The sequence below is a fragment of the Nannobrachium achirus genome (genome assembly GCF_963921795.1).
Source record: "Nannobrachium achirus genome assembly, chromosome: 24".
In the NCBI taxonomy this organism is placed as follows: Eukaryota; Metazoa; Chordata; class Actinopteri; order Myctophiformes; family Myctophidae; genus Nannobrachium; species Nannobrachium achirus.
In genome coordinates, this window is record NC_137831.1 from 16,986,681 (window position 1) to 17,058,769 (window position 72,089).

The 72,089-nt window shown below is 43.2% G+C and overlaps 2 protein-coding genes across 2 annotated transcripts; one reads left to right on the forward strand and one right to left on the reverse strand.

Annotated features, from left to right (window-relative positions):
* Nucleotides 1–13,905: 13,905 nt before the first annotated feature.
* fam171b (family with sequence similarity 171 member B) lies at nucleotides 13,906–38,727 on the forward strand (the record flags this gene model as incomplete). Its single annotated transcript, XM_080720370.1, has 10 exons — nucleotides 13,906–14,161; nucleotides 18,655–18,891; nucleotides 28,969–29,061; nucleotides 31,700–31,861; nucleotides 32,813–32,983; nucleotides 33,904–34,020; nucleotides 34,731–34,857; nucleotides 35,122–35,296; nucleotides 36,830–37,054; nucleotides 37,645–38,727. 10 exons carry the CDS (start codon nucleotides 13,906–13,908, stop codon nucleotides 38,725–38,727), a joined length of 2,646 nt encoding a protein of 881 aa, XP_080576496.1.
* Nucleotides 38,728–45,954: 7,227 nt separating this feature from the next.
* zswim2 (zinc finger, SWIM-type containing 2) lies at nucleotides 45,955–57,829 on the reverse strand (the record flags this gene model as incomplete). Its single annotated transcript, XM_080720371.1, has 9 exons — nucleotides 45,955–46,326; nucleotides 46,705–46,814; nucleotides 47,660–47,759; nucleotides 48,243–48,327; nucleotides 48,790–49,062; nucleotides 49,921–50,170; nucleotides 51,275–51,315; nucleotides 56,954–57,030; nucleotides 57,680–57,829. The coding sequence occupies 9 exons, from the start codon at nucleotides 57,827–57,829 to the stop codon at nucleotides 45,955–45,957; spliced, it is 1,458 nt and encodes a 485-aa protein (XP_080576497.1).
* Nucleotides 57,830–72,089: the final 14,260 nt, after the last annotated feature.

The following is a 72,089-nucleotide window of genomic DNA, read 5'->3' on the forward strand; positions in this document are numbered from 1 at the left end:
ACCGTCTGTAAATTGCCAAATATTTGTCTAAGAGGGAATTGTTAAGAATCCTAATTATTGAGTGGGTCCGCTTGCTTGCTGGCGTAGCGTCTCTTTGAAGGCTGCCTGCGTTAATAGTGTCATGCAGAATGTGCTCGAGAAACGGGACGGTGCCACGCCAGTGTCACTCCTAATAGTGACGATTGTAAATGATGACGGTTTGCCACTCTCCTCAAAATGTTTCCATTTCCCCCCCTAGACCAGTGGTTCCCAAACGTTTTAGCTCAAGACCCTTTTTATTTTTATTTATTTATGAAATGACTTAGAAGATTCATTGCATTTTTCTTTTCGTTCATGAATATCTTGGGAATGTTTTTTTCTTTTTTTTTATAATAAAAATTTAAAACAAAATGTAGGAAACCAAAAATAAGGTAACCATTAAAATGTGTTCGCGACCCACAAATGGGGTCCAGTGTTTGGGAACCACTGCCCTAGACTGTTGAATTACCTGCTGTCGAGTTCAGCGTTTGCAGTCAGTGAAAGCGGTACATGGGCTGGCATAATTTATTCATCTAGTTAAGAAATCTTAAACGAAGTGATTGAGAGACACGTGGTTGAGCCGAGGAAACTCCGGTGGGTGGTGATACTACAGCCATAGAGGCTGGAGGAGGTGCTCAACTTCAAAGGAAGACTGAGAGAGGCGCAAACGATGAGAAAACCTGGCAAAAACCGGGAATAAAACGCGTCTCCAGAAAGCTGTACTGTATAGTTAGTATAGTAGATGCTGCGTGAAGCTGCAACTTGAATACAGTCTAAAATGATCACCTGGTTATCAATGAATGAGCTGTTTGTATTCACCTTTGAAAATAACCAGTGTGTCTGAACAAAAGCTTTTTTTCTTATTGTTCGAGACAACAATTTCCTTTCACAATTTTTTTAATCCTACAGTATACTGTACAGATGAGAAGTTTATTGGCAAAGGCCGCGGTTGTTCTGTAAAGTATTGCTAGCCTACATTGCATGCTTGGATCTAAATTATTACAGCAAATGCGTGCTGTACAAAAACTCATTTACCTTTCCCATGTTTTTTTTTAGTATTTTTTTTAACCAAGCTCAGACTGTAAATGCAACAAATGTCTGTAAATTTCCAAATATTTGTCTTGTTGTTTATTGATGTGACAATAATAAATCTTCTCAGATGAATGGACGGATGCTGAGAGAGAACTCAAACAGCTGTCTCAAACATCTGTGTGTCTAGATGAATAAATGCTCCATTTTCCCTGCACAGAGAAAGCATTTTTTTAGCTTTGCATTCTTCCGCTTCTCTATAGTTAAAATTCTGTTTTGTTTTTTAACTTAATGTATGTTTTGTAATAATCAAAATCTACAAAGTAGTAACTAAAGTTTTCAAATTATTGTAGTGGAGTAAAAGTATAATATTTGCCTTTGAGAGTAAAACTATATTATACCGTACTTTTACTCCACTACAATAATTTGAAAACTTTAGTGGTATTTTCTTACTTCGCTGGAGTATTTCCAAATTTCGGTCTGTTATGTTGCTGAACATGAGAAACCAAATACATCTAGATAGATAGATAGATAGATAGATAGATAATGTAATTGAATTTCATTGAATTTAGAAGGATAGGGTACACTTGGCAATTAAAAAATAGTTGTCCTATCCAAAAATGATAGATAGATGGTGAATTTCATTGAATGTAGATGGATAGGGCACAATTAGCAATTAAACAATACCAATTAATGCAGGTTAGAGTTGTCCTATCCAAAAATACATATTTTTGAAATATATTTGAATTCTCCGTCAAAAAATACATACAATAGACATCCAATTTGTTTTGCGGCTGCGTCCATGGTCCGCGTCCGGCCGTTTGCGTCCGTGGACGCGGCCCTGCGTCTCGCGCCGCTTTTTCCGCGGGACGTGTCCATGGACGCGGCCAAGGACGCGGCCATGGGCGCGGACATCAAGTGCCGGTTCCAGAAAACACTTATGTCAGACATGAGCTCCGCATACGGAGATTCCGAACCTTTTGCGCCGGATCTGGAAAACTGCTTATCGAGGGTCGAGGTCGGGCACTGCACTCCCTGCTTCCGGCGAGGAACGCGCGTGCCGAAGTCTGTGTAATGCAAACCCCATTATACCTGTTGTCATAGGACCCGTTTTGACCATCTGTTTGCCTGTGTCTATTTATGCCCATATATGGAGATATTCTGTATCTGTCTGTCTGCGTCAATTTTATGCCCATATATGGAGATCTCTGCAGACACAGTGCCGGAAGAGCCTGATGTCAGACATCAGCTCCGCATACAGAGAATCCGAACCTTTCGCACCGGTTACGGAAAATCGCCTATCAGGTCGGGTCAAGGCCGGGCACTGCACTACCTGCTGCAACAGGGAACGCGCATGCGGTAACGCGCATGCGGGAACGCGCGTGCCGATTTTGAAGCCGGTGGGACGAACAGTTCTCGAGATATGCGGATTACATACATACACACTCACAGAGATTGTTTGATGTCAGAATGCCCATATATGGAGATATCTGTCTATCTGCATCCATTTTATGCCCATATATGGAGATTTCTGTATCTGTCTGTCTGTGTCCCTTTTATGCCCGTATATGGAAACCTTTGTGATTCTGGGTCAATTTTATGCCCATATATGGAGATATCTGTCTATCTGCGTCCATTTAAGCCCATATATGGAGATTTCTGTATCTGTCTGTCTGTGTCCCTTTTATGCCCGTATATGGAGATCGTTGTGATTCTGCATCCATTTTATGCTCATATATGGAGATATTTGTCTATCTGCGTCCATTTTATGGCCATTTATTGAGATCTCTGTATCTGTCTGTCTGTGTCCCTTTTATGCCCGTATATGGAGCTCTTTGTGATTATGCGTCCATTTTATGCCCATATATGGAGATCTCTATGCCCATTTATGGAGATATCTGTCTATCTGATTACATACACACACACACGCACACACACGCACTCAGAGACTTCTCACATTTATTGTAAGATGATTCAAAATAGTGAAAACAGCCCATCTACAAGCACACAACACCTCACATCGCAAGGCGTTGTGTTGTGTGCTTGTAGATCTGCTGTTTTCACTACCTGTTAAGAGTTAGCCTTCAGCGCTCTACACGTTTACCAAAAATACTCGAAGTGAAAAATACAGATGGAGGAAAATTACAAAGAAGACACAGGGAGGCTGGAACACAGCTCACACAGAACTGGCCGGCTTTATTTTGACACACAATTTATACCTTCCGGTTAACAAGTATTTCCGGCCAACTTCAGAATAAGGGTTCTCATTTCCAGCTAACTTCAGAGTAAGGGTTTTGTACACCCGAGTCCATAATATACAAAAATACAATTGGGGTCATATCTCAACACCCCCACTTGACTCCACATTGGATTCATTTATTTTTTTCTCCTTTTTTTCCTTTTCTTTAAAATCACAATAAATATACAATTCAAATGTAGGTGTAAACATAGCATCATTTAGACATACATCACGTTTTCATTTTAGCTGCAATAATAAAAAATACACAATTTCTTTCAATAATCAAATCACTTCAAATCAAACAACCCCTTTTTCTTCTTTTCTTTTTCTTTTGTTTAACTGGGTTTTGCATAGACAGATTTTCAAAGTTTCTATCCCCCACTGCTTTCTTGCTCTCTTGTAGCCTGTAACAGTAGTCAACGCTCATCTGAACCTGGTCTTCATCAACAGAATAGTCATTTGAATAGGCTAGTTTCATCCTCACACCAGGTGAACGTTTAGCGTGGGGTTTAGCCTCATCTGACTGTCCTGACCTTCTCTGAGGTGTAACTATTACAGCCTCGGGAACTTGTCCCTGTGGTAGGAATGAATGCTTTCGCATAGACCTAGTCTGCCTCGGTACCTAAAAACTGGCAACTGGCCTGTCTGTCTGTGTCTGTTGCTCCACACACTTAACCTTGGGCTTCTGCCCCTGTCTGTAGTCAACGTAACACACATTACACTGATCAACATCAATAGTGTTCACTGTGTTCAAATAATATAATCGGTTATACATATGGATGTTGAACTTTGTACCATCTCTACATTTTAGAACACTTTTACCTTTCGTGAAAACAACAGTAGCACCTCTGGTAGTTGCGGTTTGCACGGAAAACATGTCCTGTGGATATGTAGGGATGTACAATGCTTGTCTCAAAGTGGCTGTGTGGCATTGCCCTCTGCTGTCGATCAGAGTCAACTGTGCGTCTCCCCTGCGTTCTGCCACGCCACTGCATCTCGTACCGTCAGCCAACTCCATGCTGTGAGTCCTTGGTTGGAAACAATTGTCGAACCTTGTGAATTTCTTGATGTCTGTGATGATGTGGGACGACGCTCCCGTGTCCACCATCAGACCGATCCTCTTGACACGCTGTCCTCTTTGACTCTCGACACCACCGTCAGTCACTCGGAGTGAGTACTCACGACCGCTGCCGCCGTTGCTCCCGCTGCCGCCGCCGCAGGGGCCGCCGCCGCTGCTGCCGCTGTATCCCTCCGAGACTCTCTGGACGTAGTCTCGCTGGTGCTGCCCACGACAGGCTTTTGCTCCTCGCCGGTCACCGGTAGTCGCCCACGTCACAGTTGGCCGCATCCGTGTCCCCATGACGTTGTCGCCTGCTGCTGCTGCCCTATGCATCTTCTCGGTGGCCTCATAACTTCTGAGCTTCGTTTTGAACTCGGAGAAAGGTACTGGTACTTCACTTTGTGATATATTATATTGCAAATGGTTTGAATTCATCCGGAAGCCCCTTCAAAACCATTGCCACCAATAGGCCATCACTCAGTGTCTCACCAGCATTTCTCAAGGCAGTTATGTACGTTTCTGCGCGGATCACATAGTCAGTTATACTTTCACTGCAGATCTTTAGTAGTGAAGTCAACTCAGCGTACAGACTAATGATCTGCGGCTTACCTCTGCCTGCATAATAGTCTCTGAGGATTCTAAGTGGCTTGCGTCCATTGTCAGCCGCCTCTCGCATAACCAGCGACAGGCTTTTGTCGTCCAAAAATTGGATCATCTCGGCGTATGCTAAGGCATTTTTCTCCTCGTCTCTTCCTTCCTCTTCACCCGCCTCGGGTTCGGTTAGGATGGTGTTCTTCAATCCCTGAAGTAACAAATGGCCTAAAAACTTCGTCTCCCAAAGTTCATACTTCTCCTCATCTCCGTCAAAAACAAGCCGGGTCCAACGGCTACTCGAAGGAGCCCACATGGCCATGCTGTTAGCCTAGCACGGCTACAAACTTTTCACCTCGAAAATAAAGTTGGTACTACCTGGGCCCATAACCTGTTAAGAGTTAGCCTTCAGCGCTCTACACGTTTACCAAAAATACTCTAAGTGAAAAATACAGATGGAGGAAAATTACAAAGAAGACACAGGGAGGCATCAGCTTCATGCTGGAACACAGCTCACACAGAACTGTCCGGCTTTATTTTGACACACAATTTATACCTTCCGGTTAACAAGTATTTCCGGCCAACTTCAGAATAAGGGTTCTCATTTCCAGCCAACTTCAGAGTAAGGGTTTTGTACACCGGAGTCCATAATATACAAAAATACAATTGGGGTCATATCTCAACACTACCTTTGTGCAACGGCCTTGTATGATGAAGCAGGGCTTTACTTTGCGGGGAAAAAAATAAATAATTCAAAACAAATTTGAAACTTAGATACAAGGTTTCTGTCCCGCAGTGACATTACTTACGTGTGTGTGTGTGTGTGTGTGTGTGTGTGTGTGTGTGTGTGTGTGTGTGTGTGTGTGTGTGTGTGTGTTGTGTGTGTGTGTGTGTGTGTGTGTGTGTGTGTGTGTGTGTGTGTGTGTGTGTGTGTGTGTGTGTGTGTGTGTGTGTGTGTGTGTGACTTTCACACACTACATTTTCATTTTACAGCTTTAATTACAATTTAGTTTGTAGATTCTGATTAGTACTATTTGGTACTTTTACTTTGGTACTAATGGCCTAAGTAGCTAAAATTTTAAACAGTACCCTTTTTTGTTTGCTATTTGTACATTGAAATTGTATAAATCTATGTTTTCTATGTCCCCAACCCATGGCGCTCAGTGCACACACGCACACAGTTTGTGTTAGTGACATCACATTGACAGTTTGTGTTAGTGACATCACATTGACAGTTTGTGTTAGTGACATCACATTGACAGTTTGTGTTAGTGACATCACATTGACAATTTGTGTTAGTGACATCACTGTGACATCACATTGAAAAGCGGCTGGTATAAAGCCCACTTGATAAGTTACAAGTTACATTTCAAACAAAGTTCATACACAAAACTGGGTTTTCAAGCCTGTGAAGAGAGAATGGATTGTGGTATTGTTCTGCTAGCTGCTGGAGCCATTATGGGCTGCCTCTACAGGGAGAAGAGGAGGACGGTGGCCAAGCTCGAATACGCTCCAGTGTTGACCTTAGACGGAAGGCTCACGTACATGGTGAGAACCGGCCTGGGGAATCGGTGGCCGTATGTCGTCGTGGAGGGTACGGTGCAGCCCTGCTGGGGTCGGACCGGGCCACCGCCGTCAGGGTGCTGTATCCTCCGAAACTCACCTCCCTGCTGAATGTCACCCACCAGAGGTCCCACCCGGCCACGTATGGCCAGGTGAAACGCCAAGGCGGCGCCACGGTGCCGACCGTGACCCAGACGCTAGAGACGGAGCAGATGCTGAAGGTGGGCTCCAGGCTCACGGGCGTCGGAGAGTTGATCCTGGACACGGACGGGGTCCTGAAGCTGCGTCCTCCGGCGGACGGTTCGAGGTACTTCCTGACCAGCATGGATGTTCACACGCTGCGAGCGGAGCAGAAGAAACAGGCGGCAGAGTTGTGGTGGATGGCCGCTGTGTTGGGCGTGGCCGGGGGCGGGATGCTGTTCCTTGGGGAGGGATCCTCCTGTTCCTTCAATTTTGCTGATTGATAACGATGATAACACTATAGCTGCAATACTCTCCATAGATATATTGCAAGAGATTTATTTCATCAACAATATACCACAATATCTGTAACTGAAATAGAAAAAAATACCCATAGAAGCCAAAAGTCTTGAATTATGCAAATTCAAAATCTTATTAGATTTTTGTGCATAACGAACAGTAAAACACTGACTGCAACCTGTAAAATAACCCCTCTAAAATATTTATCTTAAAAAATGTACATGGGAAAAATAATGCTTTCCTATAGTGTTACGACCCTATGTGTCTAGGGGTAGGAATCGCAACGTATTTATAACGGACATCAGCTCCGCATACAGAGAATCCGAACCTTTCGCACCGGTTCCGGAAAATCGTGTATCAGGTCGGGTCAAGGCCGGGCACTGCACTACCTGCTGCAACGGGGAACGCGCATGCTGGAACGCGTGTGCCGAATTTGAAGCCGGTGGGATGAACAGTTCTCGAGATATGCGGATTGCATACATACACACTCACAGAGATTGTTTGATGTCAGAATGCCCATATATGGAGATACAGTATCTGTCTATCTGCGTCCATTTATGCCCATATGGAGATCTCTGTATCTGTCTGTCTGTGTCCCTTTTATGCCCGTATATGGAGATCGTTGGGATTCTGCGTCCATTTTATGCTCATATATGGAGCTCTTTGTGATTATGCGTCCATTTTATGCCCATATATGGAGATCTCTATGCCCATATATGAAGATATCTGTCTATCTGATTACATACACACATGCACACTCAGAGACTTCTCACATTTATTGTAAGATGATTTAAAATAGTGAAAACAGCCCATCTACAAGCACACAACGCCTCACATCGCAAGGCGTTGTGTGCTTGTAGATCTGCTGTTTTCACTACCTTTGTGCAACGGCCTTGTACGATGAAGCAGGGCTTTACTTTGCGGGGGAAAAAACATATGTCAAAACAAATTTGAAACTTAGATGCAAGGTTTCTGTCCCGCAGTGACGTTACGTGTGTGTGTGACTTTCGCACACTACATTTCATTTTACAGCTTTAATTACAACTTAGTTTGTAGATTCTGATTAGTACTATTTGGTACTTTTACTTTGGTACTGTTGGCCTAAGTAGCTAGAATTTTTAACAGTACCCTTCTTTGTTTGCTATTTGTGGGCTCGCCTGAAAGGCGAGCACACTTTAGATATTGTCATTATTTATCTATCAGTCAGTCAGTCAGTCAGTCAGACAGACAGACAGACAGACAGACAGACAGACAGACAGACAGACAGTTCTCCTCAAAACTTTGGCACCTTTCTACTCCTACATACTTACACCAAAAATCGATATTCAAACATCAATGTGTTCAGCTTACATTACATTACTTTTTACAACAATCGGCCAAAGGGTGGCGCTGTAGGAAGCCTTCGAAAGTGCAAACTTTGAACAGGTATAGCTCATGCTCTATTTTACATACAGCCATGAAACCTGTATACACGTATGCGTCTCCTCATGCCAAACAACTGTTACGTTCTGACTTTTGACCCGATTTAAAGTGAAACATTATAAAAAAACATTATATAAAGTGAAACACAATTGTTTCGAAGGAACAATATTTTCTAGTATTTTTCTAGTTAATATTATGTTTCATTATTTTTTTGCGAAATATTTCCCAAACAACTGACAAGACTTCCAAGAAAGTAATAATGACCGTGACTCATCATCTGCAGCCTCTCTGCCTCAACAAAAGCTCCAGGAGGTCTGTCTGTGAGCCGGAACATGATCCTGCTTTGTGGACCGCCATGTGGACCGTATTACATCCAACCTCGCCAGGGGACAGTCATGCACGTATGAGGAAAGATATCAAAATATAAATAAAAATGCCCTTGATACTGGAACTGATCTGGCATGACTGGAGAAAGTATTCTACAGGCTGTCATTGTCCTGCGGATGGTGTAGAACAGGGGTTTTCAAAGTGGGTGCCGCAAGATCATTTGATAATATTTTAAATTGATTTGGACACTTGAACAAATATTTAGTATCATTTTAAACTTGAAGTACAAAGTTATTTTCAGTCAGTTCTAACCAAAATGTCTATTATCTCAACGTTTTCCTCGCAACATAATCACTAAAATATCGTCACGGTCGGGCGGAAACCTCGCATCTCCAAGTTTCAAATGTGTACGTCTGGTAAAGCAAAGCCCTGCTTCATCATACAAGACTGTTGCACAAAACTAGTGAAAACAGCAGATCTACAAGCACACAACGCCTCGCATCGCATTTTATAGCTGATAAATACAAGGTTTCCACCCGACAACGACGATATGCTATAAATATAAGGTGCTGGGAGTGAAAATTATAATGTAGGGGTGCCTCGGATTAAAAACATATTTATTGGGTGCCCTGAGACAAAAAGGTTTGGGAACCCCTGGTGTAGAACCTTTATTCTACCACTTTTTCTAGTCACATGTTCAAATACTGGATTCTGATTGGCTAAATTCCGGAGGTTATGGCAGAACAACCGCCGCAGTTGTGTGAGGACGAGATCAATGCGCCTCAGTGTACATCCGGGGACTTCAGGAGGTAGTCGGAACACCTTTCCCCCAACCAACATATGACGGTCGTAGCGGTCCTATGTTTACTAACGTGCGTACGACGTCGCCGATTTATTTGGATCCAATGCAATCCGCCAACTTTAAAGCCCCTTTTCTCTGAACCTATGCCTTTCTGGAAGCGAACAGCCTCTATTTACGGCCGGAACGGTCCTTCTAACTGACGTTAGCTTAGCTGTATGCTAGACATCTTTCTCTGCATGGAGTTGGCGTCATCTGGTGGTGAGTAGAAGATGTTGTTTGTGGAACTATTTGCTGTCGTCGCGGAAGTTTTATAGGCAATAATGATTGTAACTTAATATCCTTGCAAGTTACAACTATGTGTTTTCTTTCATGTATACGGAAAAAAGTGGTAGAAAAGCTATTTACCACTCGGGGTCGGACATTATGCTCTGATAATGTCCTGTGTGAGGGTGTTATCGGACTCGGCTTCGCCTCGTCCGATCACCCCCTCACACAGGACATTATCAGAGCATAATGTCCTCTCACTCGGGGTAAATTGCTTACGTACAGTCTCAAACTGAGGTTCTGTGACCATTGATTGATTGATTGAAGAATTTATTAGAAGTTTGCAATAGAAAAAAGTACAGTTTCATGACAGTACAAATCACTGGTACAAGGTCAACTAAAAGGAGATCCTAGAAAGCCGAGGCTTATTTCCACAGGAACCACACTTTAAGTATCTCATATAACATTGAAAGACAGACGGATAGAACATAGTACTTTATCTAGGATAATATCAGTTTCAAAAGCATAACATCAAATACAAAAGGCAGAATACAAAGAAAAGGGGGGGGAGCATGGGGGCTTAGTCTATTTACAAGTCACGGGTAGCTGCTTTCTGAAGGTGACTTTTCATACCAATTTTGAAGGAGGCTAGGGATTTGCTCTCCTTTAGGGCTTGTGGAAGGGCGTTCCACATGTTGATGGTATAGCAGGAGAACGAGTTAGCGCCTTGTTTAGTGTTAAATCTACGCTGATGATGATTAGTGGAGCTGCCTCTGGTGTTATGATCGTGAACATCCTTGACCTTTAAGAAGTAGTTTGTCAGGTACATGGGAATCTTGGAGGTGTAGTGTATCTTGTACACCAGGCCCATTGCAAGATGCTGTACTCTGCCATCCTCTGGCAAGCATGCGGTTTCATGATTGATTTGACCTCTATGGACCCTTTATAAAAGATTTAACCTCCACGTCCCTCGCAAAAATCCCGGCATTTTTTGCTAGAGGGCCAAATTCAAAATGGCACCCGGTGCCATCTCTAAAAATGAACTTTTGATCCAGATGACCGAGAATCATGTATGAAGAAATTTTTTCATACAAGTCAACCATGAGAATTCCAAATCTGACGCCATTTTAATCATAAGACCTTGTTTAATTAGCATAATGCATGTTTAATTGGCATATATTATGCATAATGTAACAACTCAAAGCCAAAACGTGGTCATGTTCTGTTTTGTGCTATTCAAAGTAGCCTACTTATTTTTTATTATTATTCCTGTACATCTTACCACTGCTGAAGCAGTACATATTCCAATAAAGTGCTCTTTGTTCATGTAATAAGATAGCATGTATGTCCATAAAAGATGTTTCTATCAATTATTATGACTTCTAGACCACATGTTTGGAAAACAATGGTCACATACCAAACCTTTCACAGTTGATCCCAAGGTAATTTGTCCTGTAGAATACATTTCTCAAAAACAGCAAAAGTAGCAGATCGACAAGCTCAAAACATTTTTTTGTATCTGATAACTTTAGTTACTAGTTACTTTGTAGATTTTTACAAAATATAAATTACTGGCGATGCGACACATTGTAAGCTTGTACATCTGCTTTTTTCAAAAGAGTTTTTTATTTGAAAACGTATAAATGAAATGGGACATTTTACATAATCATAATCATTTAGTAGGCCTACATTTTCACACCAATACTTTTGAACTTTTACTAAAGTAATTTTTTTATTCCGGGACTTTTACTTGTAGCCTACAGAGTAGGCTATTTCTACATTGCAGTATCTTGATACTTTTACATAAAGTAAAGAATGTGAGGACTTTTTCCAACTCTGTGGACCCTGTAAAGGTCCAGTGAATGGGCCATCGAAGGCCTTAAAGGAGTGTAAATCCCTAACATCCTTTAAAATCGCCCTGAAAAACCACTTACAGGCGGCAGCCGCTCGTAACTGGTAAAAACAAACCTAGCCCAGCCTTACTGACCCTTCTTTGTAAATATCTACTGTAGGCCTATATATTTTTTGCACTGTTTTATTTCTGACAATATCTACTGCATTATAGGCCTACTGTGCTATCCGTCTGTCATTCAATGTTATATGAGATAAAGGTTTCCTGTGCAAATAAGCCGAAAAGCTTACTGTAGGATCTCCTTTTAGTTGACCTTGTAACAGTGAACTGTACTGTCACGATTCACGAAACTGTATCTTCTCCTATAAAAACGTATAATAAAGTCTTCAATCAATCAAATAACTCTATACTGCTTGCTTGATTTAAGTTTGTTTTCCTTTTTTGAAATATATACATTTTTTTTATATAGGCTATATATAGACCTATTATATATTCTTTTTTTTTTACATTATGTAGCTTGTGGGTCCACCCAGCCAGCGTCAGTTAACAGCTGCACCGTTGATTGGTGCGTTGCTGTGATTGATGTACCTGCCGTGGGGAACTTGGGGAAGGACTGCTGGTAGGCAAACATTTACGATTTCTTAAGTTAGGTAGCCTATTTTGCTTTGTGGTTATAATATAATAATAATAATAATAATAGTACTACAGAGTCATATGCACACCGTTTAACCTTACCTTGAACTTTATGATCTGTTAATGGTTTCACCTTTCTTCTGTGGCAAAACATTGCATTTTTGTGTATGATGACACACGTGCTGGTGATTTACTGTACCACCAGAGGGCGTCGTGGAGCCCAGTGATGTAATACACGCCCTGCTGTGTACATAGGGTACTTTGTTTTACCTTAATTTAAAACATTCAGGCCGAGGACACAAAAGGCACGTGCTGCTTAATTAAAACTTCAAGTTTATTGTCAAATCCAGAAGTTTACATGCGCAAAACCGGGGGTACAATCATTTTCAGTAGGCTACAATCTTCACCTTCCACACATTGCAGTTATTACAGTTTCATGACAGTACAAATCACTGGTAGCCTACAAGGTCAACTAAAAGGAGATCCTATAACATTGAAAGACAGACAAATAGAACACAGTAGTAGGCTACTGCTACTGTGTTTTATCCTATGCATATGATATCATCGATTAATTCAATGTTATAAGAGTTAAAGAGAAGGATCTCCTTAAAAGGAGTAGTTCACCCCCCAAATTACTTTTTTTTCTCCTATTGATTACTAATACCATGGATGGAGACTTGAGTTCAATAATATTTTTTGTTTTTTGTCGCATTCTTAACACAATTATTTTTGTTTCCCCATCCACTGCCATTCATTTGGGTCCCCAACGAGCCGAAGCCCATGCATTTGGGTCCCCATCCGGAATCAATGGGGGTAAATTTACTATGATCTCATTTTTGTCTTGGGAATGCAACACATACTAAAAACTATTATTGAACTCAAGTCTCCATGGCAATATAAAAAAAAAGTCATTTTGGGGGTGAACTACTCCTTTAAGCTGCAAGACTTACCTGAGTTCCCTCTTAGTTGACCTTGTACCAGTGAACTGTACTGTCATGAAACTGTACCTTTCCCTATGCAAACTTATAATAAATACTCAATCAGTCAATCAGTCAACATGTGTATCTGTACGTGTAGCCTACAGATCATCAAAAGAAGGAATGTAAAAAATCCACAAAATATAGCACATCCAATTTCAAATCACTGGAGGACAAATTAGGCCTACTCGCTTTTCCTTTGTATCAGCACACACACACAACAATAAACAGACACGCTATCTGTGTGTGGGCGTGCCTGACAACCAATCACAAGGCAAAAATAGACACCCTGTACAGCCGCCGTACACACAAGTCAACCTCAGCACCAGCCCCCCTCTCCTCCTGTATAAACCCGCTCACGTTTTGATCGCGTGCGTGGACGACGTGGATCCATCTGTCCCCTCGTTTCCCACCAGACATGATGAGGCCTCCTCCTGCATAAACAGCACAGCAGAGACGCTACGAGTCTACGACATCTCCCCGCCGTCCATCCATCCATCCATTCTCCCTTCCAAACACAGTTCCCGTGTGGACGTCGCCGTGTGAGTGAGATCGTTCCGTGGAGCCAGCATCATCAGCAGTTGAGTCAGTGATGTCTTTGGGTGCCGGGGGCTGCAGCCTCGGATCCCTCCTCTCGCGGCCACCACCATGCCTGCGGATCGTCGCTTGCTGCTGTTGCTGTGCGCCTTGGTGATCGTTGTGTGCGGCGGGGACGATGGAGATGGAGGTGGAGGAGTCGGGATGGGAGAACCGGAGGCTGGAGGAGTCGGAGGCGGCCTGGTGCTGCTGCTCCCACCCTCCTCCTCTCTGGCCGAGGAGGACAATGCCACCGCCGGGCAGGACGCGTCTCATCATCCCCCCGTCACCACCACCGCTCACACCCCGGCCAGCCTCGTCGTAGCAGGTATTAGTAGGCTATTGTTGTTGTCCGCCTGCTTTTTGGGGGGAGGATCAAGACAATTATTAGTTTATTAATTAAGACCTAAGGCGATTTATATGTCAAATCAATGGCTTCTAAAATCAGTTAGTTCTTCTCACACTTAATTTCAAGATAAAAAAGGAACATAACATTATTATAATAATAACAATAGGCCTAATAATGAAGAAAACAATGTTCCAAAATACCAGATGTTGACTACTGTATTGCATATCTGCTATTTGCAATAGCCAACGCTGAAATCTAAAATGACTTTGGATCTAAATATTAAAAATGATGAATGAGAAAATTAGTGATATAGACTATGTATTGGCTACACAATAAAAGCCTGAGTGTGTAATATTATTATTTTTATAGCCACTGGTTTGTTCAAATTAAATATCTGGGCACAATTGTGTAGGCTAAACCACAACCACCAGTCATCACTGCTGGGTAGGCTACAGCATGTATAAATGGCATAATGCCTGACTGCCACCTGCCTATTATAGGCCTAATGTCTATCCTACATCCTTTGTAACCTGACTGTGTTACAGTGTCCTCCTGATAAACTGTATTAACGTTGTCTTGATAACAGTTAGGCTATGTGATGGGCTATCATGAGACGTTGCAAGACAGTCTAGCCATCTAATCGGATTATAATGTAATATCATTGTGAAGGTGTGAGGGATTATTAGAGCGTTTTATCTCTCAGCTCAGGCCGGCAGAGAGGCTCTGTTAGTGAAGGTGAATGTATGTTAATCCTATGTGTGCTCCCTTCTGATACAGTGCAGTATATATTGCTAATACCAGCGTATCACTTACAGTATACTGATAGCCACCAGGGTGCCAGTCTTTGTTTACTGTTGGCGTGGTTGGGTTGGTGGGTTGGGTGGGTGTGTTGTCATCCACCATTCCCCACGTCCTCTGCTGCCGACACCCACTTCAACAAAACACCGCCCCCCCTAAAAAAAAGAAAACACAATAATGAGGGGACCCTCATAACCCTGAAATCACAACACAGGCACACACTACTCATGCTTCTATTGCAGTGGTTCTCAAACTTGGGGTCGGGCAAGTGGGGTCCCCACATTATTTTGCGGGATCCCCAGACGATAAGCTTAATTTATATATTTTTTTCTCACTCAAAGGTAAACAAACCGACACACAGTATACTAAGTGTATACAGGGTATCTGCAGTCTGCACATTTATAAAGTGACAATTTATGAACTTTCAAGACCGTTTTAATACCAAACTGAGCAAACTGTCAAATATTAAGTAAGCAAGAGGCGAACAATGTGAAAATAGCAGATCTACATGCTCTGCAATTTTCACAATATTTATCTGCATTTGGAACCGAGTCATATTAAATGGGTTTGAGAACCCCTGTTCTATTACTTGGGGGTTGGTGGGGCATAGGAAACATTTAATATATATTATTTAGGCCTACATGTACTTTAGTGTCTTTTTTTTCAAGCGTATAGACTAGGTTGCAAGCCTGTCTTTGATTGTTTAGACATGATGGATGGGTAGAATTTTTCCGATAACGATATACCAGTGTCCGAAAAGCTTCCGATACTGCCTAACATGCTTTGATTGATTGATTGATTGATTGAATATTTTATTAGACAAATTGTAGAACAGCACAAGTACAGTCAAAACACCCTGCCAAAACAAGGAACACCCCCAAAAAGCCCTTTGGGGTCTTGTTTCCGTTGGAGGTCCTTGGTATGCAATTCATCAACATATCAACATATAAAGCATTAAAAAACATTATATGCACAGAGTGGGCGGGAGAGAATGGTATGTTATGTAATTTATAGTAGGCCTAATACATCATTTTGTGCTTTGAATCCTTCAGTTGATGTTATAACGTTTTATACTCATACTGTAGTATTTAGATTTAGATTATTATACCTCGTAGCTGCACCTTAATTATTTAGTACCAGATAAGTGGTGCTTAGACCTTTTTTAATTTCAAGGATCCCCGTAACTCAGAGAGTGTACAAATGTCATTTGTATGCTCTCAGAGTTACAGACCTGTAAAGCCTCGAACAGAGTCAGGTCCGCGGTGGAAGGCTATCCACCGCGGTGTAGTGCGGTGTAGTCTTTTTGAGCGTTAACGTTGTAGTTTTATGACTCAAAAAGACTACACCGCACTACATCACGGTGGATAGCCTTCCACCGCGGACCCGGCTCTGTTCGAGGCTTCAGGATCCATTTGGAAACCCACTCTAGAAACCCAGTGGTTCCCAAACCACTTTGAGAATGAGAACCACTGTCCGATATTCTTTTTATTAAATTACACACCGGTATCGGTATCCAAGAAACATTCACAAGCCTTTACTAAACACTAAACAACTCTGTTGGCCCAGAAGAACCATCCCTGCTGCATATAGCCTACCTGCAGTCAGCACTGGACTAATATAATGTAGGCCAACACTGCATTATTCCCTACACAGTGAATACTGTATATGCACTTTATGCTGTATATGCACTACACTGTATGCACTTTGTAACTAGGTCTGCTATATGCAGTTGCCTTACAGGCTTTATTTGTCTGCAGTTTTTGTGTGAATAGATCTGTTTGTTTAATTGACCTTTAATTACTCAGGGAAGCCAGCTTTCTTTTTCAAGGATGCTACAACATGATATAGGCTACATACATAATACAAAAAAATAAAAATAATAACCAGTAAGACTCCCTAAACAGGAGATAAGCGACCGTCACGTCGCATACACAAACTTTAGAAGGCAATCGTAGCCAATCAGTAGGGAATATGGGAAGTGGGACAGATCCATGTTGATGACATGACTTTAGAGATACTGTGTATCGCTTTGCGTGTTTTTAGGCCAAAATCTATAGGAGCAGTGTCCAAAAATGTATTTTGCAAAAATCGGCCTGATGGTGGCGCTAAAAGAGGGCCATGTGAGAAATCAGTGCTGGAGGTTGTGATTTGCCATCCAAGGAGTGTGTGTGCAAAGTTTGGCATCGATATGGCCAACGGTGCCAGACATCAGAATAGGGGCAAAAGTGTGATGTGACTCACGGACAGACAGACGGACGGTGGAGCTTTTCATAGTAACTTGCGACCTGACGGTCGCAACTAAATGAAGCTTTAACGTTAGTTTATGCAAGTCTCGCTCGCCTCAGCGGTAATCAGCTGTAAGGCAGCTTCTTTTCCTATTCCTCATTCACTGCTCTGCTGGTCATTACGTCACACCGTCATACTCCAATCAGATCTCACGCTCTGCAAGGGAGGCTCCTTTAAATGCGGCTTGCATTCAGCTCTGCGTAATTGTCTTGGATCTCGGAAAATATGAGAGCAGCCTTTCCTCTCCTTGTTCACTGTTAAGGCAGGCAAGACGTTCTTGCCCAGTTGACTTTGATGTATTTTTCATCCCTGCCCCTGTTGGCTCATCACTATTTTATGACCAGCGAAAGGTTACCGAGGAGGGGATTTGTCATGTGACATGAATTGTTAGCATACAGATGTTTGGCAACTGCTAGTGAGGAAGATATTATACAGTATTATGGTATAATGACTGATTATGTGACCGTATTTACAGTACATTATGTTGTTTATCATATGATATTCATCTCTGTGTCTTATGTTACATGATACATATATGATATTTGATAACTTGTAAGAGTATATGTCTCCACTAGGCCTGATAGCTAGTATTGTTTTGGTAAGCCTATCTTGTTATGGTTCAGCACAACCTTGACACAGCTACAGTATAACTATGTTGTTTGACTTGTGCCTCCTGGCAGAACTACCTTACCACTGACATGTTATTGCGACCGTAGGTCGCAGTTAACTATGAAAACCGGCACATCTTGTCCACGTATCCAAGTAGGTCACGCCTGACACTGTGGTTCCCCTGACACATCACTGTGACATCACAGGTCTATGAGTTTGCTGGGAATGCCCATATATGTAGGCCACATCGGCCACATACCACACTAAACAGAATCCATATATGGCCAAGACAGGTGGCCAAGACAATCTGTGTGGCTGGTTTTACAGACAGGGATCTCCATGTATGGGCACAAAAGGGTATGATGTTAGATATCATAGACATCATAGGACTTTCCCATACTGTAACAAACAACTGAGTAAGCATGTTTGGGCTCTCACAGCATATCTCCATATACAGTACATTACACAAGAGGGTGTGCATTATCATGGTTATTGGCACGCAAGCCTTGCTGCAGGAACGAGGCGACAGGGCTGAAGTGCCAATAACCATGATAAAGCACGACCCTCGAGTGTAATATTGTGATTATGCAACAGTTACCCTTAAAACAAAACACGTAAACTTCATTTTATTGTAATTAAGATATTACTTACAATTAAATGGTCCGTGGCTAAATACATATCAATTGGGGGTCCTTGGCACGAAAAGGTTTGAGTACCACTGCTCTAAAAAAAAAGAAAGAAAAAAATCCATCTCTCACGGTGTGTCTTGTCGTCCACAGAGAGCCCAGAGTTTGCCCTGCGGGTCCAGGTGAAGGACATGGTGACGCGGCAGCCTCTGGCGGGCGCCTCCGTGGACGTGTACGTGAACCACGCCCTCAGGACATCCAGCGTGGCCGGGGCGAGGGGCGAGGTGCTGCTCCGGGTGCCCTACAGCCCCGGCCTCAGCCTGGTGCTGCTGGCTGCCATGGACGGCTATGTGCCAAGCCCCTTGCCCTGGACCACCAGCAAGAGACCCAGTGAGTATAATACCGGTTATACTGCTTCCGTTCAGAGCTCCCCAGAAGCAAATATCTGAGTTACAAATGTTCACTTTGAAAAATGATATATTCGGACGTTAACAAAAAAACAGAAGATTTTTCAAAAATGGCAGATCTACAAGCTCGCTTGTATTAGGGCACGTTCTCACCCAAAGTCCGCTTAGAAGGTCCGGATCAGGGACCAATGTTTACATTGTTGCATTTTGAATTTGGTCCGGTTAGCGTTCACACGGGACATTTGTTAAAAGAACCAAATATGTAAACAACTGACACATGGTCATACAGGCGGCTGTTGATCTATTGACAGAATAGGCTATTCCTATGGAAAATTACTTCACTGCCAATTCCAATTAATTTTGTGTTATTAATCACAGCCGCTTCCTATCTTTTTTCACACATTTCAGGCAGTAATTAGCGATGGATGGGTGGAGGAATCTCTCTCTCTTTCTCTCTCTCTCTCTCTCTCTCTCTCTCTCTCTCTCTCAAAACATAGCCTGTATAAAGCCTTCTCCTTGATTCATTTAACAATAAATAGCGCAAGAACGCGTGAACATAATAAGCATCACCGTTTCCACATCAAATCTCTCTCTGTCTGTCTCTTTCTTTCTTTACAAGCAAGTGAAGCAACGGGTCCATAATGATATTTCCTATCCTTATCAGGTTGGAAATGTGAAGCTAAATGAATAAATAACCTAAATAAAAACAATAAAATAACGTATAATCCCAAATGTTGAATCTATATGCGTGTGAGCCATAACTTTATATGCGGTGCCGCATGCTTAAAAAGAACATATTAATGTAACTTGCAGATCTGTTCTTTTTAACCAGATGATTCATTTAGCCATGAAACATAACAGCCGTGCATCGGACAGTCGGACAGTGTTGTAAGCTTTTAAATCCGTTATTTTTGTGCACCGCACCCGATGACATGGACATACTGCCGTCCCAGCAACAACGTGAAGAGTTTGACTCGTGCACGCCTGTCCTCAGGGAACAGCGAGAGAGCGAAAAGAGAGCGAAAATCCTAATGCCTCGAAAGAAAAGCCAAGTTTGACTTTATTCTGTGTTGTGGTCGTTTGGATGGAGGTTGTGCGCGCAGCGCGCGCGCCGCGCCGCCTCCTCCTCCTGTGTTATACACAAGATGGTGACCTTACTTTTATTTGTGACTGTATTTGTGTCAAAACAAACAATGATCACCGTGTTCGGAGAGCGACCCCTGGAGTCACCGCACACGATGGGTCACCAGTTTCCATGTAGCTAACAAGACACCGCAACGCCTGCTCACAGGGAGAGGAGATGATACAATTATTAACGTGTAGCCTACTGCAGGTCATGAAGACATATCAGCGGTCGGGTCATATCAATAATGATTCCCGTATGAAATTCATGCTTTTAGAACTAATTATTAATCCAGCTTCACAACTGCAATTAACAAAGATTGGTGAGTGTAGTCTCTTGTAGCCGAAGTTACAATTGCTTCACGAGTAGTCGTTTATTATTTTTTCCATATTGTTTTTCAATGAACAACACACAGTGCAGAATGTAGTAGGCTGATCAGACATAAGTTTGGTCCTCTATAAAGTCCGGCTCCGTTCACAGTCACACCGGCAGAGGACCGGACCATGGTCCGGTTGGAAGGGGACCGAGTCCTGCCTTTTCAAGAGGACCATGGTCCGGACCAAACAAAGGGACCATGGTCCCTTTGCACGTTCACACCAGCGGACCAAAGGAGAAAGAGGACCATGGTCCCTTTTAACTCATCTGGTGCCGATCCCGAACTAGTTCGGCTTTATTTCAATCCAATACAATCTTTCTTTTATTAATTCACTTACCCCGAGCTGCTTGTAGAGTCGTGGGTGGTCCTGGCTCGCTAGCCGCTAGCCAGCTAGCCGTTCTACTCTGTCCGACGATATATTCCATTAAAAATGGTTTAAAATACATTTTTGAGCTCCCCAATGTTCACCCGATGTTCGGCGCCGCTTCCGATGAGTACACGAGTGTGCCGATCCCGAAGTAGTTCGGCTTTATTTAATTAAATGAATAAAATGATAAGAGGCCTTCTGAAGCCTGGCTTGATTTTTGTAGCTACTAGCCGAAAGCTAACAACGTCCCAGCCGGCCGTAATTTGCGAACGCAATCGCCAATCTCCGCCTAATCCAATGAATGACCGCATCTTTAAAGGCTTATATCTCTTTTTTGTCTTTTAGGAAAGCGGCGCGAGGTTTATTTACGGCGAAATGGCCCAAAAATGATCTTTTAGATGACAAAATGGGAATAGCCATTCTGTTAGCATCTTCATCCGGGACATTTCCATGCTGTGCATCAACGTGAGCATGTCAGGTCCTGGAAGCTGAAGTCCTGGAAGCTAAAGCGCTCGCCTATGAGAGATGCGCTGGCATTCTTTGGCCCCTAGAGGGCACTGGCACGCAAAGAGTTAAGCGGACCAAATAATCCTGGTGTGAACACGCCCTTAGAGGTCTTCACGGGGGCCCCGACCCCGAAATTACCCGAGGACCCGAGAGATCCGTACCGGGTTCGGTCAGTGTTTTATCATAATCACTCGGAGCCGGGTTGGAAACGGTCGCATTTCCCTCGGAACACTTGGGAACACGGGACTGTAATCATCATGTGTATAACCCGAGAGGACCCGATAGGACCCGTACTGTGTGTGTGACACGTGTGTGTACTTTCTGCTTTTTATGCAAACTATTAAGCAAGCAATCAATCAATGTGTGTGTGTGCGCTGGCGTGCGGAGCTGCGCTATGATCAGGATACGGAGCGAACTGGAGTTGTGTTTAACGTGTGTGCTGTGCTGTGTTTAGGCTGACCTAGGATCAGATTCAGGTCCGTTATTAGCCGCGAGGCAGCGACATGAAGAATGGCTGTAACTGTGAGATGATAATGCTGGTCTAAGATCAGATTTACAGCGGGGGAAAAAGAGCTTGGTGCGTGTGTAATGCATGCGTGTGCGTGATGCGTAGCAGCTTCTCCTGCTGTCGCCCGTCAGGCTGATGAGAAAGCACTCACCTACAAGTTAAACCATGACAAACAAACCGAAAATTACTTACCTCTGTTGATAGAAAATAGCCTAAAAGTATTCCTTTATCCCTTGCATTTGTTTCGATGTTAATATTAGATTCCTTGGCACAAGTTGGCAGCCTTCTTCTGCCTGTCAACCAGTTAACAGCGCAAGCCGCACAGCTGCCGTGAGTGAGGGATCTCGGTTCGGTACATGAAAGGGGATTTTAATAATGATTTAATGGTCGGGTCTCTCGGAACCTCGGGTTTGGTTTTGTAATTTGATTATTATTTCGGAACCAGTCGGAATCGGAAGAAATTTGACGGTACTTTTCGATTTCGGTTCGCTTTTTTGGACCCGTGAAGACCTCTAGCTTGTATATCTGCTGTTTTTAAGATTTTGTTTCCTCATTCAACAGTAAACAAACCAGCATAAAGTTTAAGTGTATAGAGGGTATATTCACATTTCTAAAGTGACAATTTAAGGACTTTTTAAATACCTCTGAAATGACAAATTAAACATTGGCCAAACTGTCAAATATTAGACGCAGAAATTGTGAAAATAGACGATCTACATGCTCACAACGCCTCTCAATGCCAGGCGTTGTGAGCATGTAGATCGGCTATTTTCACAATAGAACCGCGTTCTACAAAATGTAATTCTTCAACTCTTAGTGCTCGTCAGGGTGGGGGTCCCCAGTTAAAATCTGATTATTTTGGGGGACGTGGGACCTGAAAACGTTGAGAACCACTGACTTATCGGGCTGATGCATACTCCACTTTTAGAGCCGGGTTTAAATGCGGTTTGGTTCGGGGCGTCATAACATATCGGCAGCACCGAAAAGCCGACTTGATGACGGTTATAACTTCTCTTTTCATGGGTGAAAGAAAAGACGATGGTCTACCACGACCGGGAGCTTCTGTTTACATATGGACAAATAAGGTAAAATCGCAGAAACGACCTAGTAGATGCTACTGAATTAAGTAATGAATTACCGGGCAGTGAATGTGTTAAACCAGTAAGACTCCCTAAATCGGGAGATACACAAACTTTGGAAGGCAATGGTAGCCAATCAGGAGGGAATATGGGAAATGGGACAGATCCATGTTGATGACATGACTGTAGAGACACTGTGTACCGCTTTGCATGATTTTAGGCCAAAATCTGTTGGAGCAGTGTCCAAAAATTTGTTTAAAAAAAATGGTGACCAGATGGTGGTGCTAGATGGGACAGATGCATTTTGATGACATGACTGTAGAGATACGGTGTACCAGTTTGCGTGATTTTAGGGCTGTAAGAGCAGTGTACAAAAATGTGTCTTGCAAGAATCAGCCTCATGGTGGCGCTAGAAGAGGGCCATGTGAGAAATGAGGGGTGGGGTTTGAGGTAGAGTTGTACGGTTTTTCGGTGTTTCGGTTTTATAACACCGTATGTGTTATAAAATGTTGACGGTCTCGTAAGCCAAAACCAAAAACCGTCACGTGACATGTGCGCCGCCGACGCATCTGCCGTGTTTACGGAAGCAGCAGAAATCACTCCTGAAGGAGACACATAGATAATAGTAGCAGCTGGAGGGAGACCTGGTCTCTAAAGAAATGCACAAGGCTTAGCTTGAAGCTAAACACGGTGGATCTACAAGCTCACAAGACGTTGCACGGTCGACGAGCCACAAGCTTGTAGATCAGCTATTTTTGTATGCCTCTCGTCTCCTCCAAGGATAAAGGAACGGGGCTAAAGTGCTAGCATGCTAACGATTTAGCCACGTTCCTTCAGGAGGAAAAACAACAACAAACGTAGGCTAAAAGTAACAATTATGTAACGTCACTGCATCGATGCAGAACGGCACGCGGATGCATCGCAATGCAAGCAAATTGTCTTAATCTAAAACATTTTAAGAAGTTCTCTACTCCATCAGTGTTTACTATGTAGTGTGTGCGCTTGACACAGCACCCAGCGGCGTCACTTCAGAAAAAGCTAAGGTATGGCAACATGACTGGTGTCTTGCATAGGGATGGTATCGTTCACCTTTTAATCGATACGATACCTTTTTCGATACCTGAGAATCGATACGATACCTTTTTCGATACCATTTTCGATACTTTTTATTTATTATTATTATCATAATTATTATTTGCCTTTTTCTATGGGCTATTTTATAGACGTTGGATCATTATCATAATAATAAACATTATAGGCTAGTCTCAGCTATTTTCACAGTAACGAGTGTAGCCTACTAAAGCAGTCATTAAACTTTCAGTAGCCCAACTATTACAGATGCGACCGGCAAGGGGTGCATTCAAAAGTATCGAAACAAGGTATCGTTAGTTTTTATGTGAACCGATACTCGATAGTATCGTTTCAGTGAATCGATACCATTAAAAGTATCGCCGACGATACCCAACCCTAGTCTTGCATGCACGCCCTTGCGCTTGTGCAAGACACCAGTCAGATTGCCATACCTTAGCAACGGGGCACGATTACAGTACATTTTATTATTTCCCCCTGTAGCCAAGGGTATGGCAGCTGCCAAAGCTTGCCATACCCAATTGACGCCTCTGACCCAGTACACAATGCAGCCAGGCAAATGCCTCAGCGTTTGTCAATCTGTGGGTTGAGACCCCAGATAGGTCCCAAAATGATTTTGGGTGGTCCCCAAATGATTAACTTAATGTGCAACATTGTTTTCTCACTCAACTGTAAACAAAACAACATGCAGTGTATTGAGGGTTTATATTGTACATGTCTAAAGTGACAACGTAAGGACTTTTTTTAACCTCTGAAATGACAAATTAAATTGACTTAGGCTATTTACAATTTATTTTAGTATAGCCCAATAGTATTTACTGCATTTTTGTGGGTAAAACACTTTTGTATCTGCTTTATAAATAAAGCACTTTGAAACTTTTTTTTTTTTTTTTTTTTTTTTTTATCACGTTAAAATCTATAAGATTGTAAAACCGTGTAAAACCGTGTATCAGGGTTTTTTGGGGGGCATAAACCTTGGTTTTAAAAAAATGGAAACCGTACAACCCTAGTTTGAGGTTTGCCAGCCAAGGAGTGTGTGCATGGATAGGGGCAACGGTGGCGGAGATATGAGTTGGGGAAAAGTGTGACGAAGACAGAGCAGAGTATATGAAATGAGTTCTAAACCCCAGTGTCGGACGCAATGGAGACAAACAGCCAAAGGCAAGAGCAGTAGCACTTAAATGAGCCATTTATGACAAAACGTCAAAGTCTGCCCCAAGCCATTTGTGCTGCATGCTAATAATAACCATTAAAAAGAGGATCTACTGTACAGTAACACCAGGTCACCGGCTATTCTAACAACCAGCATTTTGAATGAAACATGCTCATGTAAGATTGATGAAGCACAGCACGATGACAACAAACAATTTGTCACGAAGGTTTTGTTCACAGTCAAGACTACAGCAGAGTCACAGCACTAATGCACTGTAAGGTGCGATTTGAACGCCAGGTTCTACGGTCGCTGTATCGATTTACACTCCGCCGCTTCCAGTGCCTCTAAAACAGAGTGTGTGGGGGCGGCGAGGCATGGGGTGTCGTACCAAATTCTGAGCCCTGGGCACAAGGATTCACTGTGGGCCCCCCATGAATGTTCTAACCCATTTAGACTGGGAACACATTATTACGCATTATTTAATGCTTTAACTATTGAAAAATAGCAGATATACAAGCTCACAGCACGGCACCGAGTGCCGTGCTGCGAGCTTGTAGATCTGCTATTTTTGAAAAATCATGAACATTTGTGCAAGTCTTTGAATATTTTTGACCCGTTTCTATAAATGTCTTCTAAATCCTTCTGTCAGTGGTGCTCAAACTTTTTCATGTCAAGGATCCCCAAAATGATATTGTATTTGGCCACGGACCCTCATCTCAAAATATTTACTTCCATGGACCACCAATACATTATATTCAAAGATTTGCACGAATTTTCAAAAATAGCAGATCTACAAGCTCGCAGCGTGACACTCGGTGCCGCACTGTGAGCTTGTATATCTGCTATTTTTCAATAGCTAATGTATAAAATACTTCCAACCCTGAGTAACTCAGTCCCACTTTCCCCCCCTTGTGACGCCCCTGCTCTTTTGAATAAAATTCCATTTAGCTTTAGTCAAAATGTAATCATCTGAAATGTTTTAGTGTTAGTTTAGTTTTAGTCGACTAAATCTGCCGTTGATTTTGGATCCGAGATGTAGTGGAGCAGACTTAAAGTATTGGAAATTGGAAATACTCCAGTAAAGTACAAATATCTAAAAATTGTACTTAAGTACAAGTACTAGAGTAGAATTACTTCGTTACTTTACACCACTGCAGCCACCTCCAGATATATGAGGAGAAAGAAAAAAAGAGAAACCTCTATTGTCCCGTCCCGTATGGGCCCTCCGTCCACATGGAGGATGGGGATTGTTTTGTTGGGGGGTTCATGTTGACGCGTGGTCTTTGTTAGAGAGAGAGGGGCCCTCTGCTTGGGTGGGAGTGGGGGGGGGGGGGCTGTTGTTATTGTCTATGTGTTTTTTTAACCCATTAAGCCATGGATCGCATTAATAACCATTATTTTATGCTTTAAGTCTATAAAAAGAATAGAAGATATACAGATATACAAGATCTGCAATTTTTTTGAAGTCTGGAAATGTCTTCTAAATCCTTCTAATGTTTTTTTTTTAAAAAGAAGAAAAAAAAAGGAAAAACACATGTTTTTATGTCAGTGGTTCTCAAACATTTTCATGTCAGTCAGGGACCCCTAGGAATTATATGTATTTGGCCACGGACCCCCATCTCAAAATATGTTGTTCCAGGGACCCCCCAGAAGCAAATATTTGAGTTACAAATGTTCGCTTTTAAAAATATATATTTGAAGATTTGCACAAAAAAAAAAACAGATCTACAAGCTCACAGCGCGGCACTCGGTGCTGCGCTGTGAGCTTGCATATCAGCTATTTTTCACTAGCTAAAGCATAAAATAATGGTTAGAGTAATAATGCGTTCCTGTTTTGTTTTTTTTTGTTTTTTATTACCTTCCTCATGCTCTGGGTGAGGCCACAGGCTGCAACGACAGAAGACACTGCACAGCCGAGAGGGGAACCAAGCCATATGGAGCGGAGGGGAGGGGTAGCATGTGGTAAAGAGACTAGAGAGAGAGGGGGGAGAGGCTGTGTTGCCACGTCTGCTTATTGTAAGCAACTGGCAAAAAACATTGGTGGTTGTTATGCACGCATCCACAAGCTTATAGATCGGCTATTTTCAACTGTGTATATGTTTAACGTGCTCATGTGGCGCCTATGATGATAGCCATAGCTTCTTTGTGGGCTTGTTTTCATAGGCCTGGTTGCTTATATCACTCGCAAACTCTGGCAACGGTGGAGAGAGAAAGAGTGGGACAACGCAATGTTATGATTTGTTTTATGTTATGCGTGTATGCTTTGGCAATGTAAGACGTTATTTTGTCATGCCAATAAAGCTTTTGCAATTGAAATTGAGAGAGAGACAGACAGACAGAGAGACAGAGAGAGAGAGAGACATAGACGGAGACACAGAGACAGAGACAGAGAGGAGACAGACAGAATGAGTAATAAGCTACAGCTGGAGGAACATGTGTTGCTGTGCGTCATGCATCCGCATCAAAGCAGAGGCTGAGGCACCTCCCTGCTGGATTATCTAACCACTGAACCCCTAAAAAGAATAATGATCTAACACTGTGTCAGTAGCACCACCTGCTGGCGGTAGCGCAGATTTCAGGCTACACATGCTCCTATAAACCAGTGATGATCAGGTGTCCATTCATGAATTCACAAATTGATTTCTCTTCCGATTAGAGTTCTTTCTTCACCAGAGGAAAAGTGATATCATTGCATATATCCTGCATTCATACTTCCTTTATTGTTACAAGAGCAGGGGAAAGTAAGAAAGAATATATAGGGTAACCCTGGGAAGTCAACACAAAACAATATGCCATGCCATCGTCTAATCGCAATTATTTGACATAATCACAATTATTTTGTCATAATCGTCATGTTGAAAATTGTTCATATTTTTTCAAACATTTTCAAAAATAGTGGAAATAGCCGATCTACAAGCTCACAACGTGTTGCATTGTGACGCGTTGTGAGCTTGTAGATCTGCTATCAACCAATGTTCTTTTTTAAGTATAAAGTTGTCAGTCATTTCTTTGTATATTTAGGTTATGTGTCATATCTGCAATGTGCAACTTCAAAGCGTAAAAGCCAAACAGAAATGTAATTGTCAACGACAAAACCTCAATGAAATCGATAATCGCATTTATTTGAGTGACAATTGAGTACCTGAGACGAATAACTGTATAAGTCCATATTTGAATTTTTTTATATTTTTGGATTTACCAGACTATAAACCACAAACTAGTCATTTCTAATCTGTTGATTTGTTAATGCAATCCCCCCTCATTTTGTTTAATTGTCTGTTTTAATGTTATCTGCGCTCCCTTTGTCTGCTGAATATTGCTTGTATGGACTTAGACTGTTGTTCCACAAACTGCTGGAGTTATACTGTTTTTCCACTTTCCATAAGTATTATGTCTTATAATTCCTAATATATATGAGTTAAGTAAAAAAAATCTAACTCAACAAAATGAGGGGGGAGTATATTAAGACTTTAAGAAATTCAAAACTTCTAGTTTGTGGTTTACAGTCTAGTAAATCAAAAAAATGTCTTTATCCAAAATGTTTAAATACGGACTTAAGGTGGTTGCACACTGTTGCGTTTTTCGGGCCGAATATCGGAGTGAATTTCGGAAAAAAATCAAGCTCACTTTATGTCAGTCACGTTTGCACACTGCCGCCCGTTTCGCGCACCACCTGGTCCCTTGCTCTCTCTATCTCTCTCTCTCTCCTTGCCCTGAAAAACGCATTTCGCAACGAAAAACGCAGCAGTGTGCAACCACCTTTAGACTGTTATTCGTCTCAGGTACTCGTCATGTAAAATGTCATAATCGTGAGAGCCCTACATATGAACATAATTTTGTGTGTTGTTTTGTTTCCAGTATTCTCTGCCGTCACCATCCTGCTGCTCCCTCACAACCAGGGCAACATCTGGCTGTTTGAAGACTCCGTTCTCATCACCGGAAAAATACCAGGTACACTGTGACTGTAAATACCAGGTACACTGTGACTGTCAGTGATCTGCAATCTGTATTGTAGACCAGGGGTCTTCAACAGGGGGTCCGGGACCCCTAGGGGGTCCTCAGAGTTACTACAGGGGGTCCTCCAAATCATTGAGTGATAGAAACTTTTTTTCTCCTTTTGGAGCGGTGAAAGCGCTCCCAATAGACAGGTATGTCTGTGGCTGGCTGGCTATGTGGCTGGCTGGCTGGCTGGCTGGCTGGCTGGCTGGCTGGGTATGTCTGTAGCCTGGCAATACCTTGAGTGGCCACACAAGTTAAAGGAGGGGCGCTGTTGTGCAGGCACAAACACACACACACACACACACACACACACACACACACACACACACACACACACACACACACACACACACACACACACACACAGATTCACCGCTCCACTTCGAACCGAGGTTTGATTTTTTTATATTGACCACTTGAACCCTAGCGTCCACATTCGGAGAACTTTAGCCAACAATAGCAGATCTACAAGCTCAGCGCGAGGCGTTGTGAGCTTGTAGATCGGCTATTTTTGGCAAAGAGGTTTGGTGTAGAGGGGAAAAAGAGTAGACTAAGTACAGAGTGAAAGTTCAAGTTTATTAAGTATTGACGGGTCAAGTGGTTAAATATCTGAAAACACAAACTGACATGAATCCAAAATACACGATGATTGTGCTGTCAAACAATGAAACAATATGGAATCTATGAAAAGGTTGTGGGGGTCCCTGCTTCATCTCTCGCTCAACTAAGGGGTCCTTGGCCTGAAAACGCTGAAGACCCCTGGTGTAGACGATATATGAACAATGAACATACAATAAACATACCCACACCGGAGGCGTCAGACCGTGCGGAAAATCAGAACTAAATCAACACTGCCTCCCCAAAAAGGTTCTGCATTGCGGCTGTAATTGACCAGAAAGTGACCTGAAACTAACCCCTCAACGTCCTTGCGTGCTTCTCTTTGCCCTAATGCGTGCTGGCTCTCAAATAACGGCAAAAAGGTCTCAGTAACATACTGTATCGCGTCTATAAATACATCATGCGGTCGAGGGCAGTGGCTTAACATTTACTCAAGTACTCTACTTAACTGGAGTATTTCCAATTCTCAGTTGTACTTTAACTTCTACTCCACTGCATCTCAGATCTCATGATATGACACATCTGAGGGCTTGTAGATACTTTTGGAACCTGTGAAAAGGGACAATCTGCATGTTTACTTTTAGTACTTCATGTAAAGGAAGTATTTGCACATCCACTTAACTCTTTTACCGCTTCGGACGTTCCCGTTCGCCCCAATTTTGAACCCAGCTCGTTGCCAAAATGCCAATTCGGCCGCTCGTTCTTTTACCTTGTCTGATGACTGTAAGCTGATGAGGGGTCGCGCGGGTGTGTACATTAAAAAACATCTCCCGTAATGCTGCTTTCAAATCTCCACCACACGTAAACATCAATGATGTCCCAAATCACTTCCTGGCTGTTTTCTGTGGATCAGATCTGTGCTCTGAATGGACGGCAAGCCGGAGCGGCCTAATTCAAGTTCGTTCTTTGCATAAGGCTGCCCTCTGCCGCCAGCTGGGCTAAAGTACACACATAATAAATAAAAATAAAAATAAATCGTTTGCAAATAATGAATAGATATTTTTCTATAACATCGCAAAGGTAAGCTGCTTTTTGCTGGCACCAGCCCAATAAATAAATAATAAATCTGGCAGTAGAACTGTTAATTTGGATGCAGGTGCGTTGGACTAAAAACTGAAGCAATCATAAAAAACACTTTCATGAACAAAAATCCTGCACACTGCTCTTGCTCAGCAGCTCCTTTTTATTTAAGTTGACAGACGTTTCGGTTCCGCTGGACCTTCATCAAGAGTGTCTACTTTTAGTACTAGAACGGGTACACATTATTGTGTATCATTGTTTTATGTTTTAACTATTGAAAAATAGCAGATATACAAGCTCACAGCGCGGCACCGAGTGCCGCACTGCGAGCTTGTAGATCTGCTATTTTTGAAAAATCGTGAAAATTTGAATTTTGGCCCGATTCTATAAGTGTCTTTTGAATCCTTCTAAGGTTTTTTGAAAAACCTATGTTTCTATGTCAGCAATCTGGCCAGCCATCATCAAAGAAAAGGTCCTTTTCACTTAACTGGAGCTCAGTTAGTCTGTTCTTGAGAGACTACTATGTCAGTGGTTCTTGAAAAAACTTTTTCATTTGAAGGACCCCCAAAATGAATGTATTTGGCAACGGACCCCCATCTCAAAATATTTTGTTCCAGGGACCACCCGGAAGCAAAACAAACGTTTGCTTTGAAAATACATATATTCAAAGATTTGCACACATTTTCACGACTTTTTCAAAAATAGCAGATCCACAAGCTCGCAGCGCGGCACCGAGTGCCGCGCTGTGAGCTTGTAGTTCTTCTATTTTTCACTGGTTAAAGCATTCAATAATTCTAGGCCTGATTATTTTGAAGACGATACTTTACCACTTTTACATTCTGAAAACGGGACTCCTACTCACAAGTAGCGTGTTTCTACATTGCGGTATTGACACTTTTACTCAAGTACAAAATGCGAGTACTGGTCATTTGATATCGTGCGGTCTCCACAGATACTTCCCCCCAGCCCAGTGTGAGGTTTCCCAGGGACCTCCTGGCCCTGTCGGAGGGCGCCAACGCCTCGTCCCTGACGGCCTACGTGACGGTGCCACACCACCACCTGACCAAGGACTGCGCCAACTGCACTCCCGGCGTCATCAGCAGCGGCAAGTCAGGTGAGCCTGCTGAATGGTGCCAATACCCAGTATACACAGTATATTATACAACAGGTAGTCGGGCTCTCAATGGAAAACAGGCTCTCCAACCGTGCATATAACGAGCACAGATGCACTGTCTCTCATCAAGTAAAAAAATCATCTGTGTTGGTCACGAAAGACCGCAAGCGCTCCTCTCTCCCCACACTATGCTAGGTGGCTAGGCTAGCGGTTTTCATGTGACGTTCAGGGACACAGTAGCTAAATGTGGCATTAAAAAATGGCAAATTCCTATCGAATATCTTAATTACAATGAAATAAAGTTGACGTGTTTTTTTTAAGGGCAACAGTTGTATAATCGCAATATTACACTCGAGGGTCTGCATTAACACGGTTATCCTGCACTCCAGCCCTTCCTACGGAACTCGCATGTCCGCTCGTTCCTGCGAAAAGGCTGTCGTGCAGGATAACACCCCTCTCGTGTAATATTGCTTAATTAAAGCACAGCTCAAGACCTATTTCTTCACTCTTGCTTTTAGCATATTTTTAAATCCTTGTGCTGTTATTCATGCACTTTTTTGAAAATGTTTCGTTTTTATGGCAGAGTCGTTATTAAAGTGTTAAATGTTTTTAACGTTGTTTTACGTTTTTACTTTTCCTTTCTGCTTTATTGCTTTATAGGCCTAAGCTATAGTTAGGCCTAAATCAGAAATTAGCGTACAAAAACAAATATGTTGCTACATACTGTACATGTACTGTAAGCCCCTCCCATACACAAATATGTGTACTTTTTTCTGTTAAGCACTTCATTTCTGCTCTGTAAAGCACTTTGAGCTGCATTTCATGTCATGAAAGATGCTATACAAATAAAGTTTATTATTATTATTATTATTATTATTAAGTAAATGTACTTTACACCACTGCTGAAGAGGTAAATGAACAGCCTGGTGTGGTGTGTTGTCCAAATAACAGCGTACAGGAGTGTGGAGCTGAAGGCGGTGGCTGCCATCAGTGCCAGGCTCTACTTGGAGGGCCAGGAGCTCCAGGTGAGGGGTCCCATCCAGATCACCTTACCCCTGGGACCCGGCACCAACCTGAGGCCCGCCGACACCGTGCCCGCCTGGGCCTTCAACGCCAAGACCGGTAGGAAAGGGAAAATAACTGAATGGATCGAAATCGAATGAGTGAATGGCCCCTAGGGCTAGGGCTGTAGATCGGGGGTTTCCACTATCAATGTTCTTTTTTAAGTATAAAGTTGTCAAATATGTCAGTAATTTCTTTGTATATTTAGGCTATGTGTCATATCTACCATGTGCAACTTCAAAGCCTAAAAGCCAAACAGAAATGTAATTGTCAATGACAAAAACACAATTAAATCGTTAATCGCAATTATTTGAGTGACAAATAATCATTGTGTAAAATGTCATAATCGTGACAGCCCTACCTAGGGCAGTGGTTCTCAAACTTTTTAATTTGAAGGTCTCCCCTTAACTTTGACAGTGTACATTTGTACACTGTCAAAGTTACAGACTTGTAAGGGCCAATTTAGACCTCCCATAAAGGAACCTGAGTCCACGAAATCCACTTTGAGAACCACTGCCCTAGGGGGTCCCCAGAGTAATGGCCGGGGGGTCCGCCGAATCTTTGTGTGATGGTGTGAGCATATCCAAAAAATAGCAGATATTTTCGGAGAGTTGGTGTAGAGGGGAAAAAAAGAGTAGACCAAGTACATAGCTAATTATGGTACCCCATCTTTAACAATCAATAATTGCTGGGGACCCCCTGGAGCCCCCTCAAGGACCCCTCCCGGGATCACACTTTGAGAACCACTGATTTAGTATTCTTATTTGGTTGACTTGTCTTTCTCTAAGACATTAGCTGTGGTGCCAATGAACAATGTTCAATTCTACAGATTGAACCTAGAGTTATTTTCCTCATGAAGCCAACTTGAACCTTTGTTTTTTTTGTAACTTTGGCCATGAGTACATTTCTATCAATACAATACATGCTGTGTAGTTTTTACATCTAGACCAAAGTAATATAGTGTGATGCTGTTTCTTCAGGTGCGTGGGAGAGCCAGGGCCTGGGCATGGTGAAGACAGCCAGGGATGGACTGGTGTGGAGCTACACAGCCTCCCATCTGGGCTACTGGATCGCTGCTCCCTTGCCCTCCTCAAAGAGTATGAGAGGTTTTAGACCGTTACACACACACACACCCTTTGGGTGTGTTCGGAAATGCGCACTCAACGCACTGGTGTGCCATGTTGTCGTTCGTTTATTCGGTGCACTAGTTGCGGTGTCGTTCGGAAATCCAGTGCTTTGTGCACCGGATGTGCTGAGCGCACGCACTGAACGACTCTACTCAGAAGATGGGGTTTGGCAGTGTGGTGTGTCAGTGTGGTGTTTTGATTGGTTGGTTTTCATGGCCGTGTCTCGAGCGCAAAATGCACCATTTCCGGCTTGATAGGTCATTTTGGGGTTTATTGTTACACACGCATCAACGTGTAAACTAACAACTGGAAGGCCAATGTTATGAATTAAATTACCTTTCAATAGCAACGTTGCGTTGTTAGCAACTGCTGCTTTTCAGGAAGTTTTCCTTCAGAGTTAAGTGAAAAAGTGAAAAAGCACACAGCTGCCCCTTAACTGGTCGTTCGTATATAAGCCACACTGAGTGCACTCTACGTCACCGCCCACTGCACTCACTACACTGAGAGCACACCCAGTGTGCATTTCCGAAACGCACCCCTTGTGTAAAGTATTCTACTGAATGTGTGCAATTTGGTGATTTATATTAATACCAGTAATAGCCTGTGTAGGAGTCTATGAGATCATGAATGAATCCTGCTTCTCTCACACTTGTCATTGAACCCCTGGGCCTCTCTTCCAGGTTACATGATGGGACATGGGAGTTCTATGGAGTTCCTGTCCTACCATACCTACCTGCTGGTGGGCATACTGGGAGGAACACTGGCCATCGTCATCGGGTTCCTCTCTGTGCTCGTGTGCCGCTGTGGGTGAGTGACACCGTGGAAAGAGCACTCACGTGTTGTACTTAAGTAAAAGTATCAATAGAGGCTATGCAGGGGGCACGGTGGCGCAGTCGGTAGTGATGTCACCTCACAGCTAGAAAGTCCTGCACACAGTTTTTCCCCAGTAAGCTTGTTACATATAAAAATGTATACAAATATTTAGAAAATAGCAGATCTACAAGTGCTTAGTGTTAAGTCGCGAGCACTGGATCCTGAAGGAATGTGCTTTCCTCTCCCCCGCGCACGCAGAGATTCTCACCGAGAGCCGCGCGGCAGCAGCAGCAGGAGGAGGAGGAAGGCCCGCTTCTCCAAGCTCTCGGTGCTGAAGAAGGACCAGACCACGTCCACGCGCATGGAGGAGGGCCTGCTGGCCTCGCGCAGCGTCCAGTGTGACCCCTCCTCTGCCACACCCAGGCACCACAAGGTAGGGGTGGGCGACGTGGCGAGAAATATCGCCGAGACGACACAATGTCTCCAGGATATGCAGTGTTCCCACGGTCATGAAATTCCTGGAAATTCTTTGAAATTAGAAAAATATTTTTCCAGTACTGGAAAAGTTTTGGAATTGATCAAGGGTCCTGGAAGGTCCTGGAAAAAAATAGCTATGCATTGTCTTTGGTTATTGATTTTGTTAATACCTCTGAAATGACAAATTAAACATTGGCCAAATTGTCAAATATATAGAGGCAGAAATTGTGAAAATAGCCGATCTACATGCTCACAACGCCTCGCAACGCGAGGCGTTGTAGATCTGCTATTTTCACAATAGGAACGTGTTATACAAAATTCCTCAACTCTTAGTGCTCGTCAGGGTGCCGGGTCCCCAGTTAAAATATGATTATTTCGGGGGTCACAGCCTGAAAAGGTTGAGAACCACTGGCTTACACTACCTGTCTTTGGGCATTGCGCATAGGAGTAAGCGACCTGTTATTGAGCTGATTATTGTTATTGTGGGTGAAAATTGTTATTATTATTGTTATATAGTCCTGGAAATTGGGTTAAATATTCTGGAAAAGTTTTGGAAAAGTTTTGGAAATTAATTGGTAAAAATGTGTAGGATGAGAAATATCGCTGAGACGACACAATGTCTCCAGGACATGCCTTCTCAGAGATATCGTATATATAGTATTATAAAAGAAATCCTGTTGAATTGTTAATACAGAGATTCATTGGAGAATTCATTTAAACCTGCATTTTGTAGTTCTCAAACTTCACAATGGCAAGGTCTCCCCTTAACTCTGACAGTATACAAATGAAACCAAATGGAACCCCTGTTTCATTTGATACTGTCAGAGTTACAGACTTGTAAGGGTCAATTTAGAGTCCCTGTTACTCCTTTTCCTTTTAGTTGTTGTTACCTTGTAGGTGGTTGTACTGTTAACCCATTTAGTGCTCCAGACATGAACGGGTTAAATGTCCAGCGTGCCTCTCGCAGGCTCCATACACAGCCATTCTCTTATTTTGAAGGCCAGAAGTCCATAGCGTAAACACTTTCGGTTTGACGTCATGACGTCATTCAACGGAAGCGATCGTCACCCCATGCCGTTGCTGTAATGGCCGATCGTTGCCTTTGTTATTGCGTTATTGTAGCGAGAATCTAATGCCATCCTTGGCTTTAAAAGTGTTGTTTGGAGAAAATGGACATTAAAGATGAGATCCTCCGTCTGCCTCCATGTTAAGGGATTACTATTTTGTGCACGTGGATCCGTGATGATGATGAATCGACTTTCCAACGGACCGTAGGGTAAGGTTGCCGGCGTTACTCTATATACAGTATTTTACGCGAGTATACTCGGGATCGGCACTCTAAATACTCGAGTATTTTTCACGAGTATACTCAGGATCAGCGTTAAATGAGTTAAGTAACATGAAAATGAATCGAGATAAGATTGGGTATCGTGATACAGCTTGGATTGTGATATTGTATTTTTCCATATCGCCCCACCCCTACCACAAGGCCAACTACAACATCTACGTGGAGGACCCCGGGAGTGCGGCGGGGGCCCCCCTCTACGAGAACCTGGCCCCCGGGGACCACCACCACCGCGGCGCCAAAGGCCCCCATCATCACCAGTCGTCGGCGTCGCACTACGTCAACAACGACGAGGTGGCGCGCCTCCGCGAGCACTCCGAGCAGAGCCGCGGACCGAGCAACCTGGGCGGCGGCGACCAGTTCTTCCAGGTACAGGGCCGTCACAATTATACAGCATTTTTAAGTTAACGATTAATAGGTCAAAGGAGTAGTTCACCCCCAAAATGACTTTTTTTCTATTGATTAGTCACGCCATGGAGAGTAGAGTTCAATAATATTTTTAGTTTTTTGTCGCATTCCTAAGACAAAAATGTGATAACAATAAATTTACCCCCATTTGTTCCGGATGGGGACCCGTTTCGAAACGGGTCCCCATCCGGAATCAATGGGGGTAAATTTACTCGAATATTTTTTGTCTTTAATCAATAGAAAAAAAGTCATTTTGGGGGTGAACTACTCCTTTAAATGGTGATTTTGGCATTGAACATTAGAGCATTACGATTTTTGTATTTTTGTATTGAATACATAGTTGTTTGCCTTTTTAGGCAGAGTTATAACCTCAACTTTTAGGTGATAAGCTATCATCTAAAATGTGATAACAAGTGGAGGCCATCATAGTCAGGCTCTATTTCTATTTGAAAATGTAAGAACATTTGCTACTAACTTATAACGATTATGCGTAAGATAATTGCGATCGTCTCAAATGATTGCGATTAGACGATGTGTGTAATAACTGACAGGCCTGCTTCCAGGACAAGCTGATCCTCATCCAGGCGCCGGAGCTTTTTGGCGCTCAGGGGGAGCAGGTGCCGCCCGGCGGGTGCAAGTCGGCCACCTTCCCCCGCAACGGAGGCGACTACGACCCGCACTCGGAGCCCGCCGGCGGCGAAGACTTCACCCAGACCCTCCCCAAAGCCCCCCACCACCACCACCACCACCAGGGGGGGAGCAGCCCCCAGCACGGGGGGAGCCAAGACGAGCCGCAGCCCCTGGAGACGCCGCCCCCTGGCTCCCAGGTCCCCAACCCCGCCGCGTGGGGGCGCTACAACAACCTCCCCGAGTCCTCCGTCTCCGTGCCGGGGACCCTCAACGAGGCGGCCGGGATGGGGGGTTTGGGTGAGCTCCAGGGCATTTCGGAGCGGACCCTGCTGGAGCTGGCGCGTGGGGGCAAGTCGTCCGCGTCCCACCCGGCGGGGGCCGGGCCGCGCGCCTGGTTCGTGTCCCTGGACGGCAAGCCGTGCGCCCAGGTCCGCCACTCCGTCATCGAGCTCCCGGGGGGAATCCTCCAGGGGGGGCTCCTCCAGGCGGGGGGGCTCCACCAGGGGGGGCGCCACCCCCGGCCGCCCAGCAGCAACGACACCAGCCTGGACTCCGGCGTGGACATGAGCGAGTCAGCGCCGCAGAGCCTGCGCGACGCCTACCGCGACAGCCGGCCGGGCCACTCCACCTCCTCCTCCTCGTCCTCCCGCACCTCGCGGGCCTCGTCGCTGCCGTCCCACCACGGCCGGGGCCGCTACGACGAGCAGGACCTGAGCAGCAGCGAGAGCGGCACGGCCACCACGTGCACGCCCGAGGACCCCTCCCTGCGCAACATCCTGGACAGCAGCAGCGGCGCCATCCCCAACATACCCGAGGAGCGCGGCGACGGCGCCGACGCCTGGTCCAGCGCCCAGGAGGACAGCCAGGAGTCCCGGGGCACGCCGCCGCCCCGCCGCCTGAGGAAGGTGCGGGAGAAGGGGAGCGGCGGCGGGAAGAGGAGCGCCGGCGGCGCCAAGCACGTGGCGGGCCGCGAGGGAGGGCGGCCGCTGGCCAAGCGGAGCTGAGAGACGCCAGAGACGAGAGACGTCGCTTTGACACCCCGGCAGCAGTCGGGTTAGGGTTGGGATCAGGTACCGTTGGAACTCGCAAGGGACCAACCGTCATATTTGGAACTGTTTCCACGACTGGTTTGATCTCTCTGTCAGAGCTGGTTCTGTGGAGTGGACTTCAAGTCTGCTATACAATTACAATACCGGTGGTTCTCTCTATCTTCTATTTCAAGGACCACCGTAACTCTAAGAGTGAACACTCTCAGATTTACAGACTTGCAAGGGCCACATTGGAACCTCCTAAAGCAGTGGTTCTCAAAGTGGATTCCAGGGACTCTGTGGGTTCCTTTATGGGGGTCTAAGTTGACCCATACACGTCTGTAACTCTGACAGTGTACAAATGGAACCAAATGAACCCGTCAGGGTTCATTTGGTTCCATTTGTACACTGTCAAGAGTTAAGGGGAGACCTTGGAATTTGAAGGTTTGAGAAACACTGCCCTAAAGGGTCAAGTTGGATCCCCTATAAAGGAATCCTTAAAGGGAACCGTCATGGAATCGGGGGAACCTACAGTCAATGGAAGCCTGTCACAGAACGTGTGGAGGGTTAAGCCTCGAACTTTTTGAGTCATAAAACTACAACGTTACGCTCAAAAAGACTACACCGCACTACACCGACCCGACTCTGTTCGAGGCTTTAGGGGAGCAGTTGGGGGACGCTCCATGAGTGGCTACGGAAGAAAACTCGGGAACGTGACAAGCTCCTACTTACGATATACCTGTATGTCTAGCTTAACCGTTTACCCATATCGAACTATTTTCACTATGCTTGCACGACATTTGTAAACAAAAAACGAAAAGAACTGCGATTGTTTTGCTGATTAGTGTGACGCGATTTTAATTGCGATACCACGTGGGACAGCTTTTTATAAGTACCTTTTTTTCACACAATATTAAGAAAATGTGCATGTGTTTTTTGTGGGTTTTCTTTTTTTTTGGTGCAGGGAGGCTGTGGGATGTAAATTCTTAGGATTTCTTAGGGTTTCTGGACGAAAAAAACTAATTTGTAAACTGTTTTGAATGGCAGGGAGCCTGACGGTTTCGCCCGGCCCGGCTCTAAGCCAAAAGTGCTGCTTCTTGTGGTTTTCGGGGGAAGTAGAGTATAATATCGCCATTTTCCCTCGTAATTGTTCAAACCTTTCATTTTTGGCCTTGTAGCGGAGAGTGGATTATGTGTATGCGTGTTGTTCACAAGGCATTGTTGTAGCTCTGGATTACGTGATTGTACAACCGTGCCAAAGAATGCATAATGCGCTAGCTCAAGTACAAACGCGAGATCCTCGCCGTATACTGAAGCATCTTGTAGCTGCTGTGGACGTGTGTTGTGCGCCGCTGATGCCCGTTCGCACTATAAAGCATGAAATGTACTCGGTCGCACGAGGGTGTTGATTGCTTAAAAGAACAGATCTACAAGCTATGTTGAAACGGACGTTGCAGCGCTCGGCGCGGCGACTCCCTCGCCTGGCGGCTCGCTCAGCGGTGCCTCTCGTGGCTCAAGTCCGCTTTAGACGACGCAGCCCGGGCCCCCGATAGATCTGTTCTTTTAGGCAAGCGAAAAAGTTGTTTCGACAGAGTACAAATTTAGGCTTCAATCAAAAATTCACCAGCGAGATGTTTCCCCGCAAAATAATTCCACGTGAACCATAGTGTCCCACAGCTGCTGGATCTGCCTTTGTTATAGGGCGCCTTCATCCTGCCTCTATATACTCAATATGTGACACTATAAACACATTCCGCGTTATGTACACTACTATTGAGGTCATTTTCAGGTCAAATTACATTACATATAACCCTTCCATTTAAAAAAATGAACTAAACTAGTGAAAACAGCCGATCTACAAGCACACAACGCCTCGCGTTTTCACTACTTTTGTGCGACGGCCTTGTCTGATGAAGCAGGGCTTTACTTCGCGAAAAAACGTTCAAATTTGAAACTTGGAGATACGAGGTTTCTGCCCGACAGTGACGATATATTGACATGAACACGTTGTTTTTCTTAAATGCTACAAGCTTTACAAGCCTGCCTACAAGTCCTGTCTTAGATGAGTCATTAGTCCATTAACTTGTTTTTTCTCTGCTACATGTACATGCCTCAACTCATTATCATTTTAACTGGGCCAATACATTTTTAGGCCTACTATAAATGATAAAAGGCAGAACTTTGTTCTACTGCAACCCATTGACACCCCCGAACGGCCAAGATGTCATTTTCTGACGCACAATCTTGTTTTTGTTTTTCCCCCAGAGGAGTTTCAGTGACTTGTGGCTGACAGAGGTATACGCAGTGGTACTCAAGTCAAGTACAAATACCTTAAAGTTGTGTTGAGGTATTTGTAAAATTACCTAAGTACTGTACTTAAAGGACAACTTTGTTTTTTTACACCAAGGGTTCATATTTTAGATTGTAATTAGAGAAACCCTTCAGTGGGTGGGGGCATGCGTACAAGTGGCTAAATGTGTCTTTTCAGACACAATAAGCCGGCAATTTCTTTGTTACTATTTACACCAGCCCCCATAAGTCACATCTGCCCATGAAAGATTGCGGTGCATCTTGGCAATGGGCTTATTGTGTCTAAAAATACATATTTAGCCACTTGAATGCATGCCCCCAACCTGGGGGCATGCATTCAAATCAAAAAAGTTAAAATCACTAAAACGATAGAAACACTCATCTTTTCTTTTCTCTAACGACGATCTAAAATATGTAAAAAAAACTAAATTGTCCTTTAAAAGAGTAGTTCAACCCCAAAATGACTTTTTTTCTATTGATTAGTCACGCCAGGGAGACTAGAGTTCAATAATAGTTTTAGTTTTTTGTCGCATTCCTAAGACTAAAATGTGATAACAATAAATTTACCCCCATTCGTTCCGGATGGGGACCCGTTTCGAAACGGGTCCCCATCGGGAATCAATGGTGGTAAATTTACTTGAATCAAATTTTTGTCTTAGGAATGTGACAAAAACCCAAAATTATTATTGAACTCTATTCTCCATGGCATGAGTAATCAATAGAAAAAAAGTCATTTTGGGGGTGAACTACTCCTTTAAGTAAATGTGCTTTCCACCACTGCTGCTAGAGGTTTGCGCCACAAACAAGGCCCAGTTCAAGCTGAAACTGGACTGTTTTCAGGGTGGATATGGACACAGGTCTATTAGTGCACTTATCCCTCACCATAACTGCCTCCTGTAAAGGATATAGATATTTGGAAGCCTTTTTCGATGTTTGGAGCGTTTACAATGCTCGCTAAACCCGCTGCTTTTAGGTACATTTAGGAAACCATAGCTGGAAGAATCAGCATGCTGTCCCTTCATAGACTTAGCTTGTTTAATTTCCCTCAAAATGAAATAGCTTATGTAATAACGAATAGTGTAAGATTCTTCTCATTCTTAATGTTATGACGAGACTTTTATTGAACTTAGATCTTAGACTTTAGACTTGTGCAAAACCGAGTTTGAGAAACCGAGAAAGTGATCCGCCGCAGTTTTGGACGACGGAGACATTAGTGTAGCTTTTAAATGATCATTGTTTGACATTATCGCACCACCCGTCATTTGTTTTAGAATGCATGAAAGTGAATGTTTTACCATGTGTGTAGGAATATTTTTCACGTTTGCCCATGGAAACCACAGGGAGTGGCAGATAACGTTTCTTCATAACTGTCAGAATGTGGTGTCTGAGTGAGTGCAGTGTTGATTTTGACTACAAATTTTGATTTGGTTCTAGTCATATTCTTTGGAATAAAAATGTGACTTATCTTTTAGTTCTACTGGAACTCTTCTCCACTAGTCCCTCCCCTATTTTTTAATTTGTTGACAAAAATATTTTGTCCTAGTCATCATAGCTTAGTTTTCATTTAGTTTTTATTTTGTTTACGTCAGTGAAAACTGGTAGTCGACAAAGATTTTCGTCATAGTTTTAGTCGACGAAATCAACACTAAAAGACAGCTCAACATTGTGAGGTGACACCCAAAGATAATAGTATCTAGTAACTATAAAACATATTAGAGAATCTTCTAAACAATGGCCTAACACGTCGTGAGGTTTAGGAACTGACTCTCTCTCTGTAATCTCGCGATATACTGTGTAATACATGCATTTCATTCTAGTCACCATTTCTTGCTTTTTTTGCATTTTCAGCCCAAACACACATCCTGAAACACAATGGAACGCCATTGCCTGTATCTTGCTGCTTCTTCTTGGTTTGGAGATGTGCTACGTACAGTATATAGATCTTAAGGTAGCTCTGAACGACACCGACTTTAGCCGTGATAAGTTTTGGAAAGCGTATGTTGCCGAAAATCTGCCGTTGAATAGGCGCGGCGGGTACAATTGGCGCGTTGGGTCGCAAGTTGTAGGGAAGCGTCGAAAGTCAAATACCAGCGGGCTTGTTGTTGAAAAAGACATCAAGCCATCTGACTATCTTTAGCATCGTCTGTAGTTGTCTACTCTTAGGTGTATTCAGCTACCTTTTTCCCATACCTTCCAATCGACTACCTTCCAATCAACTATTAGGCTGTTATACAAACCCCTAGAGAGTTGCACGGTGAAATTAGGTAAAACTTTTTAGTCAAAACCGTCTTCTGTTTAGTTTTTTTTTTCTTTTTCACACAGAACATTTGAGCATGTCTGTTTGCTACACTGCCACGCCACGCTAGCAAACGGTGCATTTCGATTGTGTCCACAAAAGCAGTAATGAGAAATATCTACACAATCCAACATCAAGATATTCATAGTCATAGTAATGAAACCTATAGCCCGATTTATACATCAACTCATGACAGCGGCGTGCATAGCTGATCTAAAAGTTCACAATGTGTCTGATTGTGAGCTTATTATGTGAGAAGGCACACTGCAATTGGATATAACTGTAGGGATCTCTGTAGGGACCTACAGGCAGAAATGTTTGCCATAATTAGTCTTCCATCATAGTAGCAGTAGTTGTTCTCTTTCACTCCGTTCGCCTCGTTATGTATGGGGCTTATTGTAGTTGCATACAGAAGTGGCTTTCTTTGTACATAGTTAAGCAATATGTTATGTGTTGTGTGACAAGAATGTGAACTATTTATTTTACTATTGCTTTTTTGGGGGAGGGTTGAAAGCACTTTATTTGATTTGATTTCTTTTTAATTTTCTGTCATACTGAGAGTATGCCAGTGTGTTTGTTCAGTGGTTCTCAAACTGTGGGTCTGGATCCCCAGTGGGGTTTCCCAATTTATATATACTTAGTGTATACGTATACAATATATACCCTGATAAGCACATGTAATTGTAGGAGTTGAAGCATGTTGTTTGGCTCGTTTCCACAGCTAAATATTGTGAAAATAGAAGATCTGCAATCTCACAACGCCTCGCAAGACGAGCCGTTGTGAACTTGGGTAGATCTTGACAATCTGGCCAATGCCTGACCAGTTTTTATACTATCGTACCCCCCCCCCCCTTTCTACCCACAGGTTGAGAACCACTACATTAGGTAACATTGCTTTCATTCTAAAGTGGTCCCGCTGAATGTATTCGTATTGGTTTTCAGTGTTCTAGTATGTATTAGTGTAGCTCTGTGTCTAGTCATTGATTGTTCCAGGCCTCCATCCTTCTGACATGGCCCACTCTTTGTGTTTAACTCCGTGATAGCAGTAGTGTTCTTTAGTATTGCCTTTTTTTAATGCGCACTTAATTAATAAACTCACTTGATACCAGTGCAAGTTGACAAGCGTTCTCATTCAAACAAGGGATGTCCGATATTGGCTTTTTTTGCCGATATCCGATTTTACGATTTACCAATAATTTCCACCAAAACTAATGTCGGGTAAGAACATCACATACGTATCTCTCGTCATAAAACACTATGCCTCATTTTATTGTGCGCCAGATGTAATCATAAATGCAACAAGGCATTCCAAAGGAAAACATTCAGTGCCGCGCTGTGAGCTTGTATATCTGCTATTGTTCAATAGTTAAAGCACAAAATAATGCGTTCTCTTCTCAGTCTAAATGGGTTAAACCACCTCCCCTATGAAGAACATTCACGGGGGGCCCGCAGTGAATCCTTGTACCCAGGGCCCCGAATTTGGTGCGACACCCCTGCGCTGTATAAATGCACCATTTACTACTTCTTCCATTGCTGTGTGTTCATTAGGACGCCAGTCATTGTGAGCTCCGTGGGGGGTCTGTCCTTCCTGTCTGCTCTGAGCACCGTGGGCCCAGCTCCCACCCGAGTGCTGCTGGTTCCCCACGCAGGCACGACGGGCGCAAAGGCTGTGCCATCATGACGCTCCAATTCTGGTCTCTTCGAACCAACAAAAAGACCTGCACGTCGTGCACGCTGGCCGGCGTGTGGTGGGACCACCAGCGCAGGTCCGTGTGCCGACGTCACTACAACCCGTCGTTCCAGGGTCTTGTGTGAGGGGGCGCTATTATGTCTGTCACTCGAGGGATGTTTTCCCTGTTCGTCGAAGGTGTAGGTCCTTCTTGGAAAAACCAAGTGGTGTGGTGAATGTCTTTCTTCCCTCTGTGTCTCTGTGTTTCTTCCCACCGTATTAACACGAAGGCCTAGAACAGAATATAATGTTTTTATTGGCCCATATCGCCAATGTCGCTCATATCGTTGCCCATATCGTTGCCTTTTGATACAACTAGAATAACAATATCATATAACAATATAACAAATATCAAATAACAAGTGTGGGAACCCAATAGCACTTAAAATCAAGAGTGATATTGACTTGTTATTATGCTGTCTTTTGAATAATGCTTAGTTTTCACTGTTGCAACACTTCAAATATTGAATATGAAATGTGTACGGTAATATCGTATTGATATTGAAATATTTGGCATAAATACAGAGATATGACATTGTGTCCATATTGAGCAGCCCTACCTGTACATCCGTTAGTAGATCTTCTTCCGGGCCATTCCCGGGTATTAAAGACCCACTTAAACCCTCTATAATTGGTCAAATGGACCTGTAAATACACTAAGTACTTGATACAGTATTTTTTCACTCTCTACCAAATCTCTTTGCCAAAAAATAGCCGATCTACAAGCTCACAATGTGTCGCAACTTGTAGATCATTTTTTTTGGCAAATGTTACGCCACCAGGATAATGAATGTTGGGGATGTTTTGATTATCACAATAATATCGTAAATCGCAATTCTTTAGTCACAATAATCGTGACATGACATTTTCATATCGTCCCATCCCTAATCTGCGAGCCCCCCTCACCTTGTACACCGTTATCCGTTAGTAGATCTTCTTCCGGGGCATTCCCAGGTATTAAAGACCTGGGCAGCACCTGTAAGCTCATGGCGGGGGGATGAGGAACCCGGGAACCCGCCCTGACCGCCAGTGCCATGCCAGGCACAAAAAGGTTCGCCACGCTCTTTTCCAGGGCAGCGGCGGCACTATTGAAGGCGCACCGCGAGGCCTGCAGCTTGGAGGAGGAGGAGCCGGGGGACTTCTTCCTCTCACCGGGGGTCAGCGGGCTGTAAACCACATAACCATCCAGCGGGCAGGAGTTGGATGCCTGCAGGACCCCATCCACACAGCCGGCGTGGAACTGAAAGCAAGAGCAGTGTTGGGAAAAGTACTTGACTTTTTTTTATCATATAATTTCATTGTTTGACAGCATGATCGTCAGTGTATCGTCACCACTTGAACCGTCAATACTTAATAAACTTGACCTTGGCTTTCACTGTACTTGTAATTCTGCTCTTTTTCCCTACTACACCAAACAAGCTCGTTGTGAGCTTGTAGATCTGCTATTTTTGGCTAACGTTCTCAGAATTTGGACACTAGGGTTCAAGTGGTTAAGATAAAAAGGAGGAAAAATGTTCTATCGCACAAAGATTTGGAGGACCCCCTGCAGTAACTCTGAGGACCCCCTAGGGGTCCCGGACCCCCTGTTGAAGAAATAGATGATGATCTTTCTCTCTACCTTGTGACGGCAGGACAGGGTTCGGACGTGCTGGCCCAGGCCAAAGCTCTGGAGACAGATCCGACACTGTTGTCCTGCACACAGCAGTCTGGATCCCATCCTCACCCTGACTGTGGGAACACACTCCAACACACGTGCTGGCAAAGAGAGACCACTATGGAGAGAGACAGATAATGGACGTTGATGGCCAATGTCACATATTTGGAAGATTATTACCATAACCCTTGACACATTAAGTTAAGACCCGAGGCCCTGCCAGAAGCAAAGAATTAAGGTCTTTACACACCGGGGCTGAATTTGCTATGCGAATAATTTGCCTTTTTTTTTTTTTTAAAGTCAATGCAAGCTTCCACACTGACCGCAAACTTCCACAGAGCGGAAAAGCGCCTGTTTATTTATAATTGTTTGTGAATCATTTTGCGAACATTCGCTGGCTGGCTCTCTGTATCAAAGCAAGCTAACTATCCTATTTAATGATGATATTTTGAGTTGTCTTAGGGGTCCCCAACCTTTTCTGGATCAGAATCGCTTGAAAATCACTTGAAAATCTCAAGCGTTTATCTAGAAAGATGGTTGGGAGGAAATAAAGTCGGACAAGTACAAGTGTGGTTGCCCTGCTGGGGCAACCACACTAAAGCGCGTTTATCCGCACGGATAAAACGGACAATTTCATTTTTTTTAAAGAAAACAATGATTCTCTACGACCTCATGCACACCGGATCCGAATTAGCCGTGCGACGAGTGGCTGCGGCCGTGCGTTTTTTTCTCGATCGAACCCAGTTCGATTCGTGCGTCTTGTCGCATGCGGTAAAAAACTCATCACTCCTTTTATGACTCCTTTTGGGATCCGCAACGCCGATTCCGCACAGCATTGCACACCAAATCCAATGCGTTTTATTCATGCAGCAAATGAAAAGAACGCAACTGTCCTGTGTGCAAAGGGCTTAAGGCATGCCTTGCCTGTCGTCAGCTGGCTGAGGGGTCACCGTGGTGCTTGGGTCATCAGGTAGAGGGACCAGACAGTGTTCTGCACACTGCCACTTGTCTCTTCTTTTCTGTGGGACATTTAATAGTTTAAATATATATATGTGTTATATATATGTGTTTTTTAAGTATTTAGCTGTGGTCCTACCCTCCGATCTCCATCTTTGGATGCACCTTAAAGGAGTAGTTCACCCCCAAATTTCCTATTGATTCACACCATGGAGAATTGAGTTAAATATTATGTTTGTCTGCGTGCTTCCTTCCAGAACTTAACAAACAGGTGTTTCATACGAAACATGTGTGTTTTTGTATTTGTCGCATTCCTAAGACAATCATTTGAATACAATGAATTTACCCCCATTGATTCCGGATGGGGACCCAAATGATTTACTATAATCCTTTATATATTATTGAACTCAAGTCTCCGCGGTGTGAGTAATCAATAGAAAAAAAGTAATTCTGGGGGTGAAAGCTACTCCTTCAAAGCATTCGGTTGCAACCTGCCATGAAACCTGAAGAAGAAGAAGAAGAAGAAGATGATCCAGCTTGCTTACCGTTCGTGAAACAAGCTGATGCTGCGGGTGACAGTTGTTCTTCACGCAGGCCTCACACAAGTAGTAGTAACTGCAGACCATGCACCTGAAGTGAACATCAACCAATGTGGACCAGGTTTCATCAAAGTGTTAGAGCGGAGTGAAAAAAAAGAAAGAAAAAAAAAAAGAGCGCCCAACGTAGCAAGCAGGCTGGATCCCTGGCTACAGTAGCCTGCCCTGAAGAGATTAATAACCTTTGCTAAAAGGTAAAGGTTCACAATCATACTTTGGACGCACAAAAATAGGCAATCTATAAGCTTGTACATCATCTATTTCTGCAATATCTTTAGTTTAGTTTTTTTTATTTTATAATTTTTTTTTAAGTTTGCCTATGACATACCCAAACATAGGGATGCCAGGCTGAAAGCAGTTCGTTTTTGGATCAAAAAGGTTAAAGGTCACGTTCTGACAGTTTTAATTTCGACAGCATGACGATGACCCCTGCTCTCAGCTCCTTTGGGTGTCAAATGCCATGGCCGCGATGATCGAACAAGCGCTTTAGGCTTACTTGAAGCACTTGCCGGTGACGGGGCAGACGCGGCAGCCACGGCAGACCACTCCCAGGTGTACGTGGGGCTTCTCTCGCTCTGCGGCGGTGTGCAGCGCGGCCGCGTTCTTCACCTGCTCCTCCAGGAGTGCCAGAGAGCTGAACGCCTCCCTGCACAGGGGGCACCTGACCACCGGGGGGCGCCCCGCCGCCAGCGGCTCCCCCTCCGAGCCAGTCTGGTGGTCCGCCCACACCTTCATGCAGGAGATGTGGACATTGTTGCCACAGCCGAACCTGTGTTGTACGACAAAGACAGCGGTGGTGAGAGCGGCAGCATCCGCATGAGCAGCAGGCAAGCAGGGATGAGGGGTGGAAACTTCCAGTTTAAAGGAGGCGTTCAGACAAAAACATTTCCCCCCCTAAATGTGCCTTTTTTCATACATCTTCCTACCTGCTTCCTACCATTAAAGTTATACCATGTAACTTTTTTTATAAAACAAATCTTAAAATTGTCCTAACTGTTAAATCGCTAAAGTTTTAGAACACCCACTCCGTTATTTTCAGCTTCTGAAGCCTTCTCTTTATATGTTTTCTATGAGCTGTGAGGGGGGGAGAATTTCGCGGCAAAATTGCGTCATCATACCGGCCAATCACAGCGAGGGTTATACACTGCTGGCCAATCACAGCGCATCTTGAAGTGGGGTCGCTATCACAATACGGCGGCCATATTTGTAGGCGCCCGTGTAGCTTGCCTCAACATAACAACAGCATTTACTCGGCGAAGGAGTCCGTTTCTCCGGAATGCCTGAACGCACAGGAACCAGGGACCCCTCTAAAGATAGATCTCGGCGAGGTGGAGGCAGACGCGGGGGTGGTCCGCGGCGAAAAACGGCCGAAAGACGCGGACGCGACCGCGGTTTGCTATAGAGCTACTGACCTCTAGGTGAGCAACTTACACAGTATAGCTTTAAAAAAAGGAACTTTGGAGCGGCCGAAATAAGCGCCCCGAAAAAGTTGGGGAACTGCTGATTTGTAGAATCGGTCGGGTTAACCACGTCCCTATGCTCCACAAAGTTACGCGCTTGTATATCTGCTATGTTAGAATAGCCAATGCTCATATCTAAAACGACACCGATGCTTTCAGTAGGTCACCTGCAGTGTGCCACAGGTAAGCGTTTCTCCAGCAGGCCCTCTTGGCAGATGGGACAGACATCCTGCGCCTGGATGCTCTTCTGACGGACGCGTCCATCCTCCTGGGGGTCCGCAGCCTGCTCACAGGGGGTCCCGGGGCCAACAGAGGAGCTGGAGGAGCTGTGTGTCTGGGGCGCTTCTCCTCTGCCCCCGCATGAACCCTGCAAAAGCTCAGCGATCTGCCTCTCCCCCAGACCACGCTGGAAGCAATCTGGAGCACACAAACACAGTTACCTTGGCAGTTAAAGCGGCACTATGTTTGCAGAATGCAGGTTAAGGGATAGGTCACCCCCCCAAGTTATTTTTTGCAGAGACTCCGTAGGGAACAAAGCATGCTCTTTGTGTCTCCATAACCACTGCTGGCCATCAAATTATTGGCTTAGGAATGCGACAAAAACATCCATGAATTCAAGTCTCCATTGGGTGAGTAATCGTTTTTTTTTTGGGTGAACTATCCTTGGCAGAGGTTGGGCTATATCAGAAAATATGCCTATTTAGTTGTAGGCCTACATGCAGATATGCAAGGGTGCAGCATCTTCAAATATATTCACTCTGGGACCCTGTCCTAGAGGGATTAAAAACCTTTGCGGATACACCTAAAAACAACCCGTCTGGACGTAGCCTAAAATGTAATTTTGTCCAATCTGTATATGGTAGAGTATGTATGTGCTCCAACCCTCCCTAGTCAAAGAACTCTTATGGGATTTTGAATTGGATTTATTTTACCAGGGCCGTAATAATACTCTTTGTGATTGTGATTCAAAATGAATCACAATCGTAACAACATAATGCTGGGGTTAAATTATTTTTGACATAGTAATGATCAGGCGTTGACACTAAGGCTTGCCCACCTGCCCCCGGCAGGTAAATAAAACTTTCGGGCAGGCGCAGTTTGCTTTTCGGGTTGCCTGACGGCAGGCAAGTGCTTGTTTGAGAGGGGACGCAACCGTCTAACCTCTCTAAACACCTGAATGTGGCCAGAGCACTCCATCTTCTGGTCTGTAGAATGTAACAGAAGAGCACTGTTTTCACTGTTGCTACACTTAAAAAATATAAAATAACAAGCGTGAACCCATAGTCATATTCATAACTACTGTAATAGATATTTGGCATAAAGATTTAGGTATGACATTTTTTATCGCACAGCCCCAGAAAGTAAAATAACAGGTATTAAATAGATTTTTTACCTATCATTTTATAATGGACTTTTGGGGCAAGTGGGAATGACCTGTACTCAGTGCCTCTGTGTCAACTCCTGATGCGTCATGAAAGAAAAGAGGAAAAAAATAAACAGTAATGAATCCCTTCAACTTACATTCATGGTCTCGGGGTAGCCTGAATTTCCTCATTAAAACCCTGTGATAAAGTCAGAGGAAACACATAATTCTTTCTATTGAATTATAGAATTGTAACCACTTTTCGGTGGCATGTCAAACTCAACTCAACTCAACTGAAATCTTATTTATAGAGCACATTTACAAATGACCGAAGCAACCACAGTGATTTAAAGAACACAGAAGGGCAAACCAACGACACAATAGACCGGTGGGATTTCTGGAAAATGTAATTGTTAGAGGCAATTTGGGGTAAAAGTGAGGAACCAGGCCAAGTCAAGGGCGTTGAATCTGAAAAATATGGTTACCAAGCAAAATGTGTAGTTTTTAACTTCCTAATTTGCATAACAAAATGGCTGCCAGGGGTCCATACACTGTAGACCTTCCTTTCTTTATAAAAATCTGTATTTTTGGCATCTTTGGACATCTAAAATACACATATAGATGATCCCATGTAAAAATCCTGGGCAAAGTATTCGGCCCCTGATGACCAGGCATACATTTATTTAATGGTAAATGGTGCATTTATATAGCGCTTTTATCCAAAGCGCTTATAGATTGTGCATTACATTCACCCATTCACGCACACATTCATACACCGGTGGCGGAGGAAACCATGCAAGGCACCAACCTGCTCACCGGGAGCAATTAGGGGTTCAGAGTCTTGCCAAGGACTCTTCGACACCAACTCTGGGGGAGCCCGGATTCGAAATAGGAACCCTTCGGGAACCCTTTGTGCTCTAATAATGGTTTCTCTACCCCTGAGCTATGCCGCTCCCCTTTATTGAAGTCAAAAGAGTGAGATGCCATAAATAGACTATCCTGCACCCTGAGCAAGACCTGCGCTGCATGTGCATTGTCCTGGAAGTAGTGGCAGAAGTGCTGTGTTATGGGAAGCTACATCATGCGGGGAATACATTCGCAGGGACATCGCACTGTGAAAAACAGACAACTTCCGGGAAAATGCAGCCCCACCTCCTAGAACACTCTCTGCCTCATATCTCGCTTTTCTCTTTGCAGATGAGTAAGCCTGGCTATGCGAGGCTAACTATCCAAGGGATTTATGCCTTGTATAACACCTCCAGAATGAGTCACAGCCACTGGTCCTGACACCAGGGTCTGGTCCTCTTGAACATGGTCCTCTTGAACACGGGGATATGGGAGGGATATGAGTGTTTCAGCCCCACTGAGGTTAGGGTCAGGGTTTGGGTTAGGTTTAGGAATAGTGGTTAACATCACCAGCGTCACCAGGTTAGCATTTCACCAGGTTAACATTCACCCACGTCGCTGAGGGAACATAGGGCTGAGGGAACTTAAGCATGGACCCTCATGGGTCAGGTTATACTGTAGGAGGCGGTCCACAAAAAAATTAACGCTCCATAGATTTTAAAGGATATTTTAATTTAAAACACTCCTGCAGGTAATTCTCACGTTTACTCTGACTTTTTTGTGCATCTCTGACAGTTGCTTGATTCCTGATTTAGATATTTGATTAATTTAATCAGGTAGGCCTATATGAGAACCAAGACATACATGGAGAACATACCGGTACACACAGAGTGAAACATAGGAGGCAGTTTGCACCGCTCAACTGTTAATACGCCTCAGGGCGACATGCAAGGTCACGCCAATTCTTGGCCATCTGGCCAGTGATGTATAACGGACCAGTTACCCACATATGGAGGTCCATGGCATGTACTGTATATAGTACATCCCATTTATGCCCATACATGGAGATCCCTGTCTGAACCAACCGCACAGATATGGGCTGTCTTCCTCCATATATGGGCATTCCCATATGAAGTCCTGTTAGATATGGGCTCACTATTGATGACATCAGGGATCTCCATATATGGGCATAACAGGGATTCTGTTAGTGGTTCCCATGACATCACAACATACAATATATGTTATGCCCATACATGGAGATCGCTATCTGAACCACCACACAGATATGGGCCATGTCTTGGCCATCTGGCCAGTGATATATATCGATGACATCAGGGATCTTGATATATGGGCATAAAAGTGTTTCTGGGGAATACCCACATATGGACTTTTACATAGGTGATGTCACCTGTGAAAGGCTGTGATGTCACAGTGATGTGTCAAGGGAAGTTAGGAAACCAACCCATTGTCATAGACTGTAAAAATGTGTACACACGCGGAGACAAGACGTGACATCGTTTATTGCGACCTTTGGTCGCAATAAACTGGATCTAATTACGGCATGGCATCTACGTGGATCTCTTCCATCATGATCTCTTCCATCATGGTGGTGATGTCATACAGTATTGATGATGTCACTCTTGCACAAATTTGGAGGGGCGGCAGCCTGCGCACATCGGTGTTGTCAGGCATGCGTGGCAACCGTTTGTGTTGTGAGTGAGGTCAGACCAGAGCTCTGCTCAGCATCGTATAAAGATTTGAAAATATTTTTGAATTCCACTTCATTCCACAGAGACCAGAGGATTAGGATGCTGTGTTCTTACTGTGAGAGAAGCACAAAAGTATAGAAAACATAAGGAGTCAGAAAGAGGAAAAATAAATTGTCAATTACCCAACAGAACCTAAAAGTCCATGTCTAGATGCAGATTTGATGATGAACCACCACTCCAGGAAGGAGTGTGTTCTCAATCCTCCCAGACTAAGGTCTGCTCTTCTGATTGTACATACTTCAGAGCTCAGTCAAGTCATGATCCCCTTTGCCAAATGCCCATAAATGGACAAATCCCCTCAGAATCCTTCCAGCAAATCACCAGAACTGTAACCAGCCAGGAACAAGGAGACACAGACGAACCAATATATTACAGTCATCAAATGTTTACCAAGACTTTAACTCAACCAGGAGAAGACAACAAGACTTATCAGCTGACTTGTAAGAAAACTCACATCTGTAAACACTGTGACAAGAGTTTCAGTAAGTTAAGTGCGCTGAAGAGACACCTGTCAATCCACACAGGAGAAAAGACGTTCCACTGTAACGAGTGTGACAAGAGTTTCAGTCAGTTAGGTAACCTGATGAGTCACCAGCGTACACACACTGGAGAGAAACCTTTCCTCTGTAAAAAATGTGACAAGAGTTTCAATCAGTTAGGCACCCTGGGGATACACCAGCGTATGCATACTGGAGAAAAACCTTTTCACTGTAAAGAGTGTGACAAGAGTTTCAGTCAGTTATGTAACCTGAAGAATCACCAGCGTACACACACTGGAGAAAAACCTTTCCTCTGTAAAGAGTGTGACAAGAGTTTCAGTCTGTTAGGCGACCTGAAGACACACCAGCGTATCCACACAGGAGAAAAACCTTTCTATTGTAAACAGTGTGACAAGAGTTTCAGTCGGTTAGATAGCCTGAGGAGTCACCAGCGCATACACACTGGAGAAAAACCTTTTCGCTGTAAAGAGTGTGACAAGGGTTTCAACCGGTTAGGTAACCTGAAGAATCACCAGCGTACACACACAGGAGAAAAACCTTTCCTCTGTAAAGAGTGTGACAAGAGTTTCAGTCTGTTAGACGACCTGAAGAGACACCAGCTAATCCACACTGGGGAAAAACCTTTTCACTGTAAAGAGTGTGACAAGAGTTTCAGTCAGTTATCTAACCTGAAGAGACATCAGCGTGTCCACACAGGAGAAAAACCTTTCTAAACAGTGTGACAAGAGTTTCAGTCGGTTAGACAGATTGAGGAGTCACCAGCGTATATGCTGTACACACTGGAGAAAAACCTTTTCACTGTAAAGAGTGTGACAAGAGTTTCAGTCGGTTAGATGTACTTAAGAATCACCAGTGTGTATGTATAATACACACTGAAGAAAACCCTATTCACTGTAAACAGTAAGAACCACCATCTGCGCAATGGAGGGGAAAAAATAATGTGGTCACATCGAACTATGGCTCCAGGCTGATAAATGCAGGTTGTTTTGTGCAGCCAGTTCAAAGGCCCTGCTCCGTCATTGGCAAATTTTGCCAAAGCTGCTCCCTCATTGGTTAATTGGTGTCACATACAGACAGCACTCATCACCCTACGTGCAGTGGCGTCAGTTCAGAAAAGGCTAAGGTATGGCAACATGACTGGTGTCTTGCGCGCACGTGCAAGACACCAGTCATGTTGCCATACCTTAGCAACAGGCATGATACAGTACATTCATTTTAAGAAGTACATTCTATTTTTCTCCCGTTTCTACGGTTTCTTGGGCTGGATATGGCAGCCTGGAATGGTTGCTCAAGTGCAGCTAAACTTGGCATGTTAGTAAACGTGCCACAATTACCAATAATGCATTGCACCTGTGCAGCTGACCTGCGGAACCTGGGAATATACCATTTTGTCAAGATGGGGAGAATAAAAGTGTGGAGAATACAATTATAATACCTTGTTAAAGTGACCATTTTGTTAAATTTTCCATTTGTTGTTGTTTTAAGGTAATTTTACAACATAATAACCAGCACAGGTAGACAAAGAGACATTCATGGATTTATATTTAAAAGTCACTTTTATAATCCCCCCCTGGACCCAGGGTATGGTAGCTGCATACCCCTGTCATACCCAATTGACGCCCCTGCCTACGTGCACACTCTGTTGACACAGGTAATAAGAGGTGTGTGCTGTGTGTGGACCCCTTTGAGTACTAAAGCTTTCTGTAATGGTCGCCACTCATTTGCATATTTAGGAGCAGGCTTAGTGTCTGACACTCTTTCGCTTGCCTTGTTACAGAGCTATTGAAGAAATATTTCACAATTGGCAATTCCGACAGCCATTTTGATATGAAAAAAAAGGTCAAAAACTAAATGTTTTGCTTGGCAACCATGTTTTTCTGATTCCACACCCTTGATTTATGTAAAATGGCCTGGTTCCGCACTTTTACCCCAAAATGCCTCTAACCTCCTTATAGAAGGCCTTTTATCTGAAATCTACAATAGAATATACACAAATACATGCAGCAATTTGAAAAAATAAAAAATGCACAACGGAAAATAGAGTATACAGGTATAGCTCTGCTCAAAAGCCAAAGAGAAGAAATATGTATTCATAATATTGTACTTCTAAATTATTATTATATTTTATTCATGGAATTTCTTAGATGTGTTTGTGTCTTTGTTTCTTCATTTATTTATTTTTTGGATTTTTATTCGAGTCCTGACACATAAAAACTGGTCCCGACAAATGGGTCCCAACCCACTGTTTGGGAATCAGTGAACTAAAGCAGGGGTCTTCAACGTTTTCAGGCCAAGGACCCCTTAGTTGAGAGGGAGATGAAGCAGGGACCCCCACAACCTTTTCATAGATTCCATATAGGCCTACAGTAGTTTCTTCGTTTTTTGAGTATTTTGGATTCATGTCAATTTGTGTTTTCAGATATTTAGTCATTACTTAATATACTTGACCTTTCACACTGTACTTAGTCTGTTCTTTCCCCTCTACACCAAAGCTGTTTGCCGAAAATAGACGATCTACAAGCTCACAACGCCTCGCAGCGTGAGGTGTTCTGAGCTTGTAGATCGGCTATTTTTGGCTAAAGTTCTCAGAAAAGAAAAAAAAGGTTTCTATCACACAAAGATTTGAAGGACCCCCTGTAGTAACTCTGAGGACCCCCTAGGGGTCCCAGACCCCCTGTTGAAGACCCCTGAACTAGGGTGTTGTGCGGGGGTGTCAGAGTACCAGCAGATGTGCTTGCAGAGCTCCCTGTCCCTGTGGAACCCCGGACACGAGCACGTATGCAGGTCGCCCAAGCACACCTGTGACAAAACAACAACATGCTCAACCATGCATTAACGCTGTTCACTTCATAATACAGTATCGTCCACAGTTCAACATTTCTATGTTTTGTTTTGTTTTGCTTTTCGTCAAGGAGGTATGATTCGCCACGCAACTCCGACTTGCAACCATTATCCCCAATTGCATTTGCAAGGAGTTGCAATGACCTTTAAAGGACAACTCCAGACTAAATAACATCTCGGCTCATTTTCATACTTAGAGTACAGTATATACCCCAAATGACTGTCCATGGAGGTCTATTAGGCAGAAATGCCCCCGTCGTCCAGTTTCCCCAGCAGACCTCATAGAGTGGAGCCCATAGGCCTATCATTTTTACCTATTTGTTGTGGTCAAAAGTGTTTTAATTTTATTGATTTGTTATCATTCTGTTATGTTGTCATAATACATACGCATCCATGTCATCGTTGTCCCACACGAGCCGCCACACTTTGCTAAAGAGATGTTATGCTGTTATGTGTTTTGCCAAGTCCCGGAAAAGGCGCGCTGTGATTGACCAGTACAGTTACTTTAATTGGACCCACAAAACTGCTATATACTGTAGTTGCCTGCATGGATGATCCACAATTGAAAAGAGAATCAGAGGAATATGTGGATTCCAGAGGGGTTTACCTTGAAGTGTTTGGCCTCTCCATGCTCTTGGAGCAGGAAGCGTGTGGGTCCATATGATTTCAGCAGGAATATGGTTGTGTTGAGGGCCTGGTCCTGGTGGAAGCTCACAGCGTCACTAGCCGCGTTCCTCCAGGCAGCCTTCTTGAACATGATGCTTTGTCACTGAAGAATTAACCCATTTTAGACCATGTACGCACAACACAACTCCTCTAAGGTATATTAATGACATAGTTCAATATTGAAAATGGGTGTTCTTCCCCTTTAAGTAGACCTACAGCTACTTGAGTAAATAGAATAAAAACACCAAATCTACACCACTGTTCATCATTATTAGTTTCTCTGCAGGGAGGTTAAATCAGGTTAACTCTAAAAAAAACTACCTGTGTGGTGTTTTAAAGCAAATTTAAATGCAAAAATAAATTTTGAAGGGAAAGGACCCTATTCATTTTGTTTTAATGATGAATAAATACATGATTGCACATACAAATCTTACCCGGCGCAGCTGAAAGAATGGCCATCCCCTGACAGGCTATAAAAGTCTACCAGTCAGATGGAAACGAGTTCTAGTTTGTTGCGTTTACTAGGCTACAATAATGTGTAGCAGCAATGCATTGCAGGTACTCGCTGTTACAACAAACCTGGTGACGTGTCGAATGCTGTGACTACAGCGGCCAACACACCCGTCCAGCTTCGTCCACAGGATCCGCCACAGTCACAGTATTTGATAGGGCACCGATGTCAGTGAAACCTTTGTGACGATGACAGCTGTCAAGGGAAGCACGCTGTAGTCATGGCAACCTGGCTGTCATTGGTGTCCCGTGCCTGCAGAGGGCGGTGTTGAGCTGAGCTGCACGATTACCAGTCTGTCGGACTGTGTGAGATTGACTTTACCGTCCAAGAATAGGCTACAGTATTTATTTACACCTGAATAGCAGAGGTAATAAATACATAAAATAATTCATAGAGCCAGTCCACTTGGTTCACCCAAATACTTTGGGGCTTGCGTCTTCTAACCTATAAGGAAGGGGGGAAAATAACACCCATAAAAATAATACAATTTAATTAAGTATTATTTTAATATAGCCTATTAAACGTAATTCTATGGGAAGTGAAAACGGACAAACCATACAAATTAAGTAGGCTTATTATTAGAGATCAGGAAATCATAAAGCGAGAGAGAGAGAGAGAGAGAGAGAGAGAGAGAGAGAGAGAGAGAGAGAGAGAATTGGGGGAAAACGTTCAGTGTGTGATGCCAGTGAGATGTGAACGTTTCATTCTCTAAACCTCTCCTCCTCCCCGGCCGTTGTTGTTCTTCATCAGGTTCAGGACAGACTCTCTCTCATTCTGTCCCTATAAACCTCTCCTACTCATTATTCCAGCCGTGCTGCATGCTGTACTTGGACTTGTGGACAATAAAGGAGGGTTTATACGATCATTTTAACTACAAGGACACCGTTCTGGAAAGCAGCATAGAAAGTGCTGTAACTGCCGCAGGCTCACCGTTTCTTTCCTGGAAAGGTAAGTCCTGTTAAACGCGATGATAATAACGTTTCTTTAAAATGTTCTTCAGGTTAGGCTATTCTTGAGCCCAAAGGTTTCGCTAGAAAACGGTGTCACTCGCCGAAATTAACTGATTTGACAGTTAAGCCCTAAAAAAAACTTTAGACTTTTAGACGTGTTATAGCCTTCTCAAACATTTTCATCTTAATGACCCCCAAATTGACACTTATTAGCCCGCGGACCCCCATTTGAAAAGATATGCCAGGGACCCCCATAAGAGAAGATTTTTACAGCTCTAGCAGTGATTCCCAACTATTTTAATTTCAAGGACATGCATTTGGTTAGGCTACGGACCCTCATTTAATGGCATTTCTATCTCTGGGACCCCAATTTATATTCAATATGAATTGTTTTTACAATAGGCCTATAAGTAACTGAGAGTGTACAAATGGAACCATTTGAAACAAATGGAACCATTTGTCCCATTTGTACACTAACAGGTCCATTTGTTTCCATTTGTACACTCTCTGAGTTACAGATCCATAAGGTTCATTTGGTTCCATACACTCAGAGTTACAGACCCTGACCAGGGTCCATTTGGTTCCTATAGCTGGGGACCCCCTGGAACTCCCTCAAGGGCCAACTGTACCCCAACCAATGTTGTAGCCTATAGGCCTACATGATCATACATGCAGGTTATATTGGAATTATAGAAGTGGGGTTTTAGATATGTCATCACACTTATGCTTGCTATGGTCTGGACATAATATGTATACACTGTTTCCCAAACACTGGGTCATGACCCATGTGTGGGTCACAGACACAGACACATTCGTATGGGTCCCGATAGTTCACCCCCCAAAATTACTTTTTTTCTATTGATTAGTCATGCCATGGAGAGTAGAGTTCAATAATACTTTTTGGTTTTTGTCACATTCCTAAGACAAAAATTTTATCAGAGTAAATTACCCACATTCATTCCGGATGGGGGCCCGTTTCAAAACGGGTCGCCATCCGGAACGAATGGGGGTACATTTATTGTTATCACATTTTTGTCTTAGGAATGCGACAAAAAACTAAAAATATTATTGAACTCTAGTCTCCATGGCATGACTAATCAATAGAAAAAAAGTCATTTTGGGGGTGAACTACTCCTTTAAAGGTAGGGTAAGCGATTGTTCTGATAGTACTAGTTACTATTGAGTGTTTGGTCCATATTTGGTCTTCAGCAAAAGCAGTCTCAAAAACTGTTTGGTGAAGTTTTCCTCCGATCAGAATAGAGTGGGGCCTTCCTCCAATCATGGTCGAGTGGGGGCGGGCCTTACGTGCACCATTGCCTGCCCCCACTTGATCATGATTGGAGGAAGGCCCCCGCCTGTCACCTACATGAAAACTGAAACTCAAGTGAAATCACTTACCCTACCTTCGCAGTTACTATCAAAACCTCCACCGGCTGTCAGTCAGTCTGTCTGTCAGTCTGTCCGTCACACGTCACGTCACACTTTTGCCCTACTCATATCTCCGCCACCGTTGCCCCTATCCTAGCCAAACTTTGCACACACACTCCTTGGCTCTCCAAACCACAACCTCCATCCCTCATTTCTCACATGGCCCTCTTCTAGCGCCACCATGAGGCAGATTCTTGCACATTTTTGGACACTGCTCCTACAGATTTTGCCCTAAAATCACGCAAATGGTACACAGTATCTCTAAAGTCATGTCATCAACATGGCTCTGTCCCATTTCCCATATTTCCTCCTGATTGGCTACCAGTGCCTTCTAAAGTTTGTGTATGCGACCTGACTGTCGCTTATCTCCCGATTAGGGAGTCTTACTGTTTTTTTGTTTCCTACATTTAGTTTTTAAGTTTGGGAAGTGGGAACCACTGCTGTAATATATAGCTTACATATGGTTCTCGAACTTTTACATTTACCTCCCCATAACTCTGACATTGGGGTCCATTTGGTTTCATTTAGTACACTGTCAGAGAGTTACAGACTTGTAAGGGTTTAGAATCCCCCCAGGGGCCCTGCAATCCACTTTTGCGAACCACTGCTGTAATAAATTTAGGGCAAGGCTAGATAGATGTTGTAAGGCCATTGACAGACATGCAGGGACACACCTTGCACGTGTTGTCTAGAAATTAAGTGTAATGTTTTTCTTTAGAAATGTCACAACATTGCCATTATTCTAGCTGAATCCATCTTTTTTTTTCTCTCTCTCTCATATAGGCTATTATGTTCTGCCCTGTTTTATCGATCAGTGATTCTCAGCAATTTTTATTCCAGGGAACACCCCTGTTTTGACATGCATTAGGCTACGGACCTTGATGTAATGGTATTTCTATCTCTGAGACCCCAATTTATATTGTAAAATCATCAATGTCAATATATCAATTTAACTCTGGTTCCATTTGTACACTCTCAGAGTAACATACCCATAAGGGTCCATTTGGTTCCTAATCCTAACTGTCATTTAGCTGGGGACCCCCTGGAACTCCCTCAAGAACCCCTGGGGTTCCCCAGACCCCACTTTGAGAACCAATGATATAGATACTGATTTATTGTGGGCAACTGGGCAATATATAACTGGGTATAGGAGTTAAACAGGGTGAATCTGGGGCTCAAACCTTTGTTTTACCCTCTCATTGCACAAACATGGACACATAACCCTGTGTGTGTGTGTGTGTGTGTGTGTGTGTGTGTGTGTGTGTGTGTGTGTGTGTGTGTGTGTGTGTGTGTGTGTGTGTGTGTGTGTGTCAGATCGCTCACCCCAAAACACGCTCGCCCTCAATTACTTTCCACTGACCACACTCCGACCGCTCGGTGGCGCGGTTCTTGTATTCTTCTATTTGTTTTACTGAGGATAAGGTTAGAAATTACTTAAGGGTTAGGCAGTTTCACCGAGGTTAAGATTAGGATAGGAACAGGGATCACTTAGTGATATGTCTGTATACAGACTGTATCCCTGACAGGATCAACCAGTAATTAAACTGTCTATTCTATTATTTAGGACATACTGTATCATAAACTATCTATTCTATTATCATTTCGTAAACTTATATTCTATAGGACAGATCCATTTAGTGCAGGATTCCCCAATTAGTTTTCCCCAAGGGCCGAATTATAGGGTACCAAGCCGAGGGCCACAACATTGCAGGGGGTGACAGTGGCGTTCCCAGTACTCCAGCGACAGTTCAGATATCGTTGTCGGGTGAAAATCTTGTATGTCCAAAATCGTTTGTTTTGCATTTATCATTTTAAAAATGATTTAAACTAGTGAAAACAGCCGATCTACAAGCACACAACGCCTCGCATGGCGCTTGTAGATCTGCTGTTTTCACAACTTTTGTGCGACGGCCTTGTATGATGAAGCAGGGCTTTACTTTGCAAAAGAACGTACACATTTGGAGATACAAGGTTTCCACCCGACAATGACGATATACTAGTGTTGTTGCTGCTCTTATACCACCATTATTACTGGGGTTGGTGGGGGCCAGACAGTAGCCCCCCGCTGGCCGCAAATGGCCCGCGGGCCGCCTATTGGGAACCCTGCTATAGGACATGGTCATTACTAAACTGTCTATTCTATGGGACACGATCATCAGTTAACTGTAACACATTAAGGCCAGAATTGTCTCTTGGTGCAGCAGTAGTGTATTCCCAGGAATGTCAAGTGGCTGGTGGACGGTGCTGTGTGAGGTTTGTGCACTCTTGTCTTGAGACATTATTGCAACATTGCTTCCTAAAAGAGGCCTCTGCAATGGTCCCAGCTGGATGGCCCCCCCACCACCCCAGGACAGCAAACTGTCTAATCTAATTAAAATCAAATTCAATATAAAGTAGAGTTGCGAGAGATTTAAGAACCGTCACAAATTTCAATTTATCATTGTATTTGTAATCAAACTAGTCCATTTAATTGATTAGAGGGAGAAAACAAAGATAATCAGTAATTTAATATGATTATAGATTGAATAATCACAAATTAATTCCTATTTTGGTCAGGTCATTACAGGCGAAAGGTGACAGCTTTAATCTATAGCTTGTTGATACTGCTTTCACTATTGCATGACAGTGTTGTGCAACAAGGTAAAGATTATGCTTAAAGGACAACTTTGTTTTTTTACAACAAGGGTTCATATTTTAGATTGTAATTAGAGAAAAGAAAAAGTGAGTGTTTTCATTTCATTTGCTTCGTTCTATTGTTTTATCGCGTTTACCGTGCGAAAATGTGGGGCTTGCGTACGCATGGGGGCATGCGTACAAGTGGCTACATATGTCTTTTTAGACACAATAAGCCAGCAGTTTCTTTATTGCAATTTACAGTAACACTTCTAGTCCCCATAAGTCACATACAACCATGAAAGGTTGCGTTGTATCTTGGGAATGAGCTTATTCTGTGTAAAATGACATATTTTGCCACTTGTACGCATGCCCCCAACCACTGAAATAAGAATCTCTAAAACAATTGAAAGAAGTAAATGAAATAATTTTAACACTCATCTTTTATATTCATTAATTACAATCTAAAATATGAACCCTTGTTGTAAAAAACTAAAGTTGTCCTTTTAAGTAGTAATATTTTAGGCCCTATAGAAGAAAAAAAACATAAATAAAAATAAAAACAACTATTCTATTAACTGAACAAGTAAAAGATAGAATAATCGCAAAGGAAATTATCGACAGTTTCAGCCCAATCTCTGTTTATCTCCCCACCTGCTATGCGCAGCTGTTTTGCATTTCTCTCTCTAAAGCAAGACAGCGAAGATTTACTGATGTGCAGTGCAGTCAGTGCAGTGGTGGGAAAAGCACTCTAATGTTTTACTTAAAGGGGAAGACCACCCATTTTCAATATTGAACTATGTCATTAATATACCTTAGAGGAGTTGTGTGGAAATTAAAAAAAAGTTCCCCCTCTTCTGTGTTGCCTAGAACTGGAGGATTGATTTTGGGGTTTGTATTGTAAAGTACAACTTGATGACATCACACATTGTACTTTACAATACAAACCCCAAAATCAATCCTCCAGTTCTAGGCAACAGAGAAGAGGGGGAACTTTTTTTTTATTTCCACACAACTCCTCTAAGGTATATTAATGACATAGTTCAATATTGAAAATGAGTGGTCTTCCCCTTTAAGTAAAAGTATCAATACTGCAATGTAGAAATACTCTGTTACAAGTACAAGTCCGGAAATTCAAAATGTAAGTATATGAAAGTGTTCAAAAGTACCAAAGTAAAGGTAAAACATATTTGAAATAGCAGATCTACAAGGTCACAACGCGCCCGATGTGACGCATTGTGAGCTTGTAAATCGACTATTTTCAAAGGGCTAAAGTGGTTTATGTATGTTTTATCATAATATTATAATTTATATCTGCAAAGTAGTAACTAAAGTTTTCTGATAAATGTAGTGGAGTAAAAGTACAATATTTGGATCCGAGATGTAGTGGAGTAGAAGTGAACGTATTAGAAACTGGAAATACTCAAGTAAAGAACAAATACCTAAAGATTGTACTTAAAATGAAGTTGCTTTACACCACTGCTGATGGGTGGTGTTGTGGGGTCCCCTGGCTCTTGGCTGTACAGTACAGTGCATGCAATACTTTGGTGTACTGATGAAATACTTATGGAAATGTTCATGTTTTGTGCCGCCAAAGTCCATTTGAAGCATCCTCAGATGAGATATTACAATCTAAACCAGGGGTCTTCAACAGGAAGAGGACCCCTTAGCTTTTGGATTCATGTCAATTTGTGTTTTCAGATATGTAACCACTTGAACCGTGATGACATCACACCGGCATGATTTACAATACAAACCCCAAAATCAATCCTCCAGTGATAGGCTACAGCATTTGTTATTTCCACACTACTCCTTCCTCTAAGATATATTAATAACATAGTTCAATATTGAAAATGGGTGGTTTTCCCCCTTTAATAAACTTGACCTTTCACTCTGTACTTAGTTTGCTCTTTTTTCCCCTCTACACCAAACCTTGTAGCTTGTAAATCTGCTATTTTTGGCCAAAGTTCTCAGAATATGGACGTTAGGGTTCAAGTGGTTAATATAAAGGAGAAAAGAGGTTTCTATTACACAAAGATTTGAAGGACCCCCTGTAGTAACTCTGAGGACCCCCTAGGGCAGTGTTTCTCAACCACTGTGCCTGGGGACCTTTGCTGTGCCCCTGAGAAGGGTCAAGTCTCAAGTGTGCCCCTTGAAACTGCTTGAAAGCCAGTATTGTATTTATCATTTAAAAAAATTGTTAAACTAGTGAAAACAGACGATCTACAAGCACACAACGCCTCGCACCGCGAGGCGTTGTGTGCTTGTAGATCTGCTGTTTTCACTACTGTTGTGCGACAGCCTGGCTTGTATGATGAAGCAGTGCTTTACTTTTTGCGAAGAAATGTACACATTTGAAACTTGAATATACAAGGCTTCTTCCCGACAGTGACGATATTTACACCCCTGTATTATGTAGGTGTGCCCATGGATTCTTGGAACATGAAAAGTGTGCAGAAAAAAGGTTGAGAAACACTGCCCTAGGGGTCCAGGACCCCCTGTTGAAGACCCCTGATCTAAACCAAAGATAGCTGATCTTGTACAGTAGACAAAGTAGGGTCAACTAGGGTTCATGTGGTTAAACTGGATATTATGTAACAGGATCCATCCTGTGTACAGTATAGATGGGAAGTAACGACGTATGTAAAAATAAGAGTCACTGGTCAGCACTCTAGATATATTGCAAGGACGGAAACATGAATGCAACAATGACCCTGCTATGCCCCTGACGTGGTGAGTGAAACTTACCACCAAAGGCACCAACATATCTGAAATTATTGTACGTTACATTTTGATGCTAATATCCTTGCTGTTAAACACATTCAGGGCCCGCTCCCAAGAACGTCATTTCATCCTCTTTTATTTTCTCATCATGTCATGTTCTCAGCATGTCATTGTTTCTCTACAACTACACTAGTCTTAGTTTCATGCCTTGGCTTCAGAACCGATCCATGATTTATTCGAGCGAAGCTCACAGATCTACAAGCTTACAACATGTGGCAGACAGCTGTGGGCTTGTATATCGCCTATTAACAGTGTGCGACACCAACACACATGCAAGTATAAAGGGGCTTTTAGATGTCTTGACTAGGCAAACTTTCCCAACCCCCGGCTGTGGCTCAGGAGGTAGAGCGGCTGCTTGGGAACCGGAAGGTTGCTACGATGTGCAGGCTGGTGCCTTGCATGGCTTTCCTCTACCATCGGTGTATGAATGTGTGTGTGTGAATGGGTGAATGTAATGCACAATAATTGTAAAGCACCCAGTATAAATGCACCTTTTACCATTTACAAAATTCGTCACAACCATAAAGTTACAAATCTGTCACCACCACCACCAATGACCCCAATTTAGTCAATAGGTGACATATTTTGTCATAGATAAAGTAAGGACATGTGCTATATTGGCTCTCAGATTACAATGTGTCACTTTTCCACTACAGTAGCATTTCATGCCGCTCCGATCCGCGCCGCACCACCTTGCGCCGGCCTGTGCTGATTGTGCGCTTCCATTAGCGAGAGAGAATGTGTTAGAGTCCCGAAGTATTGGAAAAACTACCATGACGTCAGACGACATGCATATGCCGGTGTGTCGGCCCGACCGTGTGCAACAGAGGAACGCTACACTATAGAGTTCAAAGTCTATTTGTTTGTTATTTTTGTTCATTATTCGGAGATCCCTGCCTCCTTAAAACCACATAAAACCATCTAGACTAAAACGGGACCCGAGTTTTGGTCTGTATTTTGTTCTTTACCACATATCGTCACTCTCTCTCTCTCTCTGAACACAATGCTCGCTTGACCATGAAAGTGGCTCACCCTAATTCACCCGTTTTCTCTCGCTCGCTAGCTCCATCTCTCTTGCAGGGGGAAGTTAGTGACCGTTTTGGCCACGTAAATCTGGCATAAAAAGACACTGGTGTTCAAGTGGTTTATGATCAGCATCAGATTATCCTTTTTATTGCATGTGAGTTGTCAGCGCGATTCAGCACGGTTACAACCGGAACAGGCTGAGGTGGAAACAGTAACACCAGCAGAACCTGTTCTTTACCATGCCGTACCATGCCGTGCCATGCTCAAAAGCCGAGTGGAGCCGAGGGCCATGACATTGCAGGGGCGACGGTGGCGTTCCCGCTACTCCAGCGACGGTTCAGATATCGTCCTTGTCGGGTGAAAATCTTGTTTGTCCAAAACCGTTCGTTTTACTTTCATCATTTTAAAAATTATTTAAACTAGTGAAAACAGCCGATCTACAAGCACACAACGCCTCGCACCGTGAGGCGTTGTGTGCTTGTAGATCTGCTGATCTGCTTGTAGATCTGCTTGTAGATCTGCTGATTTGCGAAAGAACGTACAAATTTGGAGATACGAGATTTCCACCCGACAACGACGATATACTAGTGTTGTTGCTGCTCTTATACCACCATTACTACTGGGGTTGGTGGGGGCCAGACAGTAGCCCCCCCCGCCGGCCGCAAATGGCCCGCGGGCCGCCTTTTGGGGAACCCTGGCCTATACCTTCATGCATAACATGTAAACCCTGCAGCCCCTCGCTTTTTTTTTTTCAGAAACCCAGCTGTTGTCAGGAATTTATCTGGGGAGGACCGTGCACAGACCGAGGGGAAACGGGGGTGCAGCACGTTAACCCCCTGACCCCTGCAGTCTCTCCGGGAGCCCGGCTTCCTCCCTGGTCCTTGTTACAACTGCAGATAGCAGAAAAGATTTAAGGCCTGAAGAATAACACGCAGCAACAGCATTGAAAACCACGCCGGCGTTTAATGTTTGCACGTGAAATGAGATGGGGAAAAAAAGAGGTTTCGTTTCGTAGGCGCCACGATGACCCCCTCTTCCTTCTCCCAATGTTATACTAGTTTTGGATTTTTCATTATAGTTTAGTTTTAGATCGTTTAAAAAAATATATAATCTTTAATTCAGTTTGTTTTAATTAGTTTTTAGAGAGAGGTTGCTAGTTTTTTATTTTTGCGACTGACAACGCTTAGTTTTAGTGTTGGTTTTAGTTTTTGAGCGGTGCTCTGGCTTTTTTATGTGTCAAAATATATTCAGTTACAATCAATGAAAACAAAGGGCATTTTGTCTATAATTTCAGTTTGTTTTAGTTTGTTTTGTAAACACAATACAGTTTCAGTTAGTTATCGTTTCTTTCATTATTATAGTTTTGATTTCATTCAGTTTAATTCAGTCAAATGTTTATTTTTTTCCTCAATTTTCTCGTTTTCTCGTTGTACCTCGGATGACACATTTAACCAATCTAGACATGTTAGGGAGGGACTATAGTGGAAAAAAGATCCAGTAGAACTAATAGACAAGTCATTTTATGTTTCGCTTCAGGTAAACTAAAACAATATGACATTTTATTCAAAACTGACTGTGACTAGGGGTGGGTGATATGGAAAAATACAACATCACAATATTTCTCCAAGCTGTATCACGATACACAATCTTATCATGATTCTTTTTCATGTTGGTTTTTATGGTTATTTTTCAAGTTAACAGTACAACCACCTACAAGTTAACAAAAACTAAACGAAAAAGGAGTAACAGACCATTTAGACCAGTGGTCCTCAATGTGGGGTCCAGGGACTCGCTTGACCCTTACAAGTAGCCTATGTAACTCTTGACTGTATACAAATGAAACCAAATGGACCCGTAAGACATTTTAAAGTTTGAGAACTACTGATTTAGACCCAAATGCAGGTTTAAATGAATTCTGCAATGAATCTCTGTTTTAATATTTCAACAGGAATTTGTATAAGGCTCCCTCATTGTATCACGATACATACAATATCTCTGAAAACGCCTATCATGGGGACATTGTATCGTCTCAACTAGGGCTGTCACAATTATTACATATTAATCGTCTAATCGCAATTATTTAACATAATCGTCATAATCGTGTCCATTTTGAAAAATCTTCATATATTAAAAAAAAAGTCAAAAATAGTGGAAATAGCAGAGTTATGACGCGACGCGTTGTGAGCTCGTAGATCGGCTATTTCCACTATTAATGTTCTTTTTTAAATATAAAGTTGTGAAATATGTCAGTAATTTCTTTGTATATTTAGGTTATGTGTCATATCTACCATGTGCAACCTCAAAGCCTAAAAGCCAAACAGAAATGTAATTGTCAACGACAAAAACAATTAAATCGCTAATCGCAATTATTTGAGTGACAATTAATCGTCATGTAAAATGTCACAATCGTGACAGCCCTAGTCTCAACGATAATGTATCACCAATATCGCCCATCCCTGACTGTGACCAAAAAAAATGAATCAAAATCTTCCGTCCAAATCAACAGTGTAGGGTAGCGTGACTGGCCACCATATGCAATCAGTGACTATTGTGTTGGGTGTTTACAGTACTTGAACTAGGTTTCCTGTGACTACAGTATGTACACTGTTGTTGTAACAGAGAGAGAGAGAGAGAGAGAGAGAGAGAGAGAGAGAGAGAGAGAGAGAGAGAGTTGAGTGTCCTGAGTAGACCTCCAGACCTACTGCACATACAGTATAAACAGAGCTGCAATACCTTTAAACACTTTTTAAACGTGAGGCTTTTTTTTGGTATACCATTTTATTCGTTTTGAGAAATAAATTCTGATATTTGTCCCTAAGTGACTGCAAAGGTTTGCTGCTATTTGTTTTAAAAAAAAGCTTTATACCCTGTAAATACTCTGTTACTCTCGCTTGCTGCGAGCTTGTACGTTTGTTATATAATAATGTTTGGAAAAGTTTGAGTAATTTGCATAATCTTCATGCCAAATACATATACATTTGTGGGTCCTTGGCATCGATATGTTTGAGAACCACTCGGGTAGGGTCCATTGCTATTTGCTAAGAAGTAAATCACTTGTTCTTTGAGAGTCATGTATAGAGTTTAGGTGATGAATTCTCAAGCTGCTCAAGCTTTGTCTTATGACCATGTGTCTCAAAATAAATAACGGATTCCAATGTGATCTTGATGGCACAATGTGTTAAGTTTGAATTGACAATCAGTGAGTCACATGGTCATGGATTATAGTTCTCAGTCGCCACGACTGATTTCAGTCACTTGGATCCCACAGAAGTCTTTAATGGAATCATGCTGTGCACCGAACATAGCCCATCTACTGTCAAAGGCGTCTGCGACTCAAGTACAGAGTTCCCAGTAAGGGGTGCCTGCTGGCCTACTGGTCCGGGCGCATACCACATAGGCCTTGTGTAGCATGCAACGGGTCGCTGGCTCGATTCCCGAGCCCGACCAGAATTGCACACACACACACACAAACACCAAATTAATATGTATTCTTCCGTGGACCCCCATCTGAAACCATCTTGTGTCAAGCAGCGACCCCCCCCCCCCCCCAATACAATCTTTCCTTTTTTTCAAGATTGTTTTGAAAATAACAGATCTACTAGCCAGCAGGTCTACAATCAAGGCGATGAGTTGTGAGCTCATAGAGATTGTCTGTTTTCAAATAGGTTTAAAGTGGTCAAACTGGTACAGTGGCTTCTCTTGGGCTGGGTCCTGCTAAGTGCCCATATTTTCTCCTGCCAAAGCGTGGTTAAAGTCGCTTAGCCTGCATTTATATCTACAGAGGAAGGAAGCTGTAGGAGCAGCAGAGGAAGTGAACAAGAGGCTTCTATCTGTAATCCAAACATTAAAAAAGGAGAGAGTGACTGCCATCAAAACGCTCAAAACATGCGGGCAGGAGCCATGGTTTGATTCTCAGTCTCTCTGACTCTCTGCAAGGGATTTTTGATTAAAAGGGGAAAGGACACTTTGGTGCTGTGTTGATTTTTATATAAAAAGACATTTACAGAATCAGGACAATATATTCAAAGACTTGCACAAATTGTCATGATTTTTTTTTCTTCAAAAATATCAGCTCTATAAGCTCGTAGCGTGGCACTCGTGCCTCGCTGTGAGCTTGTATATCTGCTATTTTCCACTAGTAAAGCATCACGATCATTTTATTGTTTCCATTTATATGTTGGCTATGATGCTATGTTGGCAGATCTACAAGCTCACAGCGCATTCGTGCCACGTATACCGCAAGCTTGTACATCTGCTCTTTTTGGGGAGTCTCTGGGGGAGCTTGCCTGCAGTGGCCCTTTGTCAAGTCCCGCCCGTGGTTGTTCCTCTCTTTGCACCTATTGGTTACTGTTTTTTGGTTGGACAAAAATCCTTTCTCTCCATCCACCATTGAAATAACAGGTTTTTCTGTTGCTTTGTGTTGATATTCAGTGTATTCAATTCTTATTTTAAACTTGGTCTCAGTAAAAAGGAACTTCTCAGGTGCAGTATAGTGACTGGGCATATCATGTTTCTAATTTTCTCCAAAAATGAGGTTTTAGCAAATTAAACATAAGCAACCATAAGGCGGAACCAGGGCAGAAAGAGCCTGCTGGTTGGTCAGTCAGGGACCAATCAGAAGGCTGACAGAAGGGTCAATTGGCTCTCCCCCGGCCCTGACTCTGAGAGTGTACAAATGGAACTAAATGGACCCATTTGTACACTCTCAGAGTTACATGCCTGTAATGGTCCCTCTGGACCCCCTGGAGGTCCCCAGACCTTTCTTTGAGAACCAGTGGACTGACAGCATTCCGGAATATATAGAGCTCTCTGGATTACTGGAATATCGTGTCAAGTTCAAGGGTACAGGGAACACGGACAAACATGTTATGTGCACAACAGCTAATAAGCCTGTGATGTTTATTATCACAGCGTAACCGTACACCTCATCATCGGCATAGTGTTTGTAATGTTTACAATAACACCACTATGCTGTAGTTTTATAGCTCGACATGAAAGGCTGAAGCGGCATGGAAACATGGCATTGACATTTACAACAA